The sequence below is a fragment of the Pelophylax lessonae genome (genome assembly GCF_965119305.1).
Source record: "Pelophylax lessonae genome assembly, chromosome: 1".
Taxonomy (NCBI): Eukaryota; Metazoa; Chordata; class Amphibia; order Anura; family Ranidae; genus Pelophylax; species Pelophylax lessonae.
Window position 1 is genome coordinate 296,315,286 of NC_138768.1, and position 72,089 is coordinate 296,387,374.

Consider the following 72,089-nt stretch of genomic DNA (forward strand, 5'->3'; position numbering starts at 1 on the left):
ATGGGGCTGCGTGGGGGGGGGGAACAAAGTTTGGTACTGTAGGGAAGCTATAGTCCGCGGCAGCCGGCTGAAGCGTGGAGAAGCCCTGAGAGATGCAAGAAAGGATAGAGCGGCGCCAGCTTAGTATAGTACAAGTTTATTTAACACTGTTAAAATTGGTGACTCACTGTCCGAGGTTGGGTGAGACCGGTACACAAAGACTGTTAGGGTCATCCATCTTCCTCTTCCAGGATAGTGGTCATAGGAGAAGGCCTGACGAAGGAGCACGGATGCTCTGAGCGCGTGCAACCCCTATTTTTCTCCTGCCAGGAAGTGATGTCATCAGGGATCAGAAGTCGGCAGCCGGAGCCCTGTTGTGCATGCTCCGCCGCGGCCAGTGACAACTAGCAGCCCCACAGCGGCTCGGCTATACCTCTGGAACCTCACCACCTTCTCCTATGACCACTATCCTGGAAGAGGAAGATGGATGACCCTAACAGTCTTTGTGTACCGGTCTCACCCAACCTCGGACAGTGAGTCACCAATTTTAACAGTGTTAAATAAACTTGTACTATACTAAGCTGGCGCCGCTCTCTCCTTTCGTGTATGTAGCACCCTCCTAGGTAGGTGCTAGGAAAATGTATATGTGGTCCTGTCTGCTTATCAAGGGGCCTGAATTGTTAGCTAGCTGTCACATTTCCAGGTATGTCTGTTGAGTCTGGGGAGTATCCCCACTGTGTCCAATGAGGGATCTTGTTAGTCAGGAGGAAACCTAGCCAATAGCACACTAGGGTTTATGACTGTCTCAGTGGGCGGGGTTTACTGCAATGCACCCTGGGATTGGATATAAATCTGTGGGGAGCATGTGACAGAGCGTCTTTTGGCGGGAGCATTAGTCCCAGGAGGAGGTGACGGCTGTTCCTCTCCTGAAAAGTGAAAAGGCGGTCCAGGCAGTCGGCCTAGGGACCGGAGGTTGAGCTGGGCCTGCAGAAAGGATCCAGAGTTGCTGGCCGAGTGGAGCTGCGGGGCAGAAGTCTTCAGGAAAAACAGTGTGGGAGTACTTGAGATCTGCCCAGGGGTCTGCCTAAGAGAGAGGGGACCACTCCAGAAGGTCAAGGGGATCCAGGAGACAGCTAACCAGTGATTGTGGCAGTGAAAGGGGGTGCCAAGTATTAAAACCCTGAAGATAGGGGAGTAAAGGGGGCGCCAGTGTGGGCCCTGTAGGGTTCAGCAGTGCATTTAAAGTGTACAGTCAGCTACCTCAGGAAGGAGTGCCTCAGGGAGCTAAAAATACTTTGACAGTCAAAGGTAAAGTCACTGTGTCAAGTCAGCATTAACAGGCATCCAGCCAGCATTAACCAGCATCAAGCAGCATTTTCTAGAGTCCCTGCCTAATTGTGTATAGTTTAATTGTTGGAGTATCCCACTCATCCCTTCTCCCATCCAAGTTCCTAAATAAACCTAAAAACCCAAAGATACTGGACTAGTTCTTGTCTCCATGCTCACACTTGGAGAAACATGTTCAAAGGTACTTTTGTTGCACCCGGTGACCCAGGGCGACCCGCAGCCAGCACCTATGCTGGGAATTCTGCTACATGTATACAGGACAAATGAGCGTAGAAAGAACTAAAATCACTATAATGTATATGGTAGACCTGGGGGTGTTTTCCTTTAAAAAAACTTGAGTATTATTTCAAGGAAACCTGTCAGTTGTATGAAGACATCCAAATTGAGCTTTTCTGCAGTGGAAGAGGTAATATACTCACCTTTTCAGTAGCTTTGTTTCAGTGCTGCACCTTCCATCACTCTTCAGCATTTATTACTTTTGTGATTGTTGGATGCCTGTGTCCTCGGCCACACACTGTGGCCCCATCCTTTTGTAGTGACATTTCCTACAAATTTTGGACATATCTTTGCCTGTCAGGGAACACATGCATCCAAGACTTCCAAAAGCATTAAATACTGAATTTTCTAAAGGGACTGTAAAAAAAAAAAAAGTGCATGGGCTGATGGAAAGGTGAGTTTAATACCTCTTCTATTGCAGAGAAGCTTCATTTGGATTTCTTTATGTGATAGAGTCACTTTAAGAAGAAACCATGATTGCTACGAATGGATTATTTTATGTATTTTAATGCACTTTGTTATGCTGTGTGTAGAAAAAAGTTATATAGAACACGAAAGGGAGGCAAGAAGACAGCTGCAAGCTTAAACAACTCATACGTGTAACAAGTGCATGTTTATGATATGTAGATATATTAAATTGTGTCTTTCAGGCTGTTACAAATGGCTGGATTTATGGATCCTTCTTCCTGATGGTGTCGTGTATGGGATCTCTTTGGGTGGCCCTCTCCTTCACTCTGTCTCTCATTTTAGGATTCAGTTTAATGTCCTCAGCATGGTTTAAAAATGACGACATATCTTTTGGAGTCTTTGTTCAATGCAGTGGCCAAATCAGTTCTCCATGTAACCAGACATGCATTGTTTTCAGGACCTTGGAGGAAATTCCTGATCTATTTTGGAAGGTAACCAGAAAAGCTTAAAGCAGATCTTCACCCTAAATACACACTTCCTCTGACTTCTCCCCACCGATCCATCTGGATATTTTGTTTTGTATATTTACAGCGTTTCTGTACAGTACTTCCATTTTTCTTGCCTAGGTGAAAATTATGTTTGCCCTCACAACCCTAGATTTTGAGGTGCACAAATATGCCACGGGGTTTCAGGTTCCTGCAGAACACTGGGGTACATCTGTGCATGCACGGATTTCCCACACATGTGCAAAGGTGAAGCGTTATGGAAGTCCAACATCTCGCTTTGTCAGCTCACATGCGGAACAACCCCCGCACAGATGTGCTGCAAGGCTTGCACTAGACTAACAAAGATGGTGGCACTGGAGGAAGGGGGTTGGCGAAAGCAAGGCTAAAAGGGCACTGAAGTTGCCAATACTATTAATATTACATATTTCAAGGTATAATAACGTTAATATTACAGTGTTCCTTAGATTTGAAGAAAAAATTAAAATCAGTATATCTGTGAACTGTACATGAATATAGTGATAAAAAACAGCATTCTTAGTAGAAACAGCAAATATAAACACAAATATAAAGTTGCTTCTAAAGCCAACCACTGTGTAAGTGGTTCCACAACACCTAAAGTAAATATTAAAATAAATTTGTGTAGTGCAGCAATACTTAATTGATAAATAAACAGTTAAAAAGGTCCTATAAAGTTGTGTATCAAAACACATCCAAATTAAGTGAAAATATTTATTGTGATCTTATAAACAAATGAAAATATTGTGATTATATAAAAAATACACAAAATGCAAACTTTGGTTAATATGTGTAGAAATTCCAGTGATTCAAAGCAGCCTATGCCTGCTCTTCTCATGCACAGTGACAATCCATCACCTGGTGAAGGGCCTGCTCACCTAAAGCCGTTCATTAGCTGAGGAGGAGTGCAGATTCTTCCTGAGGTGTAAGGAGATGGGCGTATGTTGATTTACATTGAGGTGAGCAGGCCCTTCAACCAGGTGATGGATTGTCACTATGCATGAGAAGAGCAGGCACAGGGTGCTTTGATTCCCTGGAATTTCTACACATATTCATGTAAGATAAAATACAAAGAAATGAAAGTGACCAGCCTGTAGTGAACTGCTTGTTCCTTTTTCCCAGCGCTTTTGACAACACAGTACAAAAGAATTAATATCACCTGCATAAAAATTGTTCTAGGCAATAATAGCAGCTGCTATATCAATTCTAAAGTTATATTCTCATGCTTCCATCATCCATATAAAATAATAAACAATGTCCACATTAGCAGCGCTTCAGTGGGAGAAAATTAATCTTCTTTGCCTTAGAAAGTCCTTTACAAACAGCGCTTAAAGGTTTCGCGTGAGGGCCTCAGACGAATTCGTGATGAGTGTCGTGAGGGCCTCAGACGAAGTCGTGATGACAAAACGCGTCAGTGCGTGATCACGTGGCTACCTTGACGACAGATTTTGGTGTGACTCCTGGGATCTCCGCGAGCAGTGAGCAGAGAGCTTTGGCTGTAAGCAGCAGCAGCATTGAGAACGACACATATAATCTGGGACATTTATCTGTGGCAATTTCATGCTTAATTTATTTGAGTTTGTGTAAGCGCATTTTACAGGGGGGCTTGTTTCAGTGTGTTCTTTGGGATTTTAATAGTTAATAGACTTGATTACGCGATGAGTCATTCATCTTTTATATGATATCCTATCTGGAGAGATGAGGAGTGCTGGTGAAGGAGCCTGCATGAGCCAGTGAATGATCCATTAAGGGTTGGCTGATTAGATCTGGGTGATATCTGAGGTGGAGAAGCGTGCTAACTTTGAAGAGGCTGCTTGTTCTTCTGAATGATTACCAAAGCCTGTTTTATGTGATCTCTGGTGAGTTTTTTTTCCTAGGGGAGAGGTCTCACATGGTTTGTTAACCAGCCAATGAACGTGCAGTTTGGACTTCATGTTTGAGAGATGTGAAATGTACATGTATTGTAATGGGAAAAAGGGGGTGTCCTCCCCCTCCATCTTATAAACTTGGAGTCATAATTTACAGCTTTCACTAGAGGGGAACCTCCTGCTACCATCTGGTGGCACATAGCCATGATATAAATGACAATCCATCACCTGGTGAACGGCCTGCTCACCTCAATGCAAATCAACATACGCTCATCGATTTACACCCCAGGTAGAATCTGCACTCCTCCTAAGCTAATTAATGGCTTCAGTCCTCCCGCTGTTCATTAGCTGAGGAGGAGTGCAGATTCTACCTGGGGTGTAAAGAGATGACTGGCCCTTCACCAGGTGATGGATTGTCACTGTGCATGAGAAGAGCAGGCACATGGTGCTTTGATTCACTGGACATTCTACACATTTTCACCTAAGATTGCATTTTGAGTATTTGTTTATATAATTACAATATTTTAATTTTTTTATATAGTCACAATATTTTCACCTATTTTGGATGCAGTGCGAAATGTACATGTATTGAAATGGGAAAAGGGGGGTCTCCTCCCCCTTCATCTTATAAACTTGAAGTCATAATTTACAGCTTTCACTAGATGGGAACTTCCTGCTCCTGGTGGCACATAGCCATGATATATTGCAATAGTTCTCTATGGGAACCAATGCGTTTTTATGATTGAACTTGGCTCTGCTTAGCAATTCTGTTTCAATGGTATTTGCACGGGCATTGTGGTAGACAATAATGCCACTAGTTTACTACAGGGAGTGGTACCAGGAGAATAAAAGATTTATTTTTCTTAGAAATTCCATCAAAATTGGTCAATATGTAATTTTTGCAAGTATGAGCAATGTTATGCACCTAAATGGTAAGTTGAGAAATTGCGAATAATTTAGCAGATGAAAAGAGCAGTTTCCACAAAAGAGGAAGTGTGTTGGTAAGGAAGAGTAGAATATGCCAATTACTTAGGAAATCTTTAACCTATTATTATGAAATGGAAACATGTAACTACTGATGCTAGATTCACATCTAAGTACAAATCACACTAGTACAATAGGTCAGCTGAAGATGATCGAATGATACATTTTTTAGGATTCAGTATTTATCCCATTATGTACTGTATACAATCTCATTTCTCCTAAGATTGGACATGTTTTTTATATGGTTTTGAGAATAGTGGATATTAGATTTTATAATCAAATATCATAGCTGAGGTAACTGTGCTATCAGATTTGTTTCTAAATTCTTCTCAAAGAGTTTCAACATTTTGAAACCTAAATGGAAAGGCTGGGTATCAGTACACTATACAAGTGTGACTTTGGCCTCACACTTTATCAGATCAATTCTTTGTCTCCTCATTCTGCTATGTTAGTATTCAGTTAGCTGCAAAGGTGAATACAGTATATTATCAAGTACTTAGACTTGAATTCAGTCTAAAGTTTGCTGTTCCAATATGATAGTCTGTGATGTACTTTCAATGTGAAATGTAATTCATTTCCTCTTGTTTTAGATTGCAGCTGTGATACTGTTTGCTGGTTGGCTGCTGATGAGTTTTGGAGCATTACTTGTTTTGTCATGGACAATCATACCTGCAGGGATATGTCAAAGAAGGGTGTCTACTCCAGCCAGATACACACAGATCTCTGCAGGTACTTAACACAATTTCTTAATGTTCACACAGTATGGAAAGCAATCAAAATGCATTCAGACATAAGGGATGTAGATATTAAAAAACAATAGTGGTCAAGAAAATAGGATTTTTATATTTACCATAAAATCTTTTTTCTCTGAGTCCATTGATGGACACAGCTTGATAGCAAGAGACCCCAGCGTTATATTATTAACTCCAGGTTAAATAGACACTAAGCACATAGAAAACTGAAGTACAGTCCTTTTGAGACTACAGCCCCCTCTCATCTGCCTAGTTGTAGCAAGCGGTCAAAAAAGAAAGCAACAGGACAGTAGAGGTGGGGGCTGTGTCCATGAATGGGCTCAGAGAAAATAATTTTATGGCAAGCACACAAATCCTATTTTTTTCATCATCCACCAAGGGACACAGCTTAATAATAGTATACCTAGAGACCTCCAAAAGCAGTCAAAACTGGGGGAGGGGTGGCAAACCCAACAATATAGGTGCACCAACCCAAAAAGAAAATTACAAAAAAGGAAACCAAGGGCATCAATTAATTGCTTGCAGAAACCTTCAGCCAAAACTATCTATGGAGGCAGACATATTGTCATGATCAGGGGTCAGGCTCGAAAATCAGTTGCAATAGCAGTAACGGGACTACCACCAACAAGCAGAATAGGTACACCCCTCACCAGAGCTCCCGATATTAGAGATGTATTTTGCTGAATGTTAATACCAGGCTGCAGTCCTCAGGATCACCCCACCAGGAGGTGAGAAAGCCAGGGTTCAGCAGTGGATATGCAGGTAAGGACCAAACAGAAGTGTAGTCAGTAAACAAGCCAAGGGTCAGTAAAGAGTAGTTGCAGCTTGGGATCAAGCGGAAGCGTAGTCAAGGAAAAAGCCAAGGATCGATAACGAGTAGTAGCAAATTGTAGACGGCAGCAGGGAAGACAAGATACTGGCTGAAGAGAGAACAATAATCTGGCAAACAGGAAGTGCAAAGACATGGCTTAGATCAGGAAGTTCATGGGAGAAGCAATTCAAGGTTCAGCAGAAGTCAAGGCACAAGGCAGGTTGTTCAATGGATCAGACAGGCTACTGTCCAGCATCTCAGGTAGCTCAGCGAAAAGAGTCATTGCCAGACACAGCAGAGGTCCCAGGTTCAAATGGCCTTGACACATATTGACCTTCTAGAACTCAGAGAAAGTATGTTTAGAAAACAAGTTTGCAGCATTACAATTTTGTGACACCAAGGCTCGGTGACTAAAAACCCAAGAACCACTAACTGCTATAGTGTGTAATGTTCCGGTACCTTTGGTACCCTAAATTACACTTTCCACAAGTGTATGCGCCCCACCATTTACTTTTGGAAAGGTGCGCATACACCTTTAAGACTGGAGCTGTCATCACCCAGCGCCGGACTAGATGGCTATTTAAAGCGCCGGTTCTCACTCACATGTGTTCGTTCAAACACCCTTACCTGGATGCTAACCTTGCGTGAAGCTTCCATGCTTGCAAGCTTACCTCGCTGACGGAACCTCGCCGCGCTGATCCCTGTATCCCGCTACTGGATCATCCGCCTCTCCTGAACCACCCTTCGGCTGTATCGCTAATAGTGCTAAGTACCCCGCAGGGGAATTCTCTATAAACTTATACTAAGCTTACACTATCTAGCTCTGCATAGTAAAGACTGTTTATCACATCTGCATAACTAGATTGCTAGCTCTTGAGACTACTGCTACTTTTCTGCACTGGGTTGATCTCTTTTGTATGTCCACCTGCTATTCTGTCATCTGCTACTGTATCACCTTCAAGTGTCTATCACCTACCACCTCCACTCAACCTATCCCTCAACCTTCATCATTGTGTTACCACATACATAAAGTCATTCTAGGAACCAGCTTGCTAATTGTGTGTATTTACTGGCTGAAATAAGACCTTCCACACATGATGAGTCATTGAGGTTGGGAATGGTATCAGCATATTTCTTACATGACTACTGACGTGGAACTATTTCTGCAGCTGAAAATCCACACCATATAAGAAACGCAGGAGCGTTACAGATTGAACGAACCAAAAAATGGATTCAGCAGAAATAGCCACTCAGGTGACACAATTAAAACAGCAAGTATCTGCGTTAATACACGCACTTGCTGAATTAAAAGAAGACAATCAGGCTCTGTCGCAGCAGGTAATTAGACTGACACAACTTACCTCTGCTCAGTCCCCTGAACCCAAGATAAATCCCCCTTTGGTATTTACAGGCGATCGCAAAAAATTTCGCGAATTTAAAAACGCATGTGAGTTACTTTTTTTGCTAAAACCTCGTACCTACCTTACTGATCACATTAAGGTTTGTACTATTATTTCTTACCTATCAAGCGATCCTCGAGCCTGGGCAGATTCTCTTTTTGAGAAAAACGACCAGCTTCTCAACTCCTATGCCTTGTTCCTGGCAGAGCTCACTAGCCTATATGATGACCCCAATAGGCAGAGTACTGCTGATCTTCAGTTAAGATCCTTGAAACAAGGAAGGAGGCCTGTAGAAGACTTTGTCGCAAAGTTCAAGAGATGGACCCTTGATTCAGAATGGAATGATGCATCTCTGAAAACCCAATTTAGGCTTGGCCTATCAGAAGCCGTTAAGGACGAGCTCGCCCGAGCGGATCTGCCAAAAACCCTGGATGCATTAATACAACTCAGTATTACCATATGTAGCACCACCCCCGCAGGAGCTGCTGATTATATTATTGGGTCTACACCCTGCCTAACAACCCAATCAAATTGGCTCGATCCCTCCTCAGGCACAACTGACCCAGAATAAGACTGGACTATCTAATGGATACACAGATTGGAATACAATACTTCAATATGCAACAATACCTTGTTACCTTCTTGAATGGTAGTCCTTCTGGGTGACACAATGGAACAGCACACAGGATTGTAATTAACCAAACTTAGTTTACTATATATCAAATTGAATAGGGGAGATACAATAAAATACAATACAAGTCCATAAAAGGTTATTTAAAACAGCTTTAAAAAGGTAAAAGAATACCCCCACACTCCTCCTGCATTAAGGCTAGACACAGTACCAGATAGGTAGGCCTATCTGAGTCCCCCCCCCAGAGTTCTCTTCTTTCTTGTTGATCTTCGCTAGCAAGATTATTGAATAGAGCTCATTTGTAATCCAAATTAGGAATGAAGATCAAGAGAGAGAAAAACAACGAGCTGTTAGTTGTCACCGCAGGGTGTCTGCGTAACTGAGCAATAACTTCTGCGAGAGAGATAAGCCTCTGGCGACTCCTTTTCAGACCTTATTGTTTGTCTATGAGTCTCCTGAGAGAGTATGCTGATAAACCCCGGGGTTTTATCACCTCCTGTTGCGCTACCGCTATCTGTAGATAAAACTATCTCTTTGGCAGATAAAGTCAGTTATTGGGCATGTGCCCTCTCACCAACAGAAGTTTCTCCTTCGCGCGCTTCCACTGCGATCTCAGTCCTTTGGCTATGTGCCAGCCGCGCGAGGTCCTTCTGGCGGATGACTTCCGGTCTCTGCAAACAGCAGTATGACCTCCAGGAATGTGCCTCGTGCTTAAGATGGGACGGTTCCACGTCGTCCCTCCAGGCTAAGAGGCTTTGGCCCAATATCCAGCATCAGTCCTTCACTCTCACTCACTGGTTCCTCAGAGTCCAGCGCAGAAAGGCGCCCCCCTTCGCGCGCTTCTCTCTTCCTTTAAATAACTTCCCCCATAGTGCCGTGCGGTGCAGCCGTGCACCCTGGATCTTGCAAAGCAGCGTGGGAGATGTAGTTTCTTCATCTTGTGAAAAGGAAGTCACAGCCCGGGAAATTCCATGCAGCTACCACTAGAGGGAGCCTAGTTCCTTCCCACATATCAAACAGTGTCTTTAGGCATTTTTAACCCCGCTACACACTCCCCCCACTTGAGAAACTTTGGTCCCCAAAGAGGTCAACAGTATGTACCCTAGTGCATAGGTTGGCATTATACAACAAAAACATTAACATTTTGCTGAAATAAGTCAATCTGAATATATCCAATTTTGTATTCTGATAGCAGTGCAACAGTAAAACGATAAAGTGCAATTAATAAGCAAATAAGTGATTTCTACAATGTTAATATAGTGCTGATTTCTAGTGCTTTTTTTTTTTAGTGCTCCTTTAAACAGCACATGTGCATTTGCAATTTCTTAAACACTTACATCTTAAAGTTTGTGTTGTAAAAAAAAAACATCAAAAGGTGAGAAAGAAAAAAAACATATAGTGAGGTCAGAGCAACAAAATGTGCACAAACATTAACTCACAAAGTAAACCAAATTGTGAACATCAAAAACTGTGCTTATTATAATGGCCAACCCAATATCCTTATGTACAAACTTAAATGCAAACGTTTTCTACTTCAATACTTTGTTCTCATGATCTCTCACAGACCCCCTGAAACTTGGGTGGCTTGTACAGTTGTGCCTGGGGGTGAGCTAGGGTTGTCCCCCACCAGATCTACAGTGGAGGAGCTAGGCTGGTCAGGAGATCTTTTGGAGGTAAAAACAGCTTCTTCCGAACATTCACCCAATTGATCATAGGTCAGTCTCTTAGGTGGGTGAATGACTCTCCTTTCCCTCTGTTCCCGTGGAGGCATGCTCTCAGAGGTACTAGGATCAGGCACTTCTGAGGATTCTTCAATGTCCACCTCCTCATGTTCCAACACAGAGGAACCTGATGGTTCAAGAGCGGTCAGTTCTTCTTCAGAGAAGGGTGCAACCTCCTCCTCCTCAGGATCTTCATCCTCAGCTGCTTCTTCTGGAAGCATATGAAAGGGTATGAATTCAGGGGCTTCTGCCCGAAGGGCTCCTCTATCAGCCAAGTCAGATGAAGACAGGGAGGCAGGTGTGGGTTCTGGCAACTGAGATGACCACAACCAGTCGGGTACCTCCTCTTCATCTTCCAAATCCTCAGATGGAGAACTTCCCTCTCCCTCATCTGGGAGCGTCGTCTGAGATCTGGTAACTGGTCTGGACCGGCGAGAAGTCGAAGGGGCCTCTGACAAGTCTTCCACAGGGGGCATACGAACCGCTTCAGAGAGAGGCAACAAATGGTTCCGATGCCAAGCCTTCAATGGACCCACACTTCCTTCAGGCCGAATTTGGTACACAGGAAGGTTTGGCAGTTGCTTGCAGATAACATAAGGTTGGGACTTCCAGCGGTCTGCCAACTTGTGTTTTCCCGGGACACCCAAGTTTCTCAACAAAACCCTGTCCCCTGGTTGTAGGTCATGGATCCGAACTTTTAGGTCGAAACTTTTTTTATTCCGCAGTCCACGTTGATCAGATGTAGCCTGGGCCTTGTCATAGGCCGCTTTCAGACTCTTCCGCAGTCGATCCACATATCCTCTATGCGATGCTGAAGAGGTATGATCAGGCGAAATGCCAAAGGCCAAATCCACTGGTAACCGAGCCTCCCTTCCAAACATCAGCCGATAAGGGGAATATCCAGTAGCATCACTGACAGTGCTGTTGTAGGCATGCACAATGGCAGCTACATGCTTGCCCCAATGCTGTTTCTTCTCTGAGCTCAAAGTCCCCAACATATCCAAAAGAGTCCTGTTAAATCGTTCAGGCTGAGCATCCCCCTGTGGATGGTAGGGGGTGGTTCTAGTCTTTTGAATGCCCAACATATCTAACAGTCTCTTGATCAGTCTACTTTCGAAGTCCCTTCCCTGATCAGAATGGAGGCGTTGTGGTAACCCATAATGTACAAAGAACTTCTCTACAAGAACTTTGGCTACCGTTGAGGCCTTCTGATCCCTTGTTGGGAATGCTTGAGCGTATCTGGTAAAATGGTCTGTTACCACAAGGACATTCCCCTGGCCACTCAGATCAGGCTCTAAGCAAAGGAAATCAATGCACACCAGCTCCATGGGTCCCTGGCTTTGTAGATGGCCCATTGGGGCTGCTTGACGTGGCAGAGTCTTCCTCTGTATACACCGGACACAAGAATGACAGTATCCTTCAACTTCGGCCCTCATACAAGGCCAGTAGAACCTGTCCCTAACAAGCTGAAAGGTTCTTTCGGGCCCCAGATGGCCATGATTATCATGAAGAGCGGCCAGAACTCCCTCTCTATATTTAGCTGGTAAGAACAGTTGCCACTTCTCCTCCAGATCTTCAGATGGACCTCTCCGGTAGACCACTCCTTCTCTGATCTGTAACCGGGTCCACTCTCTATGTAACAGACGGGCCCCCTGAGGGGAGTCAGTTAGAAGCAACTCAGGGCTCTGGATCTCCAAGGCTTCCAAAAGAAGTTTTCCCAAAGGGTCTTCCAACTGCTCCTTCCGCAAGTCCCTTTTGGACAGCCGGGGCAAATCCTCCCCTTCAACCTGGGTCACCTGGCAGTAGCATTTGGGCACTCCGATAGCCGAAACCCCAATCTCTTCTGCTCTTGACCCTCCTCGGGATCGAAATTCAGTCCCCTGATATAGGGCACGCACCCCTTCTGGAGCCAAATGAGTCCATTCTTCCGCAGGTTCCTGTGGAACATGCAACCTTCTGGATAGGGCATCTGCATCCCTATTTCCGATTCCTGGCCGATACTTCAGGCTAAAATTGAAGCTAGAGAGGGCAGCCAACCATCGATGTCCTGTTGCATCCAGCTTGGCCGTAGTCAACAGATAGGTGAGGGGATTATTATCTGTCTTGACAATGAATTCAGCTCCGTACAGGTAGTCTTTCAATTTGTCGACCACTGCCCACTTCAAGGCCAAGAATTCAAGTTTGTGAGTAGGATAATTCCTTTCAGCAGGCAGTAGGCTTCTGCTCACATAGGCAACAGGTCGCAGATGACCCTCCTGCTCCTGATAAAGTACCCCCCCCCCAGCCCATCTCGGCTGGCATCAACATGCAGTTCATATGGTTTTGTGGGGTCCGCATAGGCCAACACAGGGGCAGTGGTTAGGGTTTCCTTCAGCTGGACAAAGGCCCCTTCGCATTCCGGGGTCCACTGATCCTGGATGGATTCCTTAGCCCTCCGGGATCCCATGGTGGACTTCACCGGCTTTACCAACTCAGGGACATCATCTTCTTCATTCTTCAGGAGCTCATTTAAGGGTCGGGCAATCTGGGCGAACCCCTCCACAAACCTCCTGTAATAGGAGCAAAAGCCCAGGAATGACCGGAGTTCGGTCACATTTGTGGGTCTCGGCCAGGAAGCAACAGCATCCAGCTTGTCCGGGTCAGTGGCCACCCCTTCTCCAGACACGATATGGCCCAAGTAATGGACCGAGGACTGATAGAATTGGCACTTCTCAGGAGAAAGTTTCAGACCTTCTTCATGTAGCCTCTTCAAGACCTTTTCCAACCTCTCCTCGTGTTCTTCCAAAGTTCTGCCAAACACGATAACATCATCCAAGTATACCAGTACCTCTATCAAATTCATATCCCCAACGGTCCTTTCCATCAGCCTTTGGAAGGTAGCAGGGGCCCCGGACAGCCCCTGAGGCATGCGATTGAACTCAAAGAACCCTGCAGGGGTGATGAAGGCTGTTTTCTCCCGATCTTCAGGGTGCATGGGGATCTGATAATACCCACTCTTTAAGTCCATCACACTGAACCACTTCGCTCCTGACAGACTCTGTAGGGCATCTTCGATTCGAGGAGTGGTATACTGGTCTGGGATGGTTCTTCTGTTCAGCGTTCGGTAGTCGATACAAAGCCTCAAAGATCCATTTTTCTTCCGGACTACCACTATCAGGGAAGCATACGGGCTCCTGGATTCTCGGATAATCCCGATCTTTTTGAGCTCTGCCAGCTGTTGACGTAGATCTTCTAAGTCACCTAAGGGGACTCGCCGGACTCTCTCCCTGAAAGGTTTGTCCTCACTCAGGCGGATCTTATGAGTGGCACTCCTGGCACATCCCACGTCAAACTCGTCCTTAGAGAATATTTCCCTCCATCGAGCAAGTTGTGCCTTGGCCCTCTTCACCCATTCCGGCGGGAGGGCAGCGTTTCCAGAGCAGAGCTCCTCTATAACCGCTTCACCCTGTTCCTTTTCTTTGAAATCAATGGGGGCAACTGGGGTAGCCGGGTTGACTTGGCCCAGGAGCACTCTGGCCGGTACCTTCACCGGTGTAAAAGAGGTGTTTCTGACACTCACTAAAACCCTTCCACGGTTTTCCTGTAACACCTTCAAAGGGATCACCTCAGGGATCACTTCTATCCCTCTCTGTCTCTCCTTTTGACCTGATTCAAAGATAATGAAGGGACCCGTCTGTTGCCATGTGAGTTTAACAGAAGCCTTAAAAAAGGCCACCTCTCCTGGCTGTAAGACCTTTTCCGCTCTGTCCAGCTTCCAGAGTCGTCCAACTCCTTCTGCGGGGGTCTCTTGTTCCAACACTAATCGTTGGTAGGCCTGCCGTAGCATGGGATGGATCCTTGGCGCCTGAGCATCTTGTCCCTGGACCAGTTGTATCAGAAGGCGCCTTACCAGGTCAGTGTTTGTTCCTACGATGAGGGAGCTTTTGTTGGCCCCTGGTGGACGAGGACAGACCACCGCTAAGGTGTCGAAGGTTTCCGCTTCACCAGCCACTGATGGATCAAAGGTCAGCTTGATTGGCAGATACCCGTCATAGGGAAAACTTTGGGTCCCAATACCCCATATCTCCAGATCTTCCAACTTCTGCAAAGGTAGATGGGCAAGATATTTATCATAGAAGTCTCTATACAAAAGAGTCACCTGGGCCCCTGTGTCAAGGAGGGCTCTTGCGTAAATTCCTTCTACCTGAACCGAGACCACTGGGGAGGGCCCGACCAAGTTAGTTGGGAATTCTCTTGATGTAGCCTTGTTGTCTGATTCAGTTCTCTGTACCCTGGCCCTCTTCTCCTTTTTCTTCCTTGATCTGGGCCCCCGCTGAACCCGGTGTGCATTGATTTTCCTTCCCTCAGTAACCCGGAGTCTAGAACTGGGGATGTTGTATTTGGGCCTGACCCCCTGACTCGGTTTCCCTGATCCTGCACCACTCCTGGAGTCCCTTAAAACTGGCGGACACCCGGTTGACTCCTTCACCGGTGTCCTCTGAAGTTTCCCGCTGGCTCGCGAGCTTTCGTGGCAACCTTTCCTGAGCTGGGACATACCCTTCTAACATGCCCAACTCCCCCGCAGTTGAAACAAGTTAACAATCTTGCAGGCCGTGGCTCTGGATCTGTGCTGAGACTAACAGGTTCATCTGGCCTCTCCGATATACTCCCCTTGGGTAGAGTGGATACCTGACCAGTCAGGATAGACACCATTTCTATCAACTGAGACACTTGGGTCTTTAGGAGTTCAACTTGAGAGTCGCCCTCTTCCACATTTATCACTCTAACCCGGGCAGTTGAGTCAAACTGCCGACTTTTCTTCTTGTTGTCCAACATGACCTCTTCCTCTCTGACCATTCGAATCAGGTCGGGGTATTCTAGAATGCCGCCATCTTGACGAGTTCGTAACAGTATGGCAATGGGATCTAAAGGTTGAGCCCCTTTCAGAACCTGTCGTGCATGAGTCTCATCTATTTTCCGGGGGTCTATTCCTTTCTTTAACAGGATCTGGTGGATAATCCTATCCAGACGTTTAATGAATTCGGACAACTTCTCCCCCTCTTCTTGATAACAGTGGTCTAACTGGTAGAGGAGTTCAGCCGCGTTCTCCGTCCGACCAAACACATCTTGCAGAATGTCCAAATAATCCTGTGCAGTGCAGTTCTTCTTGCTAAGCTTTAGATTACGTACAGCCTCTAATGCAGGTCCCCTTAAACTCTCTGTGATTCTCTGCTTCTTATGCTGTTCTGGTACCTCCAATTCCTCCAAAGCCTGAGTGGCGGTATCTAACCACTCTTCGAACCCATCTTCTGCTGAAGGTACAGGCTGTTTCCCAGAGAATGTCCGGAGCTTCCTGTATCCAGTCATCAGATAGCTCGAGGAGTCCTTACTACATTTTGCTACAATCTCCCCCAGAACAGCACACAGTTCTGAGCTAAAAGTCGACAAAGGCGATGACTCCGGATGCCCTTCTTGGACACCTTTTTCTTGGCTGGATACCCCAGGAGTGGTAGATGAGGGACCCGCAGTAGGAACCCCTGGATGTATCAGGAAAAGTTCTGTTTGGTCAATAGTTTTTACACTGTTTCCATTGAAATAATCAGGGACCCCTTTCCTCCACTCACACAGTGCATACGTGTGTGGGGCAGTGGTGTCGGTTTTTATGTCAATCACCCAGAATTTCCTGTCTGTGGATAGTGCCCTTAAAACAGGGAGGAGCTTTTCTTCAGTCCAAGCTTCTCCCTTGATTTCAACCACCAGGCCATTTTCCACTATGACATTCTCTTCCTTGCACCACTCAGCAGCAGCGGCAGGATCCATTTCTGCGTGGGAGGGGATTCTGGGGCTGAGAGGGTTGTGTTGCAGTACTGTAGAAATCCCGGACGAGCCCCCACGTGTAGCACCACCCCCGCAGGACCTGCTGATTATATTATTGGGTCTACACCCTGCCTAACAACCCAATCAAATTGGCTCGATCCCTCCTCAGGCACAACTGACCCAGAATAAGACTGGACTATCTAATGGATACACAGATTGGAATACAATACTTCAATATGCAACAATACCTTGTTACCTTCTTGAATGGTAGTCCTTCTGGGTGACACAATGGAACAGCACACAGGATTGTAATTAACCAAACTTAGTTTACTATATATCAAATTGAATAGGGGAGATACAATACAATACAATACAATACAAGTCCATAAAAGGTTATTTAAAACAGCTTTAAAAAGGTAAAAGAATACCCCCACACTCCTCCTGCATTAAGGCTAGACACAGTACCAGATAGGTAGGCCTATCTGAGTCCCCCCCCCAGAGTTCTCTTCTTTCTTGTTGATCTTCGCTAGCAAGATTATTGAATAGAGCTCATTTGTAATCCAAATTAGGAATGAAGATCAAGAGAGAGAAAAACAACGAGCTGTTAGTTGTCACCGCAGGGTGTCTGCGTAACTGAGCAATAACTTCTGCGAGAGAGATAAGCCTCTGGCGACTCCTTTTCAGACCTTATTGTTTGTCTATGAGTCTCCTGAGAGAGTATGCTGATAAACCCCGGGGTTTTATCACCTCCTGTTGCGCTACCGCTATCTGTAGATAAAACTATCTCTTTGGCAGATAAAGTCAGTTATTGGGCATGTGCCCTCTCACCAACAGAAGTTTCTCCTTCGCGCGCTTCCACTGCGATCTCAGTCCTTTGGCTATGTGCCAGCCGCGCGAGGTCCTTCTGGCGGATGACTTCCGGTCTCTGCAAACAGCAGTATGACCTCCAGGAATGTGCCTCGTGCTTAAGATGGGACGGTTCCACGTCGTCCCTCCAGGCTAAGAGGCTTTGGCCCAATATCCAGCATCAGTCCTTCACTCTCACTCACTGGTTCCTCAGAGTCCAGCGCAGAAAGGCGCCTCCCTTCGCGCGCTTCTCTCTTCCTTTAAATAACTTCCCCCATAGTGCCGTGCGGTGCAGCCGTGCACCCTGGATCTTGCAAAGCAGCTTGGGAGATGTAGTTTCTTCATCTTGTGAAAAGGAAGTCACAGCCCGGGAAATTCCATGCAGCTACCACTAGAGGGAGCCTAGTTCCTTCCCACATATCAAACAGTGTCTTTAGGCATTTTTAACCCCGCTACACATAGATAGAAGACTACGAGAAAGAAAGGCTGAAAAGATGGGAATGCCATTATCCGTTTCCTCTCGGAGTCTGGCCGTTCCTATGGAGGTAGGAACCATACGCCCACCGCTATCAACTATAGAAAAAGCCAAAAGACGAAATGAAAATCTCTGCTTGTACTGTGCATCCCCGGATCACAAGATAAACGTCTGTCCCCTAGTCAACAAAAAGAAGGGTGAGTGTTCACATGTCTCCCTAGGAGGATTGACAACTTCATTCACTAACCCCTACATTTCTGTTTTTTTGACATTACAGTGGGACCAGAACAGGATTACTACTAAGGCCATGATTGACACAGGATCTTGTGGAAATTATATGGATATATGTTTTGCTGCTTTAAATAAAATTCCTATTATTTCTAAACACAAACCTGTCTCAGTAAGTCTTATTACCGGTGTTCCGTTATCCTCTGGTCCGATCACCGATCAGACACAAGCACTTCTAGTCACTATTAACGAGTCTCATAGGGAGACTTCTACCTTCGATTTAATACCATCACCCCACTTTCCCATTGTGTTGGGACTTCCCTGGTTGCACACACACCAACCAACCATAGATTGGAAGAAACGGTCCTTGACCTTCCCTTCTTGTTATTGCGAGGAAACGTGTAACCTCCCGTTTTCCGGGAAGATTCTGTCTGTGGTGACAGATGAGATTGCACCACTATGTTATCAGGATCTTTCTGAGGTTTTTCTTGAGAAAAATGCTCAAGCATTACCTCCTCATCGAGACTATGATTGTAGCATTGATCTACTCCCAAATAGCAAATTGCCGTTCGGTCATGTTTATCCTCTTTCACAGGATGAACTTGCCCATCTCAAAACCTATTTGGATGAGAACTTGGAAAAAGGTTTTATTAGACCTTCCACTTCTTCCACAGCAGCAGGACTCTTTTTTGTTCGCAATAAAGATTCAAGTCTCAGACCTATCATCGACTACAGGAAATTGAATGCTATCACAATAAAAGATCGCTATCCTCTACCGCTTATCCCTGAGCTCATTGAGCAGGTGCGTGGAGCTACCTATTTTTCAAAATTAGACCTGAAAGGAGCATACAATCTCATTCGAATCCGTGATGGACACGAGTGGAAGACTGCATTCAGAACTAGATACGGATTGTTCGAATATCTTGTGATGCCATTCGGTCTATGCAATGCCCCTGCAGTTTTCCAACGATTTATAAACGATATTTTTAAAGACTTGCTGGATGTCTGTGTTGTGGTATATCTGGACGATATACTTGTATATTCACGGACCCTGTCTGAACACATAAGACATGTAAGACTTGTATTATCGAGATTGCTTGCACATAATCTTTATGTGAAGCTGAAGAAATGCTTGTTCCATAAAGATGAGGTACTCTTTCTAGGCTACATCATATCCAAAACAGGAATCGAGATGGACATGAGTAAAATATCCTGCATTCAGGATTGGCCTACACCAACTACACGCAAGGCGCTACAGCGATTCCTGGGATTTTCAAATTTCTACAGGAAGTTCATAAAAAACTTTTCTGCTATTGTGAGACCCCTCACACAGCTCACTAGCATAAAAATACCATTTAAATGGTCAGAAGAAGCAAATAAGGCTTTCCACTTGTTAAAGACAAGGTTTACTTCCGCTCCCATATTACGCCATCCAGACCCATCCCTCCAATACATTCTGGAGGTAGATGCGTCAAACATGGCAGTAGGAGCAATACTCTCCCAACGACCTACCCACACTTCACCACTTCATCCAGTCGCTTTTTTTTCTAAATCCCTGAGCAGTCCCGAGATAAATTACCCCGTGGGTGAAAAGGAACTGCTTGCTATAAAATTGGCTCTGGAGAATTGGCGACATTTACTCAAAGGCACCCAACTACCAATAATTATATACACGGACCATAAAAACCTCCAATATCTTCAGACTAGCAAAACTCTCTCGCATCGACAGGTACGATGGTCACTATTCTTTCTAAGGTTTAACTTCCTAGTGACCTACACACCTGCAGATAAGAACAAAAAGGCGGATGCACTATCACGACTAACTGAAGAAAACTACTTTGAAATCCCTTCCGTTCCTATAATACCTCACAAACGCATTATTGGAGTTGTCCGTTCCTTAAAGGAAGAGGTTCTGCATGGTATAAGTTTGGATTCACCCCCACCACAACTAAATACTGATGCAGAAGGCTTCCTCTACTACAACGACAAACTTTACATACCACCTACCCTACGCACCAAGATCTTGGAATTATCGCATGATGTGCCTATGGCAGGACATGTGGGTATGACAAAGACTTTCAATTTGATTTCTCGACAATTCTGGTGGCCTGACATGAAAACATCTATACAAAAATTCGTCTCTTCATGCAATGTCTGTGCCAGGTCCAAAATTGACACTACGAGACCATCCGGTCTACTATGCAGTCTACCAATACCCCAAACTCCATGGGAGGTTTTGTCATTGGACTTCATCGTAGAATTGCCTCCTTCCAAAGGATTTAATACCATCTTGGTGTCAGTGGACCATCTGACAAAGATGGCACATTTCATTGCTATTCGCAGACTACCTTCGTCCAAACAAACGGCAGAACTCCTGATGAAACATGTCTTCAGATTACATGGTATCCCAAAAACTCTTCTGTCTGACCGTGGATCCCAATTTATTTCTAAATTCTGGCAAGAACTATGTCACATACTACGGATTGAGCGGAAGCTCACTTCTCCTTACCATCCGCAGACCAACGGACAGACTGAAAGAGTCAACCAATGCATCGAGCAGTATTTACGTTGTTACACTTCTTACCAACAGGATGATTGGTTGGATCTTCTCCCCCTGGCAGAATTTGCCTACAACAACGCAACTCACAGTACAACCAAGCAGAGTCCGTTCTACTTGAACTATGGGTTCCATCCCTCTATTCTCCCTCCACGCATCCTTCCTTCAAATAACCCAGTAGCCTCAGACTATCTTACCCAAATAAAGGATTCTCTGGGTTTACTAAATACTACCATTGCACACGCTCACAGTCAACAAAAGAAGTACTATGATCTTCGTAGAAGACCTTCTCCACAGTATACTATCGGGGACCTCGTTTGGCTCTCAACAAAAAACTTGAGACTGAAGATCCCTAGCAAAAAGCTTGGACCTCTGTTCTTGGGACCTTTCCCAATCAAGAAACTTATTGGAAAAGCTGCAGTGCAGCTTACATTGCCAATGGACCTAAAAATCCATCCCATTTTCCATGTGTCGCTACTAAAACCCCATGTTCCGGACCAAGGATTAAGGCCTAATATTCCACCTCCCCCTCCTGTACAAGTTGAAGGTGGAGAAGAATACGAGATAAAAGAGATTCTGGATTCTCGTATCTACAGAAGAAGACTTCAGTACTTGGTTAGATGGAAGAACTATGGGCCCCAAGACGACACCTGGCTAAACACCTCTGACATACATGCCCCTAGATTAATCCGCAATTTTCATGCGACATACCCAGACAAACCAGCTCCAGAGGCCTTCAGGAGCAGGCCTTAAGGGGGGGGTATTGTAATGTTCCGGTACCTTTGGTACCCTAAATTACACTTTCCACAAGTGTATGCGCCCCACCATTTACTTTTGGAAAGGTGCGCATACACCTTTAAGACTGGAGCTGTCATCACCCAGCGCCGGACTAGATGGCTATTTAAAGCGCCGGTTCTCACTCACATGTGTTCGTTCAAACACCCTTACCTGGATGCTAACCTTGCTTGAAGCTTCCATGCTTGCAAGCTTACCTCGCTGACGGAACCTCGCCGCGCTGATCCCTGTATCCCGCTACTGGATCATCCGCCTCTCCTGAACCACCCTTCGGCTGTATCGCTAATAGTGCTAAGTACCCCGCAGGGGAATTCTCTATAAACTTATACTAAGCTTACACTATCTAGCTCTGCATAGTAAAGACTGTTTATCACATCTGCATAACTAGATTGCTAGCTCTTGAGACTACTGCTACTTTTCTGCACTGGGTTGATCTCTTTTGTATGTCCACCTGCTATTCTGTCATCTGCTACTGTCTCACCTTCAAGTGTCTATCACCTACCACCTCCACTCAACCTATCCCTCAACCTTCATCATTGTGTTACCACATACATAAAGTCATTCTAGGAACCAGCTTGCTAATTGTGTCTATTTACTGGCTGAAATAAGACCTTCCACACATGATGAGTCATTGAGGTTGGGAATGGTATCTCAGCATATCTCTTACATGACTAATGACGTGGAACTATTTCTGCAGCTGAAAATCCACACCATATAAGAAACGCAGGAGCGTTACATAGTGTAGTCTGATTTATTGAAAAAAAGGAAAAACTTTATCTAACTTTATCGCAACTAAGAAAGGTAAATATTCTAACCAAATCCAGGGAAAGGAGAGAAATATCCTTGGGGCGAACGGATAGCAGACACAGGGAAGGTTCTGATTAGTCACTTGCAGAACCATAATATCTTCATGAAGGGGAAAAACAGAAGCCATACTAACATTGAAATTCAGCCGGTTCAGCAGGGACCAGACGAATTTCTATCCATGTACAGGCAAGATGGTTGTACACAAGTCAATCTATCGATCGACTTGTGTATAACCAGCCTGTCGGGTTTTCCATCTATCATAACATAACAGCGAATCAAAAATATTTCGTTTTTGAAGTCGTCCCTCCTAATAGAGGTTCCCTAGCCCCCCCCCCCCCATCCTTTTTCTATCCTTTTCTGAACTTTGATTTCTGTCAGCCACAGAGGTACATTCAACACAGCGTAATATGAATTTCTGTCATGTTTGTTATACACTTCTTTTTCGTTGGTATAAAATGAAGAGAAGGATGTATTTACCACATATGCTTTATCTCTGTCACTTTTGACCAATTTATCCATTCCTCTTTTATGGGGCCAATATTACCTACCCTTACCTTTTTTTATTGACAGTGTAGCACCCTGTGTGCTAGAAGTAGAGTAGGCAAAACATATCTTGACTCATGCTGTAAACTTGTGAGTCTTAATTGGGTCAGGGTTATTAGAGTTCAGGGCTAGACTCATTCTGGCAGCTCTCTGGTGTCTTGAAGGTTGGAGAACCTTCTAGAATTAGAGGGCAGGGATAAGGAGGAGCAGCCATGAATATTTATGGGACCCCAGCCAATCCACAGAAATGGGCTGGCAGGGGACTAAGATAACCTCATACAGAAAGGTCCATAAATATTGGGACATCGACACAATTCTAATCTTTTTGGCTCTATACACCACCACAATGGATTTGAAATGAAACAAACAATATGTGCTTTAACTACAGACTTTTAGCTTTAACTTGAGGGTATTTACATCCAAATCAGGTGAAAGGTGTAGGAATTACAACAGTTTGTATATGTGGCTCCTATTTTTTTAAGGGACTAAATGTAATAGGACAATTGGCTGCTCAGCTGTTCCATGGCCAGGTGTGTGTTATTCCCTCATTATCCCATTTAAAAGGAGCAGATAAAAGGGCCAGAGTTCATTTCAAGTGTGCTATTTGCATTTGGAATCTGTTGCTGTCAACTCTCAATATGAGATCCAAAGAGCTGTCACTATCAGTGAAGCAAGCCATCATTAGGCTGAAAAAACAAAACAAACCCATCAGAGAGATAGCAAAATCATTAGGTGTGGCCAAATCAACTGTTTGGAACATCCTTAAAAAGAAAGAACACACCGGTAAGCTCAGCAACACCAAAAGACCCGGAAGACCATGGAAAACCACTGTGGTGGATGACCGAAGAATTCTTTCCCTGGTGAAGAAAACACCCTTCACAACAGTTGGCCAGATCAAGAACACTCTCCAGGAGGTAGGTGTATGTGTGTCAAAGTCAACAATCAAGAGAAGACTTTACCAGAGTGAATACAGTGGGTTCACCACAAGATATAAACCATTGGTGAGCGTCAAAAACAGAAAGGCCAGATTAGAGTTTGCCAAACAACATCTAAAAAAGCCTTCACAGTTCTGGAAAAACATCCTGTGGACAGATGAGACCAAGATCAACTTGTACCAGAGTGATGGGAGGAGAAGAGTATGGAGAAGGAAAGGAACTTCTCATGATTCAAAGCATACCACCTCATCAGTGAAGCATGCTGGTGGTAGTGTCATGGCGTGGGCATGTATGGCTGCCAATTGAACTGGTTCTCTTCTATTTATTGATGATGTGACTGCTGACAAAAAGCAGCAGGATGAATTCTGAAGTGTTTCGGGCAATATTATCTGCTCATATTCAGCCAAATGATTCATAACTCATTGGATGGCGCTTCACAGTGCAGATGGACAGTGACTCGAAGCATACTGCGAAAGCAACCAAAGAGTTTTTTAAGAGAAAGAAGTGGAATGTTATGCAATGGGCAAGTCAATCACCTGACCTGAATCCGATTGAGCATGCATTTCATTTGCTGAAGACAAAACTGAAGGGAAAATGCCCCAAGAACAAGCAGGAACTGAAGACAGTTGCAGTAGAGGCCTGGCAGAGCATCACCAGGGATGAAACCCAGCGTCTGGTGATGTCTATGCGTTCCAGACTTCAGGCTGTAATTGACTGCAAGGATTTGCAACCAAGTATTAAAAAGTGAAAGTTTGATTTATGATTTTTAATCTATCCCATTACTTTTGGTCCCTTAAAACAGTGGTCCTCAACTCCGGTCCTCAGGGCCCACTAACAGGCCAGATTTTAAGTATTACCTTGGGGAGATGCAGACTAGAGTACTGCAATCACTGAGCAGCAAATTATATCACCTGGGATGTATTTCAGTTATCTTGCAAATCTGGCCTGTTAGTGGGCCCTGAGGACCAGGGTTGAGGACCAAGGCCTTAAAAGGTGGGAGGCACATATACAAACTGTTGTAATTCCTACCCCGTTTACCTGATTTGGATGTAAATACCCTCAAGTTAAAGCTGAAAGTCTTCAGTTAAAGCACATCTTGTTTATTTCATTTCAAATCCATTGTGGTGGTGTATAGAGTCAAAAAGATTAGAATTGTGTTGATGTCCCAAAATTCATGGACCGGACTGTACATAGCAGGAGCAGTTCGGTGGAAGATGGAGATGCAGTGTTGAGGGGGCTGTTGGTGGCCCTGAGGGGTACCCCCCTAGTTTGAAGGGGGTGTCCTGCCTTGGTTCGGGGCTTGGAAGGATCCTGCCAAAGACACAAGAGAGGAGGCTTTACTGAATGCATGGGTGCAAAGAGAGGACAGAATGAGTATTTCAACACTTGTGGGGATTAACAAGTTGTTAACCCCCTAATAAACAAATACAAAGCTATGGACTGTTTTCTGACTTTGTGTGCCTATGAAGATTCGGTGTGCCTAGCTGTGCAGGAGGGGGGGGGGTCCCTGTTCATCTGAAGCTCCTATGTGGGGTGTGCTACAACATATTGCAATCATTTTTCAGGGTTTTTTTTTTCACTTTCTGCAGCAATATATTTCTCATAATCTATGTTAGCTGGCCTGATTCCATTAAAGCTGAGTGAGCTTATAAGCCTGGTGGCATTTTGCAGTGTTTGTATTCTACTGAAGCTAGAGAAGGTCCCCTGCATGGGAAATGTTATGTTGGACTGTTGTTTTGCTTTCTGGCGTTTTAATAAAAGTGGGCTACCTTTAAAGTGGAACTTCACTGCATCTGAGCACCACAAACCAAACATGTTATTAAATTTGTTTTTAAAATTCAAAGCAAACTCACTCATTCATCCATGTCTCAATGCTTCATGCTTGACTGTAGGGATGGTGTTCTTATGGTCATGGTCAGCATTTTTCTTCCTCCAAACACTGCAAGTTGAGTTAATGTCAAAGAGCTCAATTTTGGTCTTATCTGACCACAGTATTTTCTTCCAATCCTTTTCTGAATCATTTAGATGTTCATTGGCAAACTTCAGACAGGCCTGTACATGTGCCTTTTTGAGGAGGGGGACCTTTGGGGGCACTGCAGGATTTTAATCCATGGCAGCGTATTGTGTTACTAATATTTTTTTTGACTGCCTAAAGATCATTCACAAGCTACTACCGTGTAGTTCTGGGATGATCCCTCACTTTTTTTATGATCATCCTTACCCCATGAGGCAAAATCTTGCATGGAGCTCCAGACCAAGGGTGACTGATGTCTTTTTTTGTATTTCTTCCATTTGCAAATAATCACTCCCAACAGTTTTCTCCTCACCAAGCTTCTTGCTGATGGTCTTGTAGCCCATTCCACAATCTTGTCCCTGGCAATCTTGTCCCTGGCATCCTCTGACAGCTCTTTGGTCTTGCCCATGATAGTGAGGTTTGAATGGAAGAAAGAGATTCTGTGGATAGGTGTCTTTTATACACATAACGAGCTGTCATTAGAAACAACCTTCCTAAATTGACAGGACTAATCTGTGAACCAGATGAGCACATACTGTAGCCAGTCTGTGGGAGCCAGAATGATTGTTGGTTGGTAGGGGATCAAATACTTATTTTACTCACTAAACTGTAACTCCATTTATAACATTTGTATCATGTGTTTTTTTCTAGATTTTTGGTTGATATTCTGACTTTATCATTTACAAAAACACCTATGATAACAATTATAGACCCTTTATTTCTTTGTAAGTGGGCAAACTTACAAAATCTGCAGGGGATCAAATCATATTTTTTGCCACTGTAAGAGAATGTGTAAATCTCCTATGTCAATTGGATACCAAGTGATGAAAGTGATAACTAACCAAACTCCATTTAAAACTTCTGAGGTACTGAGAGCCATTACATTCAACAAAGAAGGAAGGCATCCTTTTGGTTTTGGAACTGTAAACAGGTTTGCAAAAAAATAAAACTTGAAATCCCTTATAATACCAGAGGTTTAAATTCCTGTAAATGTGTACGTTTCCCTTAAGTCACAATGCCAGTAGAGGATACATTATCAGAATTCCAGCAGTTGAGAACTCTTTTCTCAGAGGAACTTTGGAATAAGTAATATAATGAGCGCATAGAAAGCAGCCCATTAATGGTTAACTGCAGCCCCTGGAAAGATTTAGAACCACTGTCTATATAATCATACAAGGCTCATTCTGAGGGAAGAAATTTCCACTAGAGGAGGCAGAAGGCTTGGTGCATGCTCAGCTTAACAGTGCTGCATCATTGGAAAAAAAAACCCAACTGGGAAGGGGAATGGCAGGAATTTATAATTGGCAACTGACAATACATTGCTCCGCCACTAGAAAAAAACAATATACACAGAATCTGAGTAGTAATAAAAGGGGAGGGTTCTAAACAATTTGAAAGTCTAGTAGTAAACGTTAACAAAAATGACAGAAATAACCTTTTGTCTTAAAAATCCAGTGCCCAGCATTAGCTACAGCTGCCTCTGTGACAGATATTAAACAATAAAAAAGGAGGTACTGTAAAGAAATACAAGAAGACAGCCTTAGACCTTGTAAGCCTTTCAAAAAAAGTGAGTCAGATATGTGGTCTTTAGAAAACTGGCACAGCTTTGGTCCTCCTGATAACTTCATAAGGAAACACCGGACATACTGGCCTGAATAGTAGAGTTCTGTGCTAATTTTAACATAGATGGGTATTCACTGCCAACTGCAGGACTATCACAGAGAGAACACCAATATAATAAATAAACAAGGAAAAGATGCAACTATTGGCTAACTGGAGAGTTTTCTACTATCAAACCTGAAACTGCCAGTATTTAGTCAATAATAGAGATGAAAAATAAACATTCTCATAAGGACACAAAAACTGGCCAGTTGTAAGGTGGGAAGTGGCTATAGCCTCCAGGAAGCTGACCCTCAGTTTCCTATGCGCCTAGTGTCCATTTATAGTGTAGGTGGCAGAATAGCCCTGGGTCTCCTAATATCAAGCTGTGTCCCTCAATTGATGATAGAGAAATTATTTTTTGGTTGAATACATCACTACAAGATAAAATCTAGCATCATGGTGCAATTATTCATAATAATATCACTTTGAAAGTGGTGTGATATCTAAAAAGTCAGATTACTGTAAACAATGGGATAAGGAAGATGCCTCTTTAGCAAAATGCAAATTGCGGCATATTGGTGTAGAATAGCCTTTCTCAACCTTTTTCCCTAGACAAGCCCTTGTAATAATTTTCTTGTCTCAGGGAACCCCTTTAAAAACCATTTCATTGGGAGTCAGTAGAAAAAAAACAACAGGTACATTGATAGTAAGTGGGAAAAATGCCTCATTATAGTGGTGGTCAGAATGCTATCTTTACAGACTTTTAAAAAAACAATTAGTGTCATGCTACTGACTTTGCCATATATTGTTGATCCCTGGAACTATGCAGGCACCATAAAAGAAAAAAAACATCCAGTCGCAGCTCAAGAAACCCCTGGCAACCTCTGAAGGAACCCTAGGGTTCCATGGAAACCTAGTTGAGAGTGGCTGGTATAGATTAAGTGTACCTTTACATGCAATTTCCCTGAAGTGATCTCTTTGCTTATCTTTTGCAGTTGCTGTTACTGTCCTTGGTCTTATCCTCTTCCCTTTGAGTCTTCGTTCTTCATTTGCAAATCAGATTTGTGACTCATCATATGTCTACAAAAGTGGAAGCTGTTCCCTTGGTTGGGGATACATGATGGCCATTATAACAGTGATGCTCTCCTGTTTCCTTCCAATCATTGGTCGTTACAATTTGAATGAAATGAAGACTAAGATATTGAGGTCTAAGCTATCCCAGCGTATGCTGCCTTGTGAGAACCACAGATACTGAGATTACTATGGATACGTCAGGCAATGATCCCATTTCCTCCTTAAGTATAAACATGCATGTTTGACCCATTTAATGTTCATGTTTGTAAAAAGATCCTTCAGTGGTTGGATTGTCTTTAGACTGTGACTCATGTCAAGTTTTAATTTTGATATTAAATTTTGATTTCGTTTTAGTCATATTTTAGTCATCTAAACTGTTTTAGTTTTAGTCGTATTTTAGTCAACTGGGTTTAGTTAAATTGCAATGCATGATTTAGGCATTTCTCTAGAATTGCCAAACTCATTATATACTCCTGGAGTAAAAATCTAATAACGTGTTATTATTTATGGTATTAAGGTTAGAACATGCATTACAGACACAGATTTAGCCGTTTCGGTATATAACGTCTTTATAAATGATACCAAGTTTCATAAACAAACAAAAATATTGCTTTTTGACAAATAGGCGTGCAACTTTAAAATATATAAAAAAACAAAAAAACTAAACAAAAAAAAAACTGTAAATTCTATTGGCTGTAATGCCATTGCACATTATCTGAATATACAGTATTACAGTGTTGCCAACCGCCCGTAGATTTACGGACAGCCCGTTAAACAGGGCACTTTTCTCCTGCCCGTAAATGCCCGTAGCAGGAGAAAAGTGCCAGTAAATCTACGGCGGCGGTGGCAAGGTCAGAACTGCGCATGTGCGGCGCGCGGTTCCGGAGATCCCCGAGTTATCGTCGGACGAGTACGAGTGCCACGGCCCACCTCTGCCTCCGCCGTCATTTGTCATTTAAGTTTTCCCGCCGGACGCAGCACAGGCAGGAAAAGAGAAGCGAGCAGCGAGGTCACATGAGCAGCCCTCCCCGCCTCCTCCCCGATCGGCTCTGTGATGAAGCCGGGACTGGAGGAGACACATCTGGACCGAACCTCGTCCATCCTACTGTTACACCGGACACAGCCTGACCTGGCTTCATCCGCTCACCGAGGGGGGGGGGGGCGATCGGTGTGAGCTATGGAGGGGTCACCTACTATCCGTGCAGGCTGAGCCGTGCTGGGCACCATGCTGGCCACTGACCGTCCAATCCATCCGCCGCAGGTCCTGGCATCACGAGGAGATGTTTCATGTAAGTGTAACTTGTACTGCCTTGCCTTCCCTGACCCACTTCCCTGCCTCTGAGTCTCTGACCCCGCCGGACACTGTCACTCCATGCCCTGCCTCACCTTCTGTACCATGTCCGCAGTGTCTGCCCACCTCCTTTACCATGTCCGCAGTGTCTGACCACCCCCTTTACCATGTCCGCAGTGTCTGACCACTCCCTTTACCATGTCCGCAGTGTCTGCCCACCTCCTTTACCATGTCCGCAGTGTCTGACCACCCCCTTTACCATGTCCGCAGTGTCTGCCCACCCCCTTTACCATGTCCACAGTGTCTGACCACCTCCTTTACCATGTCCGCAGTGTCTGACCACCTCCTTTACCATGTCCGCAGTGTCTGCCCACCTCCTTTACCATGTCCGCAGTGTCTGACCACCCCCTTTACTATGTCCGCAGTGTCTGCCCACCTCCTTTACCATGTCCGCAGTGTCTGCCCACCTCCTGTACCATGTCCACAGTGTCTGACCACCCCCTTTACCATGTCCGCAGTGTCTGACCACCCCCTTTACCATGTCCGCAGTGTCTGCCCACCTCCTTTACCATGTCCGCAGTGTCTGACCACCCCCTTTACCATGTCTGCAGTGTCTGACCACCCCCTTTACCATGTCCGCAATGTCTGCCCACCCCCTGTACCATGTCCGCAGTGTCTGCCCACCTCTTTACCATGTCCGCAGTGTCTGACCACCCCCTTTACCATGTCCGCAGTGTTTGCCCACCTCCTGTACCATGTCCACAGTGTCTGACCACCCCCTTTACCATGTCCGCAGTGTCTGCCCACCCCCTGTACCATGTCCGCAGTGTCTGCCCACCCCCTGTACCATGTCCGCAGTGTCTGCCCACCTCCTGTACCATGTCCACAGTGTCTGCCCACCTCCTGTACCATGTCCGCAGTGTCTGCCCACGTCCTGTACCGTGTCTGACCACCTCCTGTACCATGTCCGCAGTGTCTGACCACCTCCTGTACCATGTCCGCAGTGTCTGACCACCTCCTGTACCATGTCTGACCAGAGTCTGCAGACTCTGATGTAAGGGGGAACTCTGTGCTGGCTGGGTTATGGTAAACCAACCTTCATGTAAATTTGAGAAATATGTTTTTTGACTTTTGTTTAACTTTAACACATTGCTAATAGCACTAGCTATATGTTTATAGTTAAAATATTGATATTTGCATGGTTTAGCACTGAAAATTGTTATTTTAGGTACTTTTTTCAGTGTCCGTAAAAAATTGGTGCTGTCCGTAAATTTTGGACGTTCTGCCAGTAAATTTCCCTCCGGGGGGTTGGCAACACTGCAGTATTACCAAATATAAATATGAATAAAAAAAAAAAAAGAATTTTTCTTATTATTTTTTTTCAGCAGCTTAGTAGATGCCCCTTACTTAGTCTTATGTGGTAGTGCAATACAGGTTTAAAACCAGAGTTAGACTTACCAGTGACTCTGTTTCCAGGAGTCTTCCAGGACAGCCAGTTAGGACAGTCCATGAGAGAAGCACCTTCTCCAACAGGAACAAATCCCCAATAGACTTTAAAAGGCAGTCCCTCTGTTGAACTGGTCAGTTTTAAAACAAGAACCGAAGGACAAAACCTTAAAGCATATACAAACATAAAAACAATCATTAACATAAGGGCAGGAACCTTACTGTCCTGGAAGACTCCTGGAAACAGAGTTACCGGTAAGTCTAACTCCAGTTTTCCCCATTCGTCTTCCAGGACAGCCCATGAGAGGATTATCAAGAAATTAATATCTTAGGATGGTCATTAAAAGTCCAAAGACCTCTACCACCCTTGGAATTACCATAATTATCAGATATGGTGGACCCAGTTATCGTAAATTCTCAGTAGAGACTAGCCAAAACAGATACTACAATGGAATGACTAGATCTGAACTATGGTGGAGATATAAAGACCAATATCCTGTATAGAGTATAAACATAAGGATCTGCTACAAAGACATACGTCTAGTGACTTTCCCCCACCTACATCCTTGTATATGAATGTGACAAAGCCCAGTGCCTAGAGACATACATTATCCCTTCAGGGACCCATGTTAATCTTCACTGTGTAAGAACAACATGATATATACACAACAGCTTTGTTATATGGCAATACCCCAAGCAATGCTGATACTCCAAGCTACTGTGCCCTCACTGCCACCTGAAAAGACTAAGCAGTAGGGGGTTGGCCTAAAATGCCAATATGACAACTGTACCTCCGGAACATTCTGGGGTGCCCAAAATTCACTAGAACAAGCCTCAAAATGCACCCTCTTTCTGCTAATTGGAGCACATACACACCAAATTGCACATGCACATATTTATTTGTGCCTACAACCACTACCACCTCACTTATTGCAATGATTGCTGAAGATGAGGAGGCACTGCTGCTGGCAGTGTTTGTTAGAGCCTTATGTGAAGCGGCAGAAGATACACTACCAAGTTGCTGTCTTTATGTTCTGCCTTTGCCAGCCACTGCTTTTAGCACCACTTGCATATTTAGAAAACATACAGGACTCTGATAGCATGGTTGGATCTAAACCGATGACCCCAGGGCTGCCAGGCAGAAGTGCCAACCACCAAGCCACTGTGCTGCCCATGCAAAATATGGTTATACCCCTTTTCCAACATTTTTTGTAGCACCATGACACAAACTACATAAATGCAGCAATATAAACTAGCATACCATCTATACATAAACCCATGGCTGATACAGAATAGACACCACCTCAAAATGCTTAAGTACAACGCATGGCCTGCAAAATTGACTTAGGGTTGCAAATGTAAATTTGTTGCAACAATCCACACTAAGTGAAGCAAAGCAAGACAAGACATAGTTACATAGTAGGTGAGGTCAGTGCTGGGACAAGGTCATCCAGCGCCCAGGGCGAACGTGCAAAACTGCGCCCCCCCCCCCCCGGGTTGTGCATGACCAATCATTTTACCCATGCCTGATTACCACACTTGATAATTACACCTGTGAATAGAGTGCTAAGGTCAGGACTGAATAATTTACCCCTATGAGGCATTTCATATATGCATGAATACATACATACAAACACTCAATATATACATTAAACCACCAACTAATATACCTGTCTAACCCAAATGTCTTCCCTGAATTTTTTTCATAATAAACGTTTAAATCCCAACTTCAGGAAAAAAAACAAAAAATCAACCCTTGCAATGGGGCCTGAAAAGTCCCAGTATATTCCTAAGACTAGCATGAAAAAAAAAAATGGTTTGATATTCTCATTGTGTGTATGGGACTTTTTTATTCTAGGAGCAGTGGATAAGGGTAAAACCACTTAGTCCCAGTTCACACTGGTGTGATGCGGGAAACCCTGCTATTCAGTGCCGGTTCTCGCATTGCACCAGAATCACACAGTGGTTTACACTGAGATCTGCAAATCTCTGGGGGGTGTCAATGTAAAGGTAATGATGACACTTTCAGATTGGTTCGCAGATCGCAGTTCAAACTGTGAAATGGTGCAGGAATTGGATCCCATAGGTGTGAACACCCATGCAATTCAATTCCAGTGCGAACCAAAAAAAAGGGCCCCGCTCCATTCTTGTGCAAATGGGAATGCAATTTCAGCCAAAAAGTTTGTATGGCTGAAATCACATTGCACAGACATCGCATGTGATCTGCACCACAATGTGGTGCAAATCACATGCAATGTCTGACATTGCAATAGTGTGATTCTGCACTTAAACTGGCACACATGCATAGGTTTTTTTTTTTTTTTTTTTGGTTTAGCCAGTGGGCTGAATTGAAAAAAAACACTTCCAGATTCATCCATCCACACAAGAGGTGGATGAAGAAATCCCCTCCACGAGACGTATTCTGAAGCTGGGGACTCTTCTCTGTCAGAATACACTGATCAGCATTGCAGCTGATTGGCTGCAAGCTGCTGATCGAACAAGGTTTTCCAGCAGGCTCCCATTCTACAGAAGCTCCCATTCTGACAGGCGGCCAACAGGCAAGGCCACACATAGATCAAAATTCAGCTGGTCCCTGCTGAGCCGAACAAATTTTGTTTCATGTGTACCCAGCTTTACCTTACTCCTTGCTCCAGTAGGCTCTCTCCAGTGCTGTGATTGGTCCTCGGGAGCTCCTGGGTAAACACTGTGACTGGCTGGGTCCCACTCCAGCCTCATCATACCATACAGGGTTAATGTTCCTGCATGGTATGTGATGAGACTTTGGGTGGAAGAGGAGAGCACTGTAGCTGGCTGGAGAAAGTATACATGAGGCTATATCCCCCAGCACTGTAAGGGTGGACTGTTTCACTTTGCTGGAGTTGGGCTGCAACACATCACTTGTTTATGGTCAATCTTTGACTAGGTTAGGAATATACGGGGACTTTTCAGGCTCTACATACTGTAGATGTATTCCACATACACACTATATCTTATTAAAAGGCAGGATTAAGATAGAGTGTGTTTGTGTGGATAACATCTACAGTATGTGGAGCCTGAAAAGTCCCATTATATTCCTAACCTATTCAAAACATTTTACTTTCTCTTTAGTAAACCTGCACTGCAAGGGTCAGTACAGGTTTACAGCACAGCATTGCACAGTAAAACAGGACAGGACAGATGGGGACTCACAGGAGGAGGAAATTCAGTCTGCTATCTGTCTCTTATCTTCAGCTTGAGGAGGAGAGGAGAGCTCCGATGTCTGCTGGGCAGAAAACAGTGATCGAGGCTGCAGTGTAGTGTGCTCTGCTAGCTCCGCCCACCTGTACAGGAGCTCTCACGGTCCCCATCCAACCAGCCAGCCTGTACGAAACCTGTGCCCAGGAGAGGAGAGTGTTTCTCTCCTTTCCAGCAAGGGGCGGGAAGCCTGCAGAAGATATGGGCGCATTGTTGGCTCTGATTTTGGACATGTTTTAGCAACACAGGAGCTTAGAATAAAGGTGATTCTTCAGTGTTTTGGCGCCCCCTCCCACACTCCGCCCAGGGCAGCCGTCCCTCCCGCCCACCCCTTGTACCGGCCCTGGGTGAGGTTGAATAAAGACAATAGTCCATCTAGTTCAACCTGTGTAGGTGTGTGTGGCCGTAATCATCTCTCATACCCCTGAATGTTCTGATCCTTGAGATGTACGTCTAAGAGTCTTTTGAAAGCCACCATACTTCCCACAGAAACCACCTCTTGTGGTAGAGAATTCGACAATCTTGTAGCCCTAACAGTAAAGAACCCCCCACGTTGCCTGAGGTTAAAACGCTTCTCCTCCAATCGCATTGTATGCCCTCAAGTCCTCATGCAATCCCTTTGACTGAATATTTTTTTTTTCTATGCTGAGATCACTATTGAGATATTTATAAATTGCTATCATGTCCCCTCTCAGGCATCTCTTCTCCAGGGAGAATAAATCAAACGATTGCAGACGCTCTTCATAATTAAGGTCCTCCAATCCCCTAATTAGTTCAGTTGCCCTTCTCTGGACTCTCTCCAGCTCCAACACATCCCTCCTGAGGACTGGCGACAAGAACTGGACAGAACACTCCAGATGTGGTCGGACCAGAGTTTTATAAAGTGGAAGGATTATAGTCTTATCTATGGAATACATCCCTTTCTTTATGCATGCTAATATTCTGCCGGCTTTGGCAGCTGCCGCTTGACATTGCATGCTATTGCCTAGTCTATCCTCTACCAAGACTCCCAGATCTTTCTCCATTTTTGATTCCCCCAAGTGTCCCCCCCCTAAAGTGTACTGTGCTTTTATGTTTTTAGTCCCCAAGTGACAAACCTTACACTTCTCCACATTAAACCTCATTTGCCATGTTGTTGCCCACTCTGTTATTTTGTCCAGGTCATTCTGTAGGATATCTGCTTCATGCTGTGCAGTTATTGCCCTGCTCAATTTTGTGTCATCTGCAAAAACTGATATAGAACTACTGATCCTGTCCTCAATGCTGTTTATGAATAAATTGAACAAGGTTGGTCCCAGGACTGAGCTTTGGAGGATCCCACTTACCACCTCAGACCAGTCTGAGTATGCACTGTTTATTACCACCCTTTGAACACGCCCTTTTAGACAGTTCCGTATCTAAGAGCAAACCCTGCGGTCGATGCCTGCAGACCTTATTTTATAAATTAAGCGCTTGTGGGGAACTGTATCAAACGCCTTAGCGAAATCCAGGTACACCACATCCATTGGTCTCCCCCTATCTAGCTATCAGCTCACCTCCTCGTAGAATGTTAAGAGATTGGTTTGACAAGAACGCCCATTTGTAAACCCGTGCTGATTACTGCTGATGATGTTGTTGTCTTTAGCAAACTCTACGATATAATCCCTTATCATCCCCTCCAGAAGTTTACATACTATTGATGTCAGACTGACAGGCCTATAATTTCCCGGGACATGCCTCTGCCCTTTTTTGAATATCGGTATCACGTTAGCTTTCCTCCAATCCCCTGGTACATTTCCTGTCATAATACTGTCAGCAAAGATCAGGAACAGTGGTCTAGATATAATCTTACTAAGTTCTTTGAGTACTCTCGAATGTACGCCATCCGGGCCTGGTGATTTATTTGTGTTCATTTTATCCAGCCTTTCCCTGATTTCACCCTCTGTTAGCCATAGCGGCAAGTCCTGTGTATTACTACTAACCATATAGTCGTGGTCAGTGTACCCCTCCGTTTCCTTGTTATATTGTTATTTACGCTAAATGTGATCATCCTGTGATCGCTAGAGCCCAGGTTGTCCTGGACTCCTACCTCCGAGATTAGGTCTGGGTCATTAGTGATCAATAGATCCAGGACTGCATTTTCTCTAGTGGGAGAATACACCAACTGAGACATGTAGTTGTCCTGTAAGGTTTCCATGAATAGACAGGCCTTCTGTGAGTGTGTAGTCCCCTCTTGCCAGTAAATTCCATGATAATTGAAGTCCCCCAATATAATGACTGATCCCAGTTTTGCCACTTTACCCAACAGTGATATAAATTCCAGCTCTACCTCCTCCCTTTGGTTGGGTGGCCTATAGCAAACCCCAACAATCACTTTTCCCCTCTCTTCTTCCCTATGGAGTTCTACCCACACGGATACTCATCCCTTCCATAATATCACTCCTCTCTATCACCCTTACATTATTCTTGACATAGAGACATACCCCTCCCCCTCTTTTTCCTACCCTGTCCTTCTGGTACATCGAATACCCTTGGATATTGGCCAGCCAGTCATGTGAGGGGTCGAACCAAGTTTCTGTTATTCCCACAACGTCTATGTCCTCCTCATGTACTAACATTTCCAACTCATCCATTTTATTAGAAAGGCTCCTGACATTTGCATATACCCCTCTTAGTTTTGTGGAAGTTGATAGTGAATGGTGATTATTTTTATTCCTGTTTTGTCTGAGGTTTTCCCGCACAGACCCCCCAATTGACGTTATGGAACTACTGTCGCTGCTGACTCTACTACTGCCTTCTGTCCTTTGCTCCCTCCTGACTGACTCTACTTCTGAGCCCTCCCCCCCGTATCCTAGTTTAAAACTTGGTGGCCATCTTTCTCCCCAAAAGAGCTGTACCATCCCCATTAAGGTGCAGCCCATCCTTACTAAAGAGCTGGTAGCCGACTGAGAAGTCAGCCCAGTTCTCCAGGAACCCAAACCCCTCCTTCCTACACCAATTCCTCTGCCACTTGTTAAGTTCCCTAATCTCCTTCTGCCTCTCCTGTGTGGCTCAAGGTACCAGCAGTATTTCAGAGAAAACCACCTTGGAGGTCCTATTCTTCAATCTATTCCCTAAGTCCCTGAAATCGTTCTTTAGGATCCTCCACCTACCTCTTACCTGGTCATTAGTGCCCACATGCACCATGACCGCTGGGTCATCCCCAGCCCGCCCAATAATCTGTCTACCCGATCCACGATGTGCTGAACTCGAGTGCCCGGTAAACAACATACTGTCCGGCTACCGCAATCTTTTCGACAGATTGCCCTCTCTGTCCTATTGATGATTGAGTCCCCCACTACCACAACCTGTCTAACCTTTCCTGAATATCGGCCCCCCTTCTTCCTGGAGCCGCCACTCCCCTGGCAGCTGGGGGAGGACGCCTGCTCCAGCACTGCCATCCCTGAGCTGATATCCCCCTCAACCTGCAACTTGGCAAATTTGTTAGGGTGTACCAACTCAGGACTGGCCTTTCTGGCACTCATCCCTCTACCCTTCCTAACGGTCACCCAACTGCCTATCTCTGATGCTTGTGTCTCCTCTACTCCTCCCTCCTCTATGCCGGCCAGTGCCTGATGGGTAATGTCCAAGCTCCTTTCTAGGTTGTTGATGCTACGCAGTGTTGCCACTATGTTTTCTAGATCCGGGATCTGGGCTTCCAGAGAAACAAGTCGCACACATCTTGCACAGCAGTATTTGCTCTCGATTGATTCATCAAGGAACGCATACATGGAGCAAGAAGTGCACTGAGTGGCATCCCCAATCCTGTCGGACATTATTACCCACTACTATATGGGGATAATTGGTAACGACCTGCTATTCCTTACCTACACTACCTCTATCTCCCCTGGTACTAAACCTGGGGTACTCACCAGTCGCTAAGATACTCACCAGTCGCTAAGATACTCACCAGTTGCTAAGATACTTACCAGTCCTCCCATGCACTCAGTCGCAGAGCACGGTCAGTCAGTCGCAGAGCTCAGTCGGTCACAAAATACGTCGGTCGCAGAGCACTTAGAACGCAGAGCATGTCGGTCGCAGTCAGTCGCAGGGCACAGTAAGTCACAGAGCACAGTCAGTCGCAGAGCACAGTCAGTAGCGGTCAGTCGCAGAGCATGGTCAGTCGCAGGGCACGGTCAGTCGCAGGTCACCATCAGTCACAGGGCACAGTCAGTCGCAGGGCACAGTCAGTCACAGAGCACAGTCAGTCACAGCCAGTCGCAGAGCACGGTCAGTCACAGATCACGGTTGGTCGCAGAGCACGGTCAGTCAGTCGCAGAGCACAGTCAGTCACAGGGCAGTCAGTCGCAGAGCACAGTCAGTCGCAGTCAGTCACGGAGCACAGTCAGTCGCAGAGTACGGTCAGTCGCAGGGCACCGTCAATCGCAGGGCACCGTCAGTCGCAGAGCACAGTCAGCCGCAGAGCACAGTCAGTCGCAGCCAGTCACAGAGCACAGTCAGTCGCAGAGCACGGTCAGTCGGTTGCAGAGCACGGTCAGTCGGTTGCAGAGCACGGTCAGTCGGTCGCAGAGCACGGTCATTCACAGAGCACGGTCAGTCGCAGAGCAGTCAGACAGTTGCAGAGCACAGTCAGTCGCAGAGCACGGCCAGACAGTCACAGAGCATGGTCAGACAGTCGCAGAGCACAGTCAGTCGCAGAGCACGGTCAGTCAGTCACAGATCACTATCAGTCGCAGAGCACAGTCACACAGCTCTCTCTCCCCGCCTTGCTTGCAGCTGCTGCCTCATACACTGGGAATGGGAACTTCTCCTCTCCTCCTCCTCTCTCCACAGTACTGTGCGGTGTCCGTCCTCCACAGCCGCTCTCTGTCACCGGTCCCGGAGGTCCTCTGCACCGCACCCGCGGAACTGCTCATGATCCAAAGTATACCACCTCATCAGTGAAGCATGGTGGTGGTAGTGTCATGGCATGGGAATGTATGGCTGCTAATGGAACTGGTTCTCTTTTATTTATTGATGATGTGACTGCTGACAAAAGCAGCAGGATGAACTCTGAAATGCTTCAGAACTCAATAAACGGCACTTCACAGTGCAGATGGACAATGACCCGAAGCATACTGCGAAAGTAACCAAAGAGTTTTTTAAGGAAAGAAGTGGAATGTTATGCAATGGTCAAGTCATTCACCTGACCTGAATCCGATTGAGCATGCATTTCACTTGCTGAAGACAAAACTGAAGGGAAAATGCCCCAAGAACAAGCAGGAACTGAAGACAGTTGCAGTAGAGGCCTGGCAGAGCATCACCAGGGATGAAACTCATCGTCTGGTGATGTCTATGCGTTCCAGACTTCAGGCTGTAATTGACTGCAAAGGATTTGCAACCAATTATTAAAAGGTGAAAGTTTGATTTGTGATTGTTAATCTGCCCCATTACTTTTGGTCCCTTAAAAAGTGGGAGGCACATATACAAACTGTTGTAATTCCTACACCTTTCACCTGATTTGGATGTAAATACCCTCAAATTAAAGCTGAACGTCTGCAGTTAAAGCACATCTTGTTTGTTTAATTTCAAATCCATTGTGGTGGTGTATAGAGCCAAAAAGATTAGAATTGTGTCGATGTCCCAATATTTATGGACCTGACTGTAACCACTGAGGCATGTATGGTCAAATCCCAAGTGAGTGAAGGCATAGTACACCAGGTAACAAGTCCTTCATCAAAAGCTCTGGAGTTTACACTTCCTCCTTCCCAGCTCTGCACTAGTGAGAATGAAAGACTCTGTAAGACAAGTGGAGATTAAACTTCTGCCAGCTGAGTTAACAGACTGCAGATTGCACTGTATGTAGGAAGGCAAGCCAAAACATCTTTGAAGCAGCCACACCCAGGTAACAAAAAGTCAGCTCCACATGCAAACCAAGTAGCACAAAAATGGTTACTACACATCACACCCAAGATGCAAAGTATAACATTAAACTTTAGGCCTAAGAGACAGACGTGTGCTAAGACTGTAAATTTTCCATGAGACAGACCTCTGCCTGAGGCTTATATAGTCAGATCCAAAGTGAGCGAGGACAAAGTATACCAGGTAATCAGTCCTCCATCAAGAGCTTAGGAGTTTACACTTCACCCTCTCCGCTCTGCTCTTGTGGAAATGGAAAGCTCTGAGACAGGTGGAGCAAAAATGATTACTAAGCAGACCCCTGTGAAGTATAACATAAAACCTTAGGATCAAAAAGACAGACTTGTGTTATGGCTGTAAATTTACCATGAGACCGACCCCTCCACTGGAGGTTTGTATAGTCAGATCCCAAGTGAGTGAAGACAAAGTATACCAGTTAACCAGTCCTTCATCAAGATGGCTGCAAACAGGAGGGCAAGGTAAGACCTTGACAGAATCCAGCTGAGAATTAGTGTGGCCAGTAAATCCCCCACCCAATCCACCTTCTGAAGATCCCCTACAGCCCACAGCACAGGAGTAGAGGATCATGGCACTAGTCAGGTTCATCATCTTCCCTGGTAAATAGGGAGAGCCCTACAGTGCCCTGTCACATTAACCCCAACTCAAGGGGCCCGAGGTGACAAATTACAGGCTAGGTGAAAACCTAGGAGCAAACACAAGTGAATGTAGGTAGATACAGCAACCTCCATCTTTCCTGTGTCCTACTGGTCCCAAGGGCGCCTGTATCTACCTGAGCTATAGTCTGCATTGAAGCCAAGATGCAGTATTGGCTCCTCCACCTGTAGCTTCCTGACAGCCCATGCTTGAAGAAAACACTATTTAAAAGGCACAAGCTAGCTCTTCACCTACCCATGCACCGAAAAAGAGGCTTGGAACCAGAGCCTCCGGCTCCTGGAAACGACTTTTCCCCTACCAGGATTACTGTCTATGTACCAACTAGTCACACAGGAACACAGACAGGCCACAATCCCAAAGTAGCTACTGCGTGAGCCCCCGCCAAAAAATGTTCTATAGTGAAGACAGTGAATGCATCCAGACACCTGGCTGGGAACCCAAACTGCCTGTGCCAGTTCCTGTCAAGGGGGTATGCCACTTCCAGTCATGGCCTTCGCCAGGCACAGAAGGAGAAAGGGAACCAAGCTGCCACTTTCCTGTCTGATGGGTGGTCTTGGAGGGTCATCTTGCAGAAAATCCTACTAGCTGCTCTCAGTGGAGCCAGGTAGGTAAAGTTGTGGGTAGAACAAAAAGAAAGCCAGAGAACAGAGGCCTCCCTCACCCAGGTTCCAAATGATGAGTCTCCCCTCTTCAGAGAAAACACAAAATTGACCAGTTCTGCAGAGGGACTGCCTTTTAATGTGTATTGGTGATGTGTTTCCTGTTCTTGTTGGAGGAGGTGCTTCTCTCATGGGCTGTCCTGGAAGACAAATGGGGAAAGTTTATTATGCTATTATTATTAGCTGGGGATGAAATTGTGTTGCTGATTTTGAAAAGGCCAGCAAAGCAGTGTTTATTTTGACATCAAATCAATCCCAGTGATAAAGGACAGCCCATTCCCTCCCTCCTCCTCCATGCCCACTAACCAGCTAAACACAATGGGGTGGGATACTACATTGTGATTGATGGAGGCTTCATCTCCCGGTTATTCTAAGCCACAGGCTGGAGGAGTGTAACACAACCTGTGACTGGCAGAAATTCTGCCCACACAAGGTTTTCAAATATATATTTGTTTGAAAATTTAAAACAGTTTAATAATATTATTTATTTTTTACTCTGTATTCCAAATGTTTGGTTTTTTTTTGAACATATGACCGATAGCAGAGGACTCCTCCTGCTTACGTTTCCATGCAGACAGGCTGGGAAAGAGCTGGGTTATGTAACAGCTGTATATATTGATTAGGATAAAATAAATTTAATTAAAAACAAGTACTAACAGTGCCATCACCCACATAAAGAGAAATGATGATGTAAATTAAAAGTGTGTGTGTGTTTAGTATCACTTTAAGACAGCCCTGAGATTTGTGCTCTGCAATCGGTTTCCAAGAACTGAGCTCTCAGGTATTTGTGGTAAGCATAACAATGTCTATTTGTGAGTTCTAAAGAAAAAAACAGAATCTTAAACTAAGTCAGTATGTGTAAACATTTTGTTGCTGCAATTATAAAAAAAATGCTATGTACAAATATCTAATAATGCTATGTATAAAACCTTTATACAAGACAAGTATGTAAACTATAATTTCGAAATATGTGCAAATAGGTGGTACAAGGCTTTACTTCCCTGTGTTTGTTTCCAATGAACAGCTTAAACCCACCACCTGTAGGTGTCATATACACAGTAGGAATGCAGCCACACCTAGGTATGTTCATCTGGTTACCTGTAATATAAACTAAGAGGAGAAAAAAATAGTGCTGGACTCTTGCTCTCACTGTTTAGTATTTTGGACTAGGAGGTATCATAAAACAATCCTGTGCATATCTCACATTTAACCCTAAGCCCCTGTTAACATTGGAGCAACTTGTCATGTGACTTGGCAGGTCAAATTGCATGAGAAGTTGCAGCCTATTGCCAGCAATCGCTCTGTTCAAATCTGTGCGACGCCTACTTTGTGGTGCTGCATTGATTTGAAAAAGTAGTTCCTGCACTACTTTTGGCAATTTCGGGTTCGACTTCCATATACATCTGTGCATGAAGCCGCACAGATGTCTTCCAAGTCGCACTGACATGTCGCTTTGAAATAGTGCGATTTCAGATGAAGTCGCACAATTTCAAAGCCATCAGTCAATGTGAATGTGCTAAGTGCTGATGGTTTTGGCTGACATTACCTGTCAGCTCATACATTTTTTTTTATAGCAGTGGCCCTCTCACTGCCACTCAGTGCTACAGCTCAGATTTATCAAACTAATTGTAGTCCAATAGCTTTTCATCAATCTATCCACACACACATTCACAAAGCAACAGATCTTCTATCAAAGAAAGTACCAGAACACAAAGAGATCCACCACCACTACTTAACCCCCTGTCTGCCAAAGTATGTTTGTAAACATGGTGTTCAAGGGGCTAAAACAAGCTCACTTGACGCAGTGAGCCTATAATTGATATTTACAGGTAAAAATTACTGAGGGTGTGCATGTCCCTCTCTTCTCCGTCGATGGTGCCTACAGTTGTTCTAGTTCCTCTGTAGAGCCCAGGACCATAGTGAACAGTGGAAATTTTGAAAGAAGGAGGTGAACGGGGAACATCACTCTTCAACTAATAAACCCAGAAGAGACATGCTAAATTTCACTTCCAGCTTTACAGGTGTCCCCATCCTCATTTAATCAAGCATGATACGTGGTTGATTAGCTGTAGTGGAGGGCAGGAGAAACAAAGGGGGTCTAATAGACCCTTGATATCTCCATAAAGAAGACCTGTCACCTGCCCAATACTGTATTACTTATTAGCCCTCTTGTGATAGAAAAAAAAAGATAAAAAAAAGAAAATAATAAAAAAATATTTTAATACAGTAAAAAATGCACCCCAATGCAAATGCACAATGCAGGACGCACACATGTATGTAAAAATAAATTGCATCACACTAGGTAACACTGCTAACACATGTGAGGTATTGGAAATGCAGCAACAATTCTAGGGCCATAATTCACAGTTAACTCTAAACTGATAACCCGTAAAGATTTTAAAATCGTCACCTATAAAGAATTTTAGGTACCGTAGTGTTTTGCAATTTCAAGTCCTAATATGTCTGGGATTTATTTATGTGAAGCAAACCTATCCTTTATCTTTGACCAAATAATTTGGTATAATGTGTGTTCAGTTGCACTAAAATTTCTTTTTAGTGTACTTTTCCTGAAAAGTATGCGTTTAATGCTGCACAGATATCGTGCAACATAAAAAATTGCACACTATTTTATGCTCCAGGATCACTGCTTTCAGAAAATGTACAATTGCTTGGGGTTTAAAGTAATTTCTAGCAAAAAATGTAGATTTTAATGTGTGCAAAACATTTAAAAAATGTCCAGGTAGAAAAGTAAAGTAGAACTGAAGCCAAGCTATAGACATAAAGGGGGAGATTTACTAAAACTGGGGCACACAGAATCTGGTGCAGCTGGGCATAGTAACCAGTCAGCTTCTACCTTCTGCTCCTTACCAATAAAACCTAAATACTGATTGGTTACTTCGCACAGTAACACCAGATTCTGTGTGAACCAATTTTAGTAAACCTCCCTAATATTTACATGTTCCTGTTTCAATCACATGCGATTCTTTGCAGTGTGAATCATTTGGTATGGGCTTAAATCATACTGCAAAGGTATCAGTTTCAGGTATTGGAGCATTTGCACAAGTTTAAATGCTTAGTATCGGCACTGATAATGGTATCAGTGCAACCCTAGTAGCTGCTTTAAGGGGCTTTTTGTATGGAGTATTTTTGTAATATATTATTCATATACTGTGTGTGATATGAGGTAACCTGGGAACATCAGCCAGGCGAGTTGGTAAAAGCAAGCAGTCCTTTTATTGGTATCTCCAAAAACAAGTTAACTCAACAAGCTTTCCTCAGCCAAAAATAAAACAAAACAGTTTTTAGTTCTGGTGCAAAATGAAGCACGCTACTGGCTCACTGCCGATCTCTCAGTACCCTTCTGGGTAAGGGTTCCTCAGTGTACCAGGGTGCCAGACAGGCAGCAGGGTTCAGCAACAAGCGTCTCAATTGCCAAAGGGTTCATCACCTTGCTCACAACCTGTGAACCACTCTACTTTCCCTTATTGACACAGGCGCTGATCCATTCCTGCTACCTTATAAGACTCTCTTTCTTGAGGCTTCAGGACCAGAGTTATTGTAGTCAGGGTTTGGAGGTTTTTTCCTCCCAAAACTCTTCGAACCTCCAAAGTTACGGGACTCTGAAAGGAACTTAACAATTCAGAGAATACTGACAATCAGTCCTCTATTTCCAACCAGACTACCCTGGAACCTCTCACCCTACATGGGTGAGAACCCTGGAGTACTCAACCAAGTGTTAAAATTGCCCCCCTTAAAGGGGGCCAAAACTTAAATATTGGAGAAATATACCTGCCATTCAGGACACACTCCCGTAGTCCTGTACTCGATGGGGAGCTGTCGGAGGCAATGTCAGACAACCTACAGTGTACTCTAGAGAGGGTGTCTGCATTCTGGTGTCCTCTACATGTGTTTTAGTTGAATGTATAGTGGAAAACTTTGGATGACATACAGTTAAAGTGATACTAAACAGAGAAGTATTAATTGGCATAATTCAGTCACATAAATCATATATACTATTCCATTGCAATTTTTTTTTTAATTCTCTAATTACCTTATTCTTGCAGCACTGTTTTGTGGTCACATGATCTTTACCTGTTGCTTGGCATCTGCCGGAAAAGATCCTTGGCAGGAGCTTCTATCACTCTGCTGATATATGCCTCTACAGTATGAGTCTGTGTCTGGCCAGCACTGATTGATGCTGTGTCACATGGATATAAAACAATTCCAGAAGAAAGAATCAAATAAAATTTTACATATTAATAAACAGTTTTAAAGCTCCCTGTAAATCTTTATTGAATATCAGACGTGTATTTTTTTGCTATTAATATAGCGTAGGCAGAGTCAAAGATGATTGACACTAGCCTTCACTTTCTTCAGATGGCATTTGCATCCACAACTCTCTTTTCCCTTTACAAGTATTAGCAATGATATGTGATATACAGTGGGTACGAAAAGTATTCAGACCCCCTTAAATTTTTCACTCTTTGTTATATTGCAGCCATTTGCTAAAATCCTTTAAGTTCATTCTTCTTCCTCATGAATGTACACACAGCTCCCCATATTGACGGAAAAACACAGAATTGTTGACATTGTTGCAGATTTATTAAAAAAGAAAAACTGAAATATCACATGGTCCTAAGTATTCAGACCCTTTGCTGTGACACTCATATATTTAACTCAGGTGCTTTCCATTTCTTCTGATCATCCTTGAGATGGTTCTACACCTTCATTTGAGTCCAGCTGTGTTTGATTATACTGATTGGACTTGATTAGGAAAGCCACACACCTGTCTATATAAGACCTTCCACATCACAATTCATGTCAGAGCAAATGAGAATCATGAGGTCAAAGGAACTGCCTCAAGAGCTCAGAGACAGAATTGTGGCAAGGCACAGATCTGGCCAAGGTTACAAAAAGATTTCTGCTGCACTTAAGGTTCCTAAGAGCACAGTGGCCTCCATAATCCTCAAATGGAAGACGTTTGGGACGACCAGAACCCTTCCTAGAGCTGGCCGTCCGGCCAAACTGAGCTATCGGGGGAGAAGAGCCTTGGTGAGAGAGGTAAAGAAGAACCCAAAGATCACTGTGGCTGAGCTCCAGAGATGCAGTCAGGAGATGAAAGAAAGTTGTAGAAAGTCAACCATCACTGCAGCCCTCCACCAGTCGGGGCTTTATGGCAGAGTGGCCCGACGGAAGCCTCTCCTCAGTGTAAGACACATGAAAGCCCGCATGGAGTTTGCTAAAAAACACCTGAAGGACTCCAAGATGGTGAGAAATAAGATTCTCTGGTCTGATGAGACCAAAATAGAACTTTTTGGCCTTAATTCTAAGCGGTATGTGTGGAGAAAACCAGGCACTGCTCATCACCTGTCCAATACAGTCCCAACAGTGAAGCATGGTGGTGGCAGCATCATGCTGTGGGGGTGTTTTTCAGCTGCAGGGATAGGACGACTGGTTGCAATCGAGGGAAAGATGAATGCGGCCAAGTACAGGGATATCCTGGACAAAAACCTCCAGAGTGCTCTGGACCTCAGACTGGGCCAAAGGTTTACCTTCCAACAAGACAATGACCCTAAGCACACAGCTAAAATAACGAAGGAGTGGCTTCACAACAACTCCGTGACTGTTCTTGAATGGCCCAGCCAGAGCCCTGACTTAAACCCAATTGAGCATCTCTGGAGAGACCTAAAAATGGCTGTCCACCAACGTTTACCATCCAACCTGACAGAACTGGAGAGGATCTGCAAGGAGGAATGGCAGAGGATCCCCAAATCCAGGTGTGAAAGACTTGTTGCATCTTTCCCAAAAAGACTCCTGGCTGTATTAGATCAAAAGGGGGCTTCTACTAAATACTGAGCAAAGGGTCTGAATACTTAGGACCATGTGATATTTCAGTTTTTCTTTTTTAATAAATCTGCAACAATGTCAACAATTCTGTGTTTTTCTGTCAGTATGGGGTGCTATGTGTACATTCATGAGGAAGAAGAATGAACCTAAATGATTTCAGCAAATGGCTGCAATATAACAAAGAGTGAAAAATTTAAGGGGGTCTGAATACTTTTCGTACCCACTGTATTTAATACTGATTTATATTAAAACTAAGTTTTGTGAGCTTCTTAGTGAATTATTCAATCAACATACTCCCCCCCCCCCCCAGTGTTTCAGGAGGATATGGAGGAAGAGGGAGGGAGGGTGAGAAGTGTCATTTACCACTGTACATATGCTCACCCTCGTGACTCTATACCAGGGGTCTTCAAACTATGGCCCTCCAGTTGTTCAGGAACTACAATTCCCATCATGCCTAGTCATGGGATGTGCAGTTCTGCAACAGCTGGAGGGCTGTAGTTTGAAGATCCCTGCTATATACTCTCGTGGCTTGCACAGATAAGAAAAAGAAGGGAATTAAGAGCTTAGAAAGGAACAGAGATATGAGCAAGCTCAGTAGATGACACCAGCTGATCTACACAATCTCAGCCTACAATGGGGACACAGAGAAGATGGGAGGGACAGCTGAAGGTAGGATCAACCAGATATATTTCACTCTACACAACACAAATGCTTTAGTGGCTTTGTGAGTATGCACACTCTGTTATTTTTTTTTCTTTTATAAATTTGTTTATTGTTTTCAAAGAGAAAGAGACAATACAAATATATTACACGCAATAAAAACACATTGATTTTCCAGTTGTATATAATCTCCCTTCCCCTATTATTCCTCTATTTCCCCTCCCTCCCTCCCTTTTTCGTACTAGTTATCCTTCTCATTTTCTCTGCTCCATTTAGTATATTCTCTTGTTTTTTTAAACTCCTTCCAGTCTTCCCATATGACACCGCATTCCTCTATCTCATCTTCCTCCCATTCCCTTAGGTATTCCAACGTCCTTTTTCTTTCTACTCTCTGCACCCAATCTCCTACAGTTGGTGCTTCTTCTTTCTGCCAAAATAACGGTATTAATCCTTTTGCGGCATTCATTAGGTGGGGTATCAGTGTCGTTTTGTTTTGTCTTACAGAGTTTTTTATGCCATGGAATAAGCAGTACCAGGGTTCTTCCGGGATTTCTATTTTCGTGATGTTTTTAATTTGACCTAGGATTTCCTTCCAATACTTACTGATTTTTGGGCATTCCCACCATAGATGGGCCATTGTACCCATTTTTGTACAACCTCTCCAACAATTTTTTGATTTTTCTTTTTGGTAGTTATGAGCTTTATCCGGGGTAATATACCATCTTGCAATGCATTTGTAATTCATTTCAACTGTGTTCATGTCTACGGTAGAACTGTGTATTAATTTTAAGCTTTTTTCCAAGTGAAAATCCTTGTTTCGTGTTCCCAATTCCCTCTCCCATTTATCGATGAAGGGCGGTACCGCTGGTCCTGTTGTATCTACCAATATTTTATATATATTTGATACATTGTTTTTATATTTCTCGGAGGAGCAGATCTGCTCGTAAGGGAGCAATTCTTCTCCTCTTCTTAACGGTTTTGGCAAAGAGGCCACAAAGTGTTTTAGTTGGCAGTAGCGCCACTCATCAATTTTCATTTTTTTGTTTTAATGTCACTAATGTGTGTATTTGCCCTTTGTCCATAATATCCTTTAAACGTGTATCCTCATCTCCTATCCACTTTCCTCCCATTTTTCTTGTCCTGGTGGAAAAAAAATAGTGTATTTTAAAGGAATTAACGGTGAATTATATTGCCATTTATTTCCTTTGTGAATTAAATCCCATATTCTAAGTGTTTGGATTGTAATCGTGTGCGTACTTGGACTCATATTCCTAAATTGTGCAGGTATCCATATAATTTTCCCTAAGTGAGTGCAACTCATAGTGGATTCTATTTTTACCCAGTTTTTTTCACTTTTTATTTTTCCCCATTCCATTGCTCGTGAAAGTAGTGTTGCATCGTAGTATTTTTTTAAATCTGGAACCGCTATGCCCCCTTGGTTTTTGCCCTATATTAATACTGCATATTGTATTCTGGGTTTGCCTTTCTTCCATATGAATTTGGTTATTAAAGATTTCAAAGTTCTAAAGTATATCTGGGGGATCGGGATAGGTAACATTTGGAATTTATGTTATTTTAGGTAGAATTGTTATTTTTATTACATTTATTCTCCCTATCCATGATAACAGTCTGTATGATATCCTAAAGTATAAAGTCTTTCGGATTTTGTCGTTAGAGTAATTCCTAAGTATTTTAGTCCTAGTTTTTTTCACCCCCCCCCCCAGTGTTTCAGGAGGATATGGAGGAAGGGGGAGGGAGGGTGAGAAGTGTCATTTACCACTGTACATATGCTCACCCTCGTGACTCTATACCAGGGGTCTTCAAACTATGGCCCTCCAGTTGTTCAGGAACTACAATTCCCTACATGCCTAGTCATGGGATGTGTAGTTCTGCAACAGCTGGAGGGCTGTAGTTTGAAGATCCCTGCTATATACTCTTATGGGTTGCACAGATAAGAAAAAGAAGGGAATTAAGAGCTTAGAAAGGAACAGAGATATGAGCAAGCTCAGTAGATGACACCAGCTGATCTACACAATCTCAGCCTACAATGGGGACACAGAGAAGATGGGAGGGACAGCTGAAGGTAGACTCAACCAGATATATTTCACTCTACACAACACAAATGCTTTAATGGCTTTGTGAGTATGCACACTCTATTATATAGCATGTAATGAGAGTTTTTCATAGTCTGGGTTTAATGACACTTTAAGCTTTTCTTGGCAAAATTGTATGCCTGCAGCTAGTATGAACAGTACAAACCCTACAGAAATCTGCAGCTGCAGTTGTGATTACACAAGTTTAGAGTTTAGATATATCAAAGCTAAGCTGTAATTCGTTTCTATAATGTACACTACAGCAAACTGGTATTCTTGACATGATGTTAATAAAATAAATCTGTGACATAGGGTCTGGTTTCCTTTACTTTTGGGCTAGGCCCCACCTGCCCACCACCCTACCCAGTAAGAACACCTTTAACCGCTTAACTACAGCGGCTGGTCGGATCTGTCCCACTAAAGGACCTACCTGTGCGTTGCTTCGGGGGACCATTGTGGGGGCGCGCAAGCACCGATTGGCCACAGGGGGAGCCAATTAGCAGGTCCGACGGCCGCAATGTCAGCCAGGCACCTGGGTTCACTCCTCGTGGAGATAGAACTACAAACACGGCAGACCGCTGATCTGTCAGTAAGGAACACAGGGATCCTGTGTTCCTCCTATTTAGGAACACAGGTCTCTGTGTTTATTCAGCAAGTCCATCCCCCACACAGTTAGAAAGCACCCCCTAGGGACACATTTAACCCTTTGATCATTCCTGGTGTTAACCCCTTCCCTGCAAGTGTCATTAGTACAGTAACAGAGCATATTTTTAGCACTATTTACTGTAGTAATGTCACTGGTCCTGCCCAAAAGTGTCAAAAATGTATGTCAGTTAGGTGTCCGATCTGTCCGTCGCAATGTCGCAGTCCCGCTAAAAAAACGCTGATTGCCGCCATTACTAGTAAAAAAAATAAATAAAAATGACATAAATATTTCCCCTAGTTTGTTGACGCGATACCTTTTGCGCAAACCAATCAATATACACTTATTGGTATTTTTTTTTTTACCAATAAATATGTAGCAGAATACAAATTGGCCTAAAATAATGAAAAAATTAGATTTTTTTAATTTTTTAGATTGGGAATGTAATATAGCAGAAAGTAAAAAAAAGTTTTTTTTTCTTCAGAATTGTCGCTCTTTTTTTGTTTATAGCGCAAAAAAATAAAAATAGCAGAGGTGATCAAATACCACCAAAAGAAAGCTCTATTTGTGGGGGAAAAAAAATGCCAATTTTATTTGGTTACAGCGTCGCACGACCATGCAATTAATAGGTGTGAAAACACAGCGCTAACCAAAAATATTAATAACAAGCCGCTAGCACATCCAACTGACAAAAACTGGTACAAAGATAAAATAGAAATAATAAGTGCAGCGCTAGAAGATAATTGACATGTGAGATCCAAAATAGTGAGAAAAAAATGGATCAATAAATAAACCACATAAATGTTCCATATAACTGTGAAAGTGGTGTGAGTCTATATAAAGTAAGTCCATAGAAATGAATAAACCATATATGGAGGGAGTCCAACCAGCAGCGTGTAAGTTGTGTCAAACAGCTAAAAAACTAATGCAGGTGATGACACTTCTTAATAGTAATGATATGCGCTTACCACAATGTGTGGATTTACAATACCTTACGGCAGGTAAGTCAAACAAGCCAGTAGAGATCAATGTGATAAAAATGAAGGACTGATATCATCTCGTTCTCCTTGATGTGTGTTCCCGATCAACCAGCAGAAGGAGATCTCTCATTAATCAAAGATTTATGATCCACCCAAAAAGAAGAAAAATATATAGTGTAATACCGCCAGAAAAGCATTTATATCACTCTAAATGACAGATGGAGGGTTCAAGTGTAATGAAGTGTATTCACTCAGGAATCCAAAAAAGGAAAAAAACATGAAAAGTGATAGAAGGAACCGTCACCATACATTTAAATAAATTGCGTGTACCAGATATATAATCACAAATGCTATAAAGCATGCAGAAAGACTTCAACTGAGAAGATCTTCATAGGGGATGGGACATTAAAATCCATCCAGGAAAGCTGTGCAGACTGAGACAGATCCCATCACCAACTTAATAGAGAAATTAATACGCTTACCAAATCAAATGTACCTATACTGCCATATAGCAAATAGGCAAAATGAGCATATAAATGAAACGATGTCACATGCAGAGTGTTCAAAATCCACAAATAGGGTAAAGGTGATCCAGAAAAATGTGTTAGGTCCCGTCACAAGAATAAAAGGTAGCTCCTATGCTCTTACCTGCCGTAAGGTATTGTAAGTCCACACATTGTGGTAAGCGCATATCATTACTATTAAGAAGTGTCATCACCTGCATCAGTTTTTTAGCTGTTTGATCCCTATACCACTGACACAACTTACACGCTGCTGGTTGGACTCCCTCCATATATGGTTTATTCATTTCTATGGACTTACTTTATATAGACTCACACCATATTCACAGTTATATGGAACATTTATGTGGTTTATTTATTGATCCATTTTTTTCTCACTATTTTGGATCTCACATGTCAATTATCTTCTAGCGCTGCACTTATTATTTCTATTACGACCATGCAATTGTCAGTTTAAGTAATGCAGTGCCGAATCCCAAAAAAAGGCCTAGTCATTAAGGGGGTAAAACCTTCCGGTTCAGAAGTGGTTAATGCTCAAAGAGGCACTCCTATTGGACAGGGGGTGTGACAGCTCTTTTGAGGTGTTAAGAACTTCACAGCAAAATGTATACAAGACTTTTACTTGTCAATGTTAAGATGCCAGTTTAGGCATATTCTCAAACTGAGCATATGTAGAAAATGCGTTCTATTATATTTATAACCAGCACTCATATGGATGTTTTAGTAACAACAAGGAGTTTTATTGTTTGAAAATACATATACCATATATAATATATTTTTGTTTGCCTCTTGGTACAGAGAAATTTACATAATAAAAATAAAATTTGAATAAAATCATAGAAAACTGTCTACCATTGTTGAGTTCTGAGGCTGACAATAAATACAGTTAAGACACAAAAAAAAACAAACAAACAAATATAAGCATATACCAGTGTTACCCAATATGTTTTGCATTTTGACTTGCCATTAAGAACGCATTTTCATGCTCATTTAAGCAAACATACTGGTACAAGTGATATGTTTGATGTAAATAGTATATGAACACATTCATAAATGTGGCATACATGGACTAATTCTCAGACACATGGCACGTACAGTATAACATAAGTACAAGACCAAATCAGCACTTTGTGAAAGGCCAGAGTCGCCACATAACACCAAGAAATAACACCAAAATGTTAAGTTAACTTATAGGAAAGTAAAAATAAAGGCGATACTTTTCTTGTGGTTAACTGAATATATTTTGCAGTGCAAGCTTTTAAAAAGGTGTTTTATATTAAAAAAAAAGTTCTCACCCAGAAGTCACTCCTTTGCAGTTGAAACCAATTAGAAAAAATGTGTCAAATCCCAATACAAAATTGTGTATCTTGTGTGAATTTTTTTTATAAATAGACCCCTTAGTTTCATACTTTAGGCTTCATTGAAACCATGCCTGAGGTAGGAAACTAAAGGGGGGGGGGGGATTTACTTAAACTGGTGCAGCTTTGCATAGTAACCAATCATCTTCTAACTAACTTGTTCAATTAGGCTTTGGACCACAAAACCTAGAAGATGATTGGTTACTATGCACAGCTGCACCATATCCTGTGTTCACCAGTTTTAATAAATTCCCTTATAAGTGTTTTTGAAAGCTTGCACCTCAAAATACATTCAGTTAGCCACACAAAAGATATTGCCTACATTTTCACTATCCTAACACTAGCCATGGCGAAGACTGTACAATGCTCTACTACTAGCAAACCTTATTTATGAGACAGATTTACTAGTTACTTTGACGGATAGACTGTACTTTTCATAGTTTTGTTTCTGAAGAAAGTTGTGCTATGTTCTGGATGGGGTACTACCATAAATTTCTATATATACATAGGAGAAACTAGAATATAGGAGTATGGGTGATACTTTAACCATGGCAGACTAAGCGACTGCTTTCAGACCAGGAACCGCATACTTTCTTTATTCTTGTTTACTGAGACAGTAATATCGCTTTACAATTAAATATTAATAGAAAGAATGTGTATATACAGTTTAAACACGACTGTCAGTTTGTTAAAGATGTAATGTAAGGTATAGTTGCACAGGACTAAGAGGCAGTCTGCGTCCAGGGCCAATCACCCGCATGTGATCGCTGCATGAGCAATTACATGGGAGTGGGAGCTGGTAGCCACCCATTGCTTTCAATGGGGCTGCCTCTCACAGCTACTTGTGGGAACCCCGCTGGGGTTCTTACATATATTTGCAGGCAAGGTACATACGCAGCTGTGAATGCACCCTAAGGTGGTAAAGCTTTGCTGATTTCCATTACCCAATAACGTGCAAGCAAAAATATGTTTTTTTTAATACAAAGAAAATAAATGTAATTTTTTATACCAATCACGTTATTATTTTTTACTTATATATTATTATCATGTATTATGTATCTACTTTATTGATTATGAATTGTTACATGTCAGCTCCCCATTCCATATGTTTTTACTATATTCAGGAAATCGTCATTTTGTATTTTTTTTTTTTACTGTATCGCTTTATCTTTCAAATAAATGTATTACCATATGTACTCTATATACCTATTTTGGTAAAGTGGTTGGCCTCATTCAAAGTCCCATGACCTTTTTAATTTTCCTTGTATACATATTTAGGGATGGAAGCCTCCCACTGTGGATTCTTCGAGTTACAAAAAATTTGTCTAAAAAAAAAAAAAAAAGAAAAAAAATTGTCTTTTTTTTAAATTTTCCCTAGACCTGATTGGGTATTCTTTACAAAAGGAAGCTTCAACACATTCACTAAACTCTGGGGAAAATGAGTGCAACTGCATTTGCAAAGTTTACCTTTAGTAAATCAACCTCATTGTGTTTATAAAGTGAAGCCTGAGTGCACTTATAGTTTTGGAGAATTTTTTTTTCTGTATGGGAAAAGCTCTGCTTTTTTTTTAACTTAATAACACCTGAGAGTAAAGCAAATCTTACAGTATATGCCGAAGTGGCAAAATTGCACTCAGGCGTTATGTGTAAAACTGTACAGGTAAATTGTACCTTGTTATTTTCTAGACGAATCAAGCCTTTATGTGGTGGTAAATGGTAATAGATATCAATTGATATGTTATCAACCCCAAATTGTTGTCTGCTCTTTTTGGCACTCTTTTGGTAGTCTTTATATCAAAAGCATGCATGTGTTCTCTGTAGGGTTGATTTACTAAAGGCAAATAGACTGCTTAACTTGTAAGGGAGATTGCACTTTGCAAGGGAATTTGCAAAAGGGCTTAGTGAATGAGATGAAGCTCTGCAGATTTCAATCATATAATTGTGCGCAAACAAAAATATATTTTTCTTTTTCTTGCATGTGATGGGGTATTTTTTTGCAAAGTGGAACTTCACTACATTCAATAAGCTCTGGGGCTAATTTTTTTGCAAAGTGAACAGCCTATCTGCCTTTAGTAAATCAACCCCATAATGTTTAAAGAAATAGGAATTGAGAGAGTTGTATTTCACGGTGCTCATGGCAGAACTAAGAAAAAATTGTTGGACACCTCTAGAATGCTGTTTTGGTCTTGCATAAAATAGAACTCAACAAATGGTGGCACGATTTTTTATGAGATTATGAACACTCTGTAAAGAATTTCACTCTATAAAAAACATAATCATTACCAATTTGAAATATTTCACATAAATAATGCCAAAAATATACCACATTTATTTTGTTGCATCTCTGTATGTATAGATATAAATTAAAATTTTTACAGCAAAATAGTGTCGCCTTGCAACCTCTTCATACTTTAGCCCTAATGGACTAGGTATAGTTAGTGTTGTAATAGGAAAGGAAATAATTACTTGACATGGTTACAATTACAGACAATGGTGAAATACCACATGACTTCTACATTATGTACTGGTGACAACCAAACAGCATTTCAATAACAGGAATAGCTTGTGTTAAGTTATTATATCTTGTGATCTTCAATGTTAACAGTGCTTTTGTGAGTTGATTCTGGGGTTAATTCGATTACATGGCATCTCATGGTGAGTCAGGAACTGTGACACATACCTGTATGATTCATTTCACATTCTGTGCTACGTAACACTACAAAGTGCATTTAATAAGTAACCCAACATAAAGTGAACTGGAAAAACTGTACTGTGGAATCTGAAAGGATTCAAAAGTGGGTGGGAGTGAGCAAGGTGATATATGTAACTATAATCTATAGTAATAAGCCATTCCCCTCTTCAGCATATTACAGCATGTTTATTAAAACATTAAAGAGCACGTTTCTAAAAACTGGAGACACGAAAGTCCGTAGAAACATAAAGCTGTTGCATTGAGTGACGAGTCATATTTGATGTTTTATTTTCCAGGAATAAATAAAATCTGAGTGGTCTTTAAGGGCAGCAACTCTAATTTAAAGGGTTAGTTTACCTTTAGTTACATAAAAAAAATCCATATGCATTACAGTCCTGTCTCTACAATAAAATTCCCTAGTTGTCCCTAGTTTTAAAATGGTCCTTACTTTTAATGCTGCTTCTACTGTGGGCTCCTCTCTGTTCTGCTGTTGGATGCATGGCCCTAACAACTCATGAACAGAGCACTCAGCTATGAGAACCATGCATTTTCAGTCTGCTTCCTCTTTAACTTGCAGAACGCTGAGTTCAGCTGCTGAAGCGAGAGGAAAACAGACTGCACATGCATGAGTAGACAGCCGAGTTCTTGTAGTCGAGTGCTTATTTGTGAAGTGTTCGGGCTGTGCATCCAATGGTCAGTCTTGTCTTGCATCTAGGCAGGATGGAGAGTGGAGCCCACAGTAGAAGCAGCATCAAACATAATTATAGTTTTTAAAAACATTGAGAACATTTAAAATCACAGTCAAAGCGGTTATGCATATGGATTTTTTTAAAAGGTGAACTAACACTTTCAATCTTTTTTTCCCCTGTTTTTATAAACAGGTCCCAGTTTATAACCTATGGCTCCTTATGATGATGTAATTATACTGTATATAGTTACCAGTCATATTTAATTTTCTATTCTCCAGGAAAATAGACAGATAATCTGATTAGTTACTATGAACAGCATGTCTGCTTTATATCATCTTTTTGTTCTCCTCTGTTTCTTAAGAGGTCCCATTATATAACTTACTGCTGATGTATATATATTCAGGCTCACTAAGCAGTAATACAGTATAGAACAGTAAAACGCTTCAAACTGTTTCATGTCGTGTGTGATCTTTCTATATTTAGGGTGCAGATAAACCTTTATCGTTTAGAGCAAACTGCATTATGGCACCCGCTGGAACCAAATGCCATATATTTAAAGGAATTAACACTCAAACTAAATAATAGTAACAGAGAGGTGGGCCCCTCTAACAGTGGCCCTGCTTTTTTTATACCTATGAAGTCCACCTCTACAGGTATTTTAAAACTCACAGAGAACCAGCTGTGATACCAGTTTTCACCTGTTGGAAAACTCCCAGTCCCAAGACAAAGAAATGTTTGTAGAGCTCCATTGTGCTAGAAGGGTCAGGGTCCAATTTAAAGTTTAGAGTCAAGCCGACCACAGATGGATTGAATCTTGGCCAGTTCAGCGGGGACCTGTCGAAATTCATTCAGTCTATGACCAGGCTGCTTGTACTGAAGTCAATCTATTGATTAACTTCAGTACAACCAGCCTGCTGGATTTATTGCATGCAATTACTGCTGGCGGCAGTAATTGTGTTCTTACAGCAGCAGTAATCATGTTCCGCTGGTAGCAGTAATTGTGTTCTGCCAGCAGAACACAATAGTGCTGCCAGAAGGATTCCCACATCAGCACATACTTTGTTGATGGGGGAATCAAGCAATTTTCTTTCCTGAAAACCATGGCTGCAGGATAGAAAATCACATCATCTATGGCTTGCTTAAATACATTTAAAATCTTATGTTTTCTAAAATTTATCAGCAGAAATAATGGGTGGGGTAGCAAACAGTGGCAGTGACTCGAAAAGAAAGAATATTATACATAGTTACATTGCAACATTTTTGCTTTACTCAGGGAGATATGTCTGTATAGTTATCTAGCCTTTCTTTACAATAGAATTATGTAATAAATGATACATATCTACTGAACTAATCGTAACACATGGAGAAAAGCTATAGGAACAGGTGGATCACATATGGGAGGTCTGTGTTGCACCTTACCTGATTCAAACCCACAAGTGTATTCTATCTGTAAATGGGGGATAATTTTTACTATACTATAGATGGGCAGAGCTATCATTCTTGGTGCTGCTTAGAATAATTTCTAGCTTGTAGTTTATTTGACAAAAGGCAACTCTGTGTTACTCCATGTGTCATTGTGTCTTGAAAAGGAAAATTTATTGAATGACTAACTTCAATAGGCTGGGGTCCAATTTCACAAAACATATCAGGTCAGGTGTTTCCTTATATTAAAGGATTACTGTTAGCTGGTTTATCATTAAAGCCCAACTGAACCTGTTATTTAAATAAGCTAAATACATTCCAGGTGCATCAAAACAAAAGGTGCTTAATGTCTTTCAATTAACTTTATTTCTAAAGAAGCTACATCTTGAGTAGCCTCTTCCCTGTCAGCAGCTGCAGAATGGGGCCTTAGCTCTCTGTGGTGAAGAATCACTTATTTGAAGATGTCAGGCAGGTCCTCGGCTGAGTCAGAGCCACAGCTCCCCAATCATCTTCGTTTGTTGCCAGTTGCAGAGCTATAGGTCTGACTCAGTAGGGGTGTGTCGGACCTCTGCACTGAGACCACTGCTTCAACACAGAGAACATTACAGCTGCTGTCAAGGTACAAGCTTTATTACTCAAGATGTAGCTGCTTTTGAAAAAAAAAAAAAAAAGCTGTAAGACACTGAGCACCTTTTGTTTTGATTCACCTGGAATATATTTCCCAGTTTTAAACTAAAGAATCAATTGAGCTTTAAAATCAAACTCTACTAGGGCCTCTCAATATGTTTTACTTTGTTAAGGAGTTCAAACTTGAAAAAAAACACTGCCATCATTTTCAAAAGATGAAATAAATCCACACTGCAAAGCAAACAAATGATACTTGCCTGCCTCGCTGCCTGTACCACCATAATAATAATATTCTTGCTCAAAGATCTCCAGAATTTGGAATACCTGCCACTACAGCATCCAATGGCTCTGCTTCAGTGGCTAGTAAGGGCACTCTATTTGGGCAGGTGGATGGCAGCTGGTTGAGCCATGTAGACAGGGAAAGTAAAGTCCCAGTAAGACAGTAAAAGTAAATGAAAGGGGGATGCAGGAGAAGCTTTTATATCTAATACAATTAATAAACAATTCTGGTGCTTGGTCTCCACCATTTGAGTCCCAAGGCTTTTTTTCTCCCTAAACCCCTTTCAGTCCCAGAGCTTTTTTCTATTTTTATTGAAGTCTTGGTTCCACACATTATACAGTTCGTAGTTTAACATAACATATTAAACATTATTTTTGGGGGGACAGATAGGTCTTTAATTTGGATACATACATTTTTATTTCCTTGGTTTGTAATTTTTTCCTAATGTAATGCTGACACATTAGGGAAACTTTTATATAATGTAGCAAAATGATAAAGCCTGCAGGTTAAAATAAAGAGGTCTAACAGATTCTTCCATCTGTGCTAAACAGCCCAAATTGACAAATGTCCTGCTGAGTCTATTGTATTCTGGCAGCTAGCCATGATGGCTGTCAGAATACCCAAACAATGCCACTGATTGGATGCCCGCGCTGATCAGCAAATCATTTTCCACCTGCCTCCTTTTTTTTTTTTTTTTTTAATTGAGAAATTTCCAGCAGAGTGGGGCTGCCATGGCCAACCTCTGAATTAGTTTCGGCTGGTTCATTAAGATCCAGCCCAAATTTGCTTAACTTTAGGCTTGTGAATTGAGTCTATATTATTTTATCCTGAGGAAATGTGTATATACACTGCTGTGACTTATCTCTGCCCTAACAGAGATGAACAGTAAAAACCTTTAGACAGCTCACTGAAGTTTTAGATTAACATATAATAATATTGGTGATAACCTTTACTGGAGAAGCAACAAAATAAACATTTAGGATGAAATATAACATGTAAATAAAGGCAATACACTGAATATCGTATATGCTTTGTGATCCATACCATTCATAGAAAGTTGGAAAAATAACAGCACTCTTTATGAGTTTTTCATCTCTTCACACAGACAGACTCTTCTGAACACATATACAAGATATGTCTGCAACATTTAGGAGATACCTTTACTAATAAAATGATTTACACACACTAACTGTAACAAGGACACACAGAAATGTAAAGTTAATAAATAAATAAATACTCTTTACCCTTATTATAAGTTATTTAAAACACTGATATCTGAGGACACAAATGTACTTGCAAAAACAGCAAAGATAATTAGCTATTATATGATAGCATAATAGAGCAATTTTTTAACACTGGATATGCAAAGTTGCTTTTTTTGTAGGACCTGAAGCTATATCCCCAAAATATCATACTTTATTGTATTTTTTTCATAAAAAATATCATCTAGTTGAGATTTTTTTTTTTTTTTTACCGCAACTACACCACTTGCCAACAACACCAAAAAAAAAAAAAAAGATACAGATTCAGGATAGTAAACTTTTCATCAAGTTTACTCAGGTTCTTAAGTCCTCAGAGATGACAAACAGAGTGAATAGTCAAGTTCTATGGTTGGGGCCAATTTGTTATTATTATGCTTTCTCAATGAGTTTTCATTTCCCTTTTACAAGAGTCTCAGCACAATGTCTAACCTAATTCATCTGTAACTAAATGAGGTAAGCAGTTTTAAAATGTACTAAAACCTTTCTTGTGAACAGTAAATTAATGGCACCGACAAGTAACCCTTGTTTTTATTTACGCAATAAAATGGAGCACTTATACCCATTTTTTAAAAAAAAAATTCTGCTCCCTCTTTCATGTTAAATGCAGAAGAGTAAGGGCAGTGCCAAACAGTAGCCTTTCCTGCTGGGAGTTAATATGCCTGGTATTCTTTCAGACAAGAGTATGTTCATGGTTTACATTCGTTTTCCACACTGAGTTAATGCAGGGAATATCAGTTCAATGTGGAATTTCATTGAGCCGATTCTCAGTTAACAGGAAAAACATGTTTGACATGGCCCTGAAGCAGTGCATTCGGTTTGAAATGTATTATATAAGTAGCAGCAATACAATAAGGAGCAGACTACATAATAAATATAAACTGTGTGAATGTTGTGTTCTACTGGTCCCAAGGCACAGCTATCAATACTGTAGACAGAGGCAACTAGAATTATTGTTTCATGAAAACATATACTGGATAGGTAACAACTGCTCTACGGCAGTGAGTCAAGATAGCTTTAACTGAGTTTTCTAAAAAAAAAAAAACTCCCTCTGTTGAATACCTGCAGTGAGTCACAAATGTAATGTTCTGTAAATAAAGGCCAGGGGTGCCAACCAGTGTTCTGAAGATATAGTCCACTGTCTGGAACTATTAGTATTTATAGCAGGGGTTCTTAGCATTTTTTTCAGACAGTGAGCTCACACTTAAATATTACAAGTGATATGGAGTCACGATTTGAAAAAAATGTCCCTTCTCTGGAAGATGGTACACATAAGTAGTGACCTCTCTGCAGCTATATAGCACAGCAGAGGTAGAATGGTCACAACATTATGTATTTTATATTTAATTTGGCAGGTAATCCTATCTATGCATTTGCTCCAATACTATGATTCATTACAGTGCCACTTAAGATTGATGGGTCAATTCCACATAAACTAATATTATAGTTGCTGGTGGACTGAATCACCTTGCCTCCTGTCAGAATTGCATGGACTTTAATGCGGCACAAATTTAAGTGCTCCCTTTACTTGCTGCTCTCTCCCTAATTTAAACTAAATTAAAAATCCAATGTTTAGAGTGAACCTCTGTCTTCATGGGTAGCCTGGAGACCTTAGCTACAGAGAAGCTGCTAGTACTGATCCAACATTGAAAAAAAATGTTTTTGTGGACTGACAATTGAAAATGACTGCATAACATTACAATGGCAAAAAAGCCCATTTAAAATATTCTTGCTTTTGTTATGGCATGCTTCATCTAATATAAACAGGAAAAGGTGGGGAAAGATTAAGATTACTCTGCTCCCTGCAAAAGTGAACAATGCTACACTCTTGTATTGTGACATAACTACTCCCTTCCCACTGACCTGCACTTAAGAACACAAAAATACTGCAAAAGGTTATTTCACAGCTGAGATTTGCAGTGCTTGTGTCTTTTCAACTCTGTGTGAATATAAGCTTATCACAACTAATGCCTCTATTTTCAGTGTTAGCAACAACAAATTATTCTCATATTTTATCTATCTCTATCGACAAAAAAAAAAATGTAAAATGGAAGTTTCAAAAAAAATAAATATATTCAGTATATACTGCTATTTCCCCCTTTTAAACTTGTGATTGTGCCTATAAAGCTTCCCTGCAGTGATAAAGCTGTGTAGCCAGCTAGGAATAGTAAGAAGAATAAAATCTGAAAGTGTACATGTTGGCCTTCCAGAAGACAACATGGGAAACCCTTGTGGGCATTAACACACAGAAATTAGCAGCTTGTTGTGAGCAGAAATATTGAAATTTCTTTATAAAGAAATAATACATCAGAATGCTCTATTTGTGCTAATAATTTCTAACTATGGCCATTATCAATCCCTCCTTATGAATGTGTGCTGTTCATTAAAAGAAACCTCTAGGAAGGATCAGAAATTAGTTCAAACTCAACAACATCTACAAACAGAATCTGAAATCTGCAACAGGAGCAATTGTGTGTAAGGTCTTTGGTTTAACAATAAACTCACAAGGTCAAATGAAAAAAAAAAAAAGTTAAACAAAGAAAAACATGGGAAATTTATTCTTGTAGTAGCCATTTCCTCTGCTACTAAAACTGGCTTTAGTTTCTGGCACTTACTTAAGTAAATAAACTGACTGATTAGATATTTTATAACCCTTTAGCTTCTTTTGAGACCTGATTTCATTGCTGAGAAATGATTTCCAGGGCTCCATAGCATTGGAAGTTTTCTGGTGTGGTGAATGTGGCTGTGCTTCTCCTAGTGGCGCCCATTTACTTGTTCTCTATGAGTGTCTGCACTTTGTACACCAGATCCCGAGCAAGCTTCAGGATATGCTTTATGTTGTGCCTCTCTGCCATTTCTGAAATACAGACAAGAAAAGAAAAGATATACAGTCAGGGCTGGTGCAAAGATTTCTGTCTACTCAGATGAAGGTGCAATTCTGTGCCCCACCCCCCTTCTCTACCCAATGCAACCCCCTACCCCCCAGTGTCCACAGCCAAGGGACCTCCTTCACATTGCGCCTGTATTTGTGACGGGGTGCAGCGTGAAGGAAGTCTCTTTAAATTCCCCCAGGACAAATCCACCCCCCAATACCTCACAGCAATTATCCTCTTACCACTTCTAGCACAAATCTTCTCCCCTAGGTCCTCCCTTCCAGCACAACCCCCCCCCCTCCCGGGTCAAATCCTCCACCCCTCCATTTTCCTCAGCACAAATCGTCTTTCCCCCAAATCCCCCTTCCCAGTACAGCCCCCACCACACACACACACACAAATCCTCTCCCCTTCAAAATATAAATCCATACTTCCCAACTGTCCCGGTTTTGGTGGGACCTTTTGGAGATACGAACGAAAGCCCCCGCATCTGAACTAAGGGCCAGTTCACAACAGAACACTGTGAGGGGAAACCCACTTTCTGTGTGCGTTTCCCAAACCGCATTCAAAATGCATTGCAACTGTGATCTGCAGTGGGTGTCAACTTAATGACTCCCCTAATGCAGGTCGCAAACACAGTATGTTTTCCTGCACCAGATCGTATGATCAGAAGCACCATGTAATCTGGTTGCTGTGTGTTTTGTAAAGTAGTGCATGCACAACTCTTGACGCAGCCCAGCACCCAGAAGACACGTGAATCACACAGGAATTCACATCGCATTCCTTTGTGATTTATGGGTGTGAACTGGCCCTGAGTCCTGGAGCCCAGTGCCATGGTTTTTATTTTATATGGACATTTTTTGATGATTATTTACTGGATCAAAATGTTTGTATGAGTATGGATTATTAGTATGCACTTATATAGATGAATAGGATATATTGATTTAATATTCTTGATTTGTTATTACATGGTAGCGCTACACTACAGAGGGGTTTTATAAACAGTAGTTATTTATGCACTTAGGAAACAAGAGAAGGGCGCACCGATCTTGTGCATTACCGCTTAAAAGTTTATTAAAATCAAAGAAGGGTAGTGTACAATATACTCACAAAGGTAGCATATGAACAAACATATAGGAAATGGGCACCGCTCGCTTCCAGGACACTTCTCTACTGCTGGATAGTGTGATGGCGTCCTCAAAACCTGATGTGGCTTACGCGTTTCGAGGGAGGACCCTCTTCCTCAGAGCCAAAATTGCTGCTGTGTGATCTATGAAGCCATAAGCTGCTTCTCTCACTTGCTCAGCTCCGGCCCAGCTGTATGATACTTAGCTATCCACTAGCCTGCAGTTGGTTTTTAGGCTTCACCTCCTACGGCTTTTTGTTATATGGGATTTTTTTGTTTATTTGCAGCTGATCACCCACATGCCTGTCACATTAGGATTAGCGGCTGTGTCTGTGCAGCTGCTTTATCCTAATAGATTTGAACGGCCTGCCTGCAAGCAGCACTTGGAGTCTAGAGACGCTGATAAAAACAGCCTGTACATAGTATGTGAGCCACAGCATCCATGAATGATGCCTTAGCCTTTATTTGGACACATATGTTAGAAGGGTTTTATTTTGATCCATTTTTTCGTTTTTCATGAAGAGAATACCCTGATTTATTACCTCAAGCACAATTGGTGTCAAAATCGCCACTTTTAAGTTTTTCTAACTGCCTATGTTACATTATGTGTCCACAGACACATAGGTGTTTAGCAGAAGAAAAGGTTAGAGCCAGAAAATAAAAAAAAAACACTTGTTAGTTCAGGAGAGAAGCATTTTGGGCAGAACAAAAATTCCTGACATGTTGCACTTCAATAGCCAGAATAAACGAATGGAATGAATGGATCGCAAACCATCTAATGTGCCTACATGAGTTTGCAAAATGCAGCTTTAGGCGCGTTTTTGTATGATGCTAACTCTGAAGTTTAACAACTTCATCTAGGGGAAAAAACCTTGGCAAAGAGTGTATCCAGGAGGAGTTCTAGGTACTCTAGGCAATGTTTCTGTGTTACAAGAAAGATGGTTCCCCTAAATGGGACTTTTAAGGCACATAGATAATAAAATTGTATTGGTATAAGAAAATATTAAATTTTATTGAATACAAAAGTAGAACAAAAGATTAAAATGACATGTGCAAACATGAGATAAGCAGAAGGACAAAACTCGTGACGCTAAGATTAATAGCCCGACATGTTTCGAAGCCAAAAAATGCTTGCTCCTTCTTCAGGGGTTGTTTCGAAGCGGTACTCTGATAATACAAAAATGGATGTATGAGAACACATGTTTCTGTGTTAAGGAGGACTTTAAGGTATAGAAGACCTTGTAAAAAGCAACAGGCTCTCTAGGTATCCAATGGCTGGAATGATCTGGGGTCAAAAGAGCCCCAAGACAGAATGTCTTTGAAGTCGAAGAGAGAAAGAGAACGGGAGATCAACAAACTGGTAGTGCTCGTTGCCCACTGAGAAGAGAAGGACAGCAGATGACCTGGAAAGATTGGGGATGTGGAAGTCTATATCGCATATATCAATGGATGCCAGGAAATCTCCTGGATGTAGACCGATAATAACCAAATGAATGGAATCCATCCAGATCTTCTGCAGCTAAATAAAAGTGCTGTGTATCTATAAGTCCAGGATGGGATGTGTACCTTCCTTGGACTTTGGAAAAAATACACAGGTAGGAATAGAAGCAAGCATTAGCTGAGGCCATGGTAGACCGTTAAAAGGATCAGTTTTTTGAAGCTGAGTCCTTGAAGGAAGATGTGCCTCAAGCCATGTGTTACTGTTCACATACGCAGAAAGAAGCTGTGAACCTTCTGATCAAGGCAGCTAGCTCCTTCTTAAGTTACAGGAATCAATTATTTGGCCTCCAGCCAGACATTGGGTCTAGGATTTTACACGCAAAAATATTAATTTTGTACCATACTTAATAATCAAATATGATGATCCCATTTACAAGGACAGGGCCAGCTGTCTCAGCTTGAGCACACTCTGAGCACAAGGTCACAAATGACAATTGCCTCCTTCACCTAGTCAGTCTATATTAATGCCAAAGAAGGAGGCATGAATTTTGAAATTCTGTTTCATAGTGCCCAGCTGCTGAAGTAAAGAGAAATACCCACTTCTACCTGTACAGCCTGAGGTTAAAGAAAAAGAAGTGTTGTCCCACTCCCAAGTAAAACCGAGCTTGCATAAAAAGAAAAGTTTTGACTTACCATAAAATCCTTTTCTTGGAGTACATTATGGGGCACAGAAGGGTGGGGGGACTGTGTCCTGTAATGTACTTGTCACAAATCCTATTTTCTTAAACATATATTATGGACACAGGATGAATATTCATGTACGTTGGGATACATGTCTAAAAACACTCCAAGCAGAGATGGGCAACAGGGCAACAAAGGCTTACAGGCCCTTGAAAATCAACATGTTAACAGAGGAAGCTCAATAGAGCCTACAGAGCTGCCTGAAAAACCTCACAATCAAAATCAGCATCAACTGAGGTCTAAACATCCCCCTGGTAAAATTTAAACTTGTGAACAGAAGACCAGGTGGCTTGGAAATCTGGGATACAGATGCTACAAAGCTCATGAATCACTAACTGATATAGTGGGGTGCGCTTTGACAGGGAAAAGAGAAGCCTCGCTTTGAGGTCAAAACGTTGAATGATGAGCTGTCAAAATCACCTAGCAATAGTGGAACAAGAAAGCTGTCCCCCTTGGGGAACCCTAAGGAATGACTTACATAGAGTGAGACTGTCAAAAGGGAACTGTAGCTAAGAGATAAAACTCAAACAATGTGTACCCCATCCATACACTGGAGGAAAGTCTACTTAGAATGTTTAGGAACCGGACAGAGAGATGGTAAAACAATGTCATGGTTAAGGTGAAAGGAAGAAAGCACCTTGGGAAAAAAAAGAGGCCTAGTGCCTCAAAACAACCTGGTCCCTGTGTAGCACAAGAAAGTGTTCTTTACAGGCTATGGTCACCCTCACCTCGCAGAAGTGAGGGTGACAAGAAAGGCAGGCAACCTTGTTAGAGAGGATAAACAGAGGAATATCCCTAATAAGTTGAAGAGCTCACCGAACCAGGCCAAGATCCCACAGTCAGTGGGAAACCTACAGCAGGTACAGAGTGAGTGGCACTGTGTATAAAGGCCTTCCCTAAGGAGTGAAGGACAAGCTGACTCCATGTACTGCCATGGCTGAGATTTGACCATTAATGGTACCCAAGACCATACACTGATTCAAACCAGACTTGAGAACAGTTATGATTTGTCCCACAGAGAACTTCCTGGGATGGAATTTCCTGGTTTTGAACCAAGAAAAAAATGCTTTCCAAATGTGATGGTAGACTCTGTGAGAAGTCTGTTTACTAGTTTTCAAGAGCATAGCGATGCCTGAATCCAGGAAGCCCCTTTTCCTTGGGACCTGGGCTTTAGCAGCCAATACATTAAACACTGAGAAGCAAGGTTGCAAACTGGCCCTTGGATCAAAAGATCTAAAAGATCTGGGAGGGCACACAGGGAGTCTGTCAAGAGCTTAAGTACCCCTTCCTCCTGAGGCAGTGCAGTGCGATGAGAATGATAGAATTGCCCTCCATCTTGATCCTGTGGTTTAGGCAAGGATGGAGCTTCAGAAAAGGAAGACTGTAGACAAGGTTGAACTAAACAAAGTCACCAGGTACTCTCCTGAGAAGTCTAGAGGATCCCGGGATCTGTAGACAAACCTGCTCAGTTTGTGGATTTGTGAAACCTGACAGCCAGGAGCTTTACATGAGGCATCCTTCAACTGTAGCAGAAGTTTTTAAGTACCTCTCGGTGAAGAGCCCATTCCCCAGAGTCCAGATGTTGATGACTGAGGAAATTCATCTGCCACTTTTCCACAACTGAGATGTGCATGGTGGTCAGGGCTGAAACATGATGTTCTACCTAAGCCAGAATCAGATCTGCTTCTCTTTTAGCTGCAAAACTTCTGATGCCTCCCTAATGGTTGATGTAATCCACTGCCGGGGCACTGTGTGACTAAATCCTGGTCGAATGACTATGCAGATAATAAGTCCAGCATTGATGGGATAACCACATTTCACTGAGCTCTAGGATACCAGATACAAACTTGTGACCCAATACAGTGCATTTGGAAAGTATTCACAGCGCTTTGCTTTTTCCATATTTTGTTATGTTACAGCCTTATTCCAAAATTGAAAAAATTCATTATTTTCCTCAAAATTCTACAAACAACATCTCATAATGACAACATCAAAGAAGTTTTTTTTAAATCTTTACAAATGTATTAAAAATATAAAATGAAAAAATCACATGTACATAAGTATTTACAGCCTTTGCTCAATACTTTGTTGAAGCACATTTGGCACAAATTACAGCCTCAAGTCTTTTTGAGTATGATGCTACAAGCTTGGCACATAGTTACATAGTTAGTCAGGTTGAAAAAAGACACAACCCAAAAAAAAAAAAAAGAAAACACAACCATACAATCACAAATACACAATTCTAAACCCACAGTTGATGCAGAGGTAGGCAAAAAACCCCAGAAGAGCATGATCCAATTCGCTACAGCAGGGGAAAAAATTCCTTCCTGATCCCCCCGAGAGGTAATGGCATATTCCCTTAATCAACTTTACCTATAAATGTTAGAACACAGTTATATTTTGTACACCTAGGAAAGAATCCAGGTCTTTTTTAAAGCAATCTACTGAGCTGGCCAGAACCACCTCTTACTCTTCTGGCCAGAACACAGCTCTTACTGTGGCTGGGCAGCTCGCTCTAGGGAGAGTCCTGGTGGTTTCAAACGTATTCCATTTATGGGTGATGGAGGCCACTGTGCTCATTGGGACCTTCAATGTTGCAGAATTTTTTCTGTACCCTTCCCCAGATCTGTGCCTCGATATAATCCTGGCTCGGAGGTCTACAGACAATTCCTTGGACTTCATGGCTTGGTTTGTGCTATGACATGCAATGTTAACTGTGGGACCTTATATAGACAGGTGTGTGCCTTTCCAAATTATGTCCAATAAACTGAATTTACCACTGGTGGATTCCAATCAAGTTGTAGAAACATCTCAAGGATGATCAGTGGAAACAGGATGCGCCTAAGCTCAATTTTGAGTGTCATGGCAAAGGCTGTGAATATTTATACACATTTGATTTTTTATTTTTTTTATTTTTAATAAATTTGCAAAGATTTTAAACAAACTTCTTTCACGTTGTCATTATGGGGTACAAAATGTGGAAAAAAGTGAAGTGCTGTGAATACTTTTCAGATGCACTGTACACCAGGGAAAGTCTGGTCCTGCTAGACAGGTATATGGGACAATCCAAAGACTGCACCTTGTCTTACACTGCCAGAATGATACATTCCAATGGTGTGGGAAGAAAATTGGGCATATATAACTGCCTTGAAGGAAGAGACTATTAGGCCCAAGATCCTCATGCAGAAATGGAGAGTCAGTTAGCTCCTGGGCTGCAGAGTTTGATTTTGCGAGTGGAGCTACTAGAGATTGTCCAGGGGAAGAAAAGACTTAGGATCAGGCCCAGGTACTTCAAGCAATGAGACACTTACAGAAATGATTTCTGGAGATTTGGGATCCATCCAAGTCTCTGTAGGGTCTGCATGGTCCATTGGCTACAGAGATGCCCTGAAAATGAAGCAGAGCGAGAAGAGGGGCTAATACCTTGGTGAAGACCTAAGTTATAGTGGACAGGCCAGAGGGAAGGGCAACAAATTGGTAATTTTGTGTGCCCCCAGCAAAACACAGGTAGCACTGATGTGTTGGAAAGAGAAGAACATGCAAGAAACACTCACCCACCACTTCCTGTTGTGACATCATCTCCGCCCACCCAGTGGACCCAAGCCGACCAGGAAGTGCTGAAAGCCACCAGCACAGCCCAGGACAGCCTTCTAGGGATCTACATTCAGCATGATTGGACTGGAATCAGACAGTGGTGTTTGTAGCTAGATGAGCACTCTCCTTGCTGTTTCTTGTGAGTTGCTTACTTGTGGAAATAAAATTGCTGTTTTTTTATGCAACACTTAGATGGCAGTGTTTCCCTTTTTCCATTTTGCATTCACACGGAGTATCTTCTAGCTCTTGATAAATCAGCAGCCACTGAGTCAAGCTTTTTGTGAACTTTAGGAATAAATGGACTATTTTTTGGGAAAATTAATTTTATTGATTTTATGAATAGACATACAAAACAAGGTAACTAAAAAAATAACAAAACATAATGCACATCACTAAGTGCAACAGAGAACAACAATACAATAGCAAAAAAACATAAAAAAAAAAAAAAAGAAGAAAATTCCTATTCCCCTCTTCCTCTTCTTCAGTGCAATACCTATAGAAGATCGTACAGTTGAATACTGTATATTCAAAGAATATCTAAGAAAAAGTTCAGCATGGTAATGTTTCCCCTACATGGGCCCCCAGCTCATATCAATATGGCTGCATCACCTGCTTATGTCAAACAGTTATTTAAGTATGTGACATATTCGCTTAAGCATTCAGAGGTATTCCCCCTACTCAACCAAAATGACTGCTGCCCCCACCCGTGATAAAGTGCCTCCACCCTAGTCAAGGGTGGATGAATCTGAGATCCAGCACTGCCATACCCTTTGGAAAATCTCTATTTTGACAGGTAGCCTTATAGAAGGGTAAAGCCTTGTTAACGAGGGTCTTCCAGTACTTCAATGAGGGCGCCCTCACCCTCCTCCAGTATAGCAGGATGGCCTTACGCGCATAGAACAAAGTGACGGACAATAAAGTCCTTTGTGCCCGCAATGGTGCCAGCTCTTCCACCAAGCCGAGCAAACACACCGCCTGAGTAAGAGGCACCCTCAGAGCTGCAATATCCTCAAGAGTCTTAGCTACCTCCTGCCAGAATTGCTGTATCATAGGGCATTGCCAAAATATATGCTCAAAGTTTGCCAGAGAGTGTCTACACTGCCAACAGTCCGAAGAGCCAGAGGCATACATCCCAGCAATCCTGGCCGGAGTATAATAAACCCAATGGAGAATCTTATATTGTATGAGGCGATCTCTGGAAGACACCAGGTATTTAAAAGGGTAATCCCACATATCATCCCAGTCATCGCCCTGAAGGTCAGGTATCGCAGACATCCTCCTCTCCCTACATTTGTGAATTGACTTTGGGAGGGTTGTGAATCGTTCTCTGTAGACTACAGACAGTGTCTTAGGAAGATGTTCCGAAGCCAACAACTGCTCCAAGTCAGAAGACTGGATCTGCAGAAAAGAAAGCATGTCGCAGCTGTAGGTAGCGGAAAAAGTACCTGTTATGGAGTTGAAACTTGAATTTAAGTTCATCAAATGTAAGCAACCGCCCCCAATCCACTATGTCTTTTAACTGTTTAATTCCCTTCATCGCCCAGACACACGTGTCTGGAATGGCAGCGAAATGTGGCAAGCGATGGTTGAACCAAAGTGGCGTGACAGGAGAATGTCCACAACCCTCTGGTTGCATAATATGTCTCACACCTTAATTGTGACCCTCATAGAGCCAGTCAGTGCCCTACCAGT

At 42.6% G+C, this 72,089-nt stretch overlaps 2 protein-coding genes across 2 annotated transcripts in view; one reads left to right on the forward strand and one right to left on the reverse strand.

Annotated features, from left to right (window-relative positions):
• Positions 1-2,291: 2,291 nt before the first annotated feature.
• Positions 2,292-28,551, forward strand: LHFPL7 (LHFPL tetraspan subfamily member 7; the record flags this gene model as incomplete). The annotated part of the gene is made up of 3 exons (XM_082243740.1): positions 2,292-2,501; positions 5,974-6,112; positions 28,292-28,551. The coding sequence occupies 3 exons, from the start codon at positions 2,292-2,294 to the stop codon at positions 28,549-28,551; spliced, it is 609 nt and encodes a 202-aa protein (XP_082099866.1).
• Positions 28,552-62,904: 34,353 nt separating this feature from the next.
• SGSM1 (small G protein signaling modulator 1) overlaps positions 62,905-72,089 on the reverse strand; it is a 458,328-nt gene continuing 449,143 nt past the window's right edge. Inside the window, exon 25 of the mRNA XM_082258183.1 lies at positions 62,905-63,480. Within this exon, the coding sequence (XP_082114309.1) occupies positions 63,392-63,480 (89 nt within the window). The 3' untranslated portion in view covers positions 62,905-63,391. The remainder of the gene's footprint in view (positions 63,481-72,089) is intronic.